The sequence below is a fragment of the Nuphar pumila genome, chromosome 15, assembly GCF_984573655.1.
Source record: "Nuphar pumila chromosome 15, dmNupPumi1.hap1.1, whole genome shotgun sequence".
NCBI lineage: Eukaryota > Viridiplantae > Streptophyta > Magnoliopsida > Nymphaeales > Nymphaeaceae > Nuphar > Nuphar pumila.
This window is the reverse complement of record NC_143263.1, coordinates 88,166,669-88,235,362: the sequence shown is the minus strand read 5'-3', so window position 1 is coordinate 88,235,362 and position 68,694 is coordinate 88,166,669. Positions and strand designations below refer to the sequence as shown.

Sequence of the window (68,694 nt, the reverse complement as noted above, 5' to 3'; positions counted from 1 at the left end):
TGTTTGGCTTTGTGGCATACATCACAATGATCATGGGGAACACATCCATGAAATCTTTGATTATTTATGATTAAAAGCATTTCACCTAACCCCCCAAAAGCAATTAAACTCGGATCATGGAGGCAAAAATGGCCTAAGAAAGCGACTTCGTGATGAAAATTAGACAAAGATAAATTTAAATTATCAATAATTAAAGAAGAAAAACTTTGGTTGTAAAGAAATCATGAAATGCCAAAAACATGATCTTTATAATTTCCAACAAAATTCAATCCTAGAGAGATTGATTAATCTAAGTAGCAGTCACAGAAAAGAAAGACCGAAGAATCCAATCTTGAAAATTCAAAACCGGCTATCAAAGATAAAAGGAGAGATTTACAACAATCATTGCATTGCGTTGTTTGTGAAATCCTTATCTAAATCATCCAAGCTCTTAAAGAAAACATCAATAAGAATCAACAAAAATAAAAGGTGGTGGTGATGGTAACGATGATACCAATGGCAACCACCAAGTAAAAAAACCATCAAAACCTTCACAAGAAACGTCCCCGTACGTCACACACCCGAATCCTTCTCCTTACCAAGTGCTCCCGCCACTGCCAGAGCCTTCGAGTTTTTTTTTCTCCGTCAGCCATGAAGATTTGTTTGGGTGAGCCTCTCCCCAACTTCCCTTCTATAACCTCCTTTCATCTTTCTCGTTGGAGTATCGTTCAATTGAGGTAGAAAGCCGTGTTCCACCAAGGTGAGTTCAGTGGGGATGTTTTAGTCATTCAACATTATTGAACTGTGTAAAGTAGGGTCATCTGTCTTGCTAGGGGTTCTTTTTGTCATCCTTTGGTAGGTTCTTTTTAAGTTTGTTTTGTAATCTAGCATTCTAAAGATGTCCAAGACGTAAATACCAAATATTGGAATCAAAAGAAGAATTATTCAAGGAAAGGTTATCACTGGTCTCAAAAACGTAAAGTCCATCATGTCACTTACCCACTCCAATCTTCTTCTTCGAGTGATAGTCCTGAAAAACACAATAATCATAAGAAAAAAGGATGTCACATTTAAGGTCTTGAATCAATTTGCTTACAGAGATAAGGTTAAACTTAAAGTCTGGGACAAAAAGGACACTTGATAGAAGAAAATTTGGTGCCAATCGGACGCTACCCATGTGGGTGGCATGTGTAGAGGAACCGTTTGGCAATCCAATAGGCGGAAAATCGGTGGCCTTAGGAAACATTAAATTTGACAAAGAATTGGTAATGTGATCTGTCACACCCGTGTCTATGATCCAATGTTCGGGTGCTATGGAGCATGTGAAATAGACATCGAGATTACCTGTTAGGTTGACTGTAGGTGTTGGTTTTGGATTACCTAGACTTATTGCAGCTAGTATTTGATCCAGTTGTTCCTGGGTGAATCATATGGGGCTTTGTACAAACTTATTGCCTTCTAAAGTTGCAGTACTTGCGCTAGTCTGACTGCTTTGACGAGCATTGGCGGGAGCACAAGATTGATTTGGAAAATCGGGGAGATGAAAGCATCTTTCCTTAACATGTCCTATTTGTCCGCAGTGGTCACACTTTTGGGTGAATACAATTATGATGATTCTTGATGTGATCCATATTGTTTTGAATATTAGCACCTTTTATAATAGCCACTACAAGTTCTTGGTTGGTCATGGCTTTGAGGTCACATTGTCTTTCTTCTTGCACAAGTAATGCAAAAGCTTTAGATATACTTGGTAATGGTGACATTAAGAGAAGTTGGCTCCTTATGACACCGCAACTTTCGTTCAGACCCATTAGAAATTGCATGAGTCTTTCCTGATCTTGTTGCTCGTGTATAGCTTTAGCCGTTCCATAAGTACATGATGGAATAGTCACATATGTGGACATTTCATTCCATCGGCCTTTCATCTTAGTGTAGTAAACTATTATGGGGTTTTGCATTTGTCTCAGATTAACAATCTCTTGTTGGATCTGGTATATGCGTGGAGCATTCAATTGGGAGAATCGCTCGCGGAGCTCTATCCACACTTCAACTGCAGTTTCAGTGTAAATAACACTTGCGGACAAATTCTGATGTAAAGAGTTGAGCAACCATGATAAGACCACATTATTACATCATTCCCAGGCAACAATAGTTCTTGTAGGAGAACTCAGTTTCACAATGGACCCGTCTACGAAACCAAATTTATTTTTCACGGATAGTTCCATGGTCACTGCGTGACACCATCTGGTGTAGTTATCGCCGATCAATGGTTGAGATACCAGTGCCATGCCGGGATTGTCTGAATGATGAAGAAAAAAGGGGCTCTTTATCTCTTCAGAACTTGGGTTTGACGTACTTTTAACTTTGCTATCCATCTAGTGCAGGTACACAAGTTGAAAGAATAAAAACTAGGCAGTGGGCGAATATGGCAGCAAAAAAAGGTGTTGTGAACAAGAGCCAAAAAGAGGAACCTAGATAGTAGATGCGCAGGTGATAGATGGATGATCAGATTTTTGCAGCAGGGACTGGAGAAGGCTGCACTACGTCCTACGCTCTAATACCATGAAGAAAATGTGAATTGAGAAGGTGAAGAATTCTTTACTGTGTTGAAAATTGAATGAATACATTGGATACCGGACACCCTATTTATACTAGAGGTGCACGGTTTCCTCTAGAATACCAATACAGGAGAGGCTACATTCAGATAACAATGAGAGAGTTCTGGTTTCTACAGACTTACTATATGAGCAAAAATTCATTGAGTTCGGTATACCATAGGAACATGACATATCGTGTATTCGGTATGACATTGTATTCAGTAGACCGAATACATAAGGTTTCTTTTAGGAAACGCCAACCATTTTCCAGTTGTTGGTCAGCTAGAAATGGTCGGATGCCATTGAGATGGAGAAAAGGTGGGGGAGGATGAGGTGACGTGGGAGTGGGGTGAAGAGTGAAAAAACCCTCCTCAATAAACCAAGTTTACAACTTGGGGGCAGAGGGCTTTTTTCACTTAGCTGGGTTTTGGTAGCACCCAAACTGAAAGTCATTTTTCTCTAAAACTCAGTTTACACTCAAAACCTAGTTTAAAACAAGGTTTTGGGTGCCATCCAAACAATACCTAAGCGTGTTGTACCAGATCACCCACCACCTTCTGTTGAGCCCATATCTTAAAGATGATGAATGATCTAGTACAAAAAAAACACTAAAAGTGTGCAATCATATTGCACCTGATCTTCCCTTAATTGGATGGTGTTTTATATGGTGCAATCATTTATTTGGCTTGCTTGTTTTTGTCATTTTTACTTAAAAACCAAATTAGCAAATCTCTTGCACCCATGACAACTACTCTCTCTCTATATATATAGAAATAGGTCCTTGCTAAATGAAATATGCTAAATGGGTTTTTCTGCTTTTTGGTGTTTTTTTTACAGTTTTGACCTCATAAATGTGTTGGGCATGGTCGATTTATAAGGAATCCACACCTGAATCATGTGTTTTCAATGAAAAAAATATATTTGAAGCCTCAAAATTTTATAAAGATTTTTGACCATTGATTTTTTGAACGTTATAAAAACTCACTCATGTGTCAGAATTGTCAGAATTTAAAAATAAAATGAAAAAACCTAAAAAGCTTATTTAACACGTTTCATTTAGCATATATCCATTACTCTCTCTCTCTCTCTCTCTCTCTATATATATATATATATATATATAGTGTAACTTTCTATTATGAGCCATGCCTACTGTCAGAATACCAAGCATGTGAAGGGATTTTTCATATTATTCTCAAATATAACTATACATGTATATGTATTCAACATGATTCATTTTATAGGAAACGACCCTTACACTTAAGCATGTTTTATAGAGTTTAAAAATCAGGGATCTAAAATTTTTATAAAATATTCAAGCCAAAAAAATCATATTTTTTCATCAAAAAACACAATCCACGTGTCATTTTCTAACTGAACAACTATGCAGAACACATCTATAGTGTTAAATTTACATAAAACACCTAAAAAATCCCCATTTGTTGCCCGTAGACACCTACTATATATATGTATGTATCCACTGTCAAAGTTTAATTATGTTTAATATGCGATAAGAATTAATTTTTAAAATGATGTAAGAGTGATGTTGTTGGTCGTACATGGCATTTATGACCATGTATGGCCATGCACCTCATGTATGAACTCCTACGTTGAGGAGAGAGGTGGGCCTACTCTCTGCTCAATGCATGTAAAACCCATACGTGAGCATTTCAACCATTGGTTTTCCTTCCATAAGGGAATACCAATCAACTTGGTAAGTTTATTGCTGGGTAATGGCTACTCAGGGTCGGAGGATGATTCCAACCTTCACTCTTATATAAGGAGTGAGAGATTTCTGATAAATGAATGAATTAGCAAAATAAAAAAATGGCACCTCTAAAGAAGATAATAAATTCTGACCCCCTTTCCTCATTCTCTCATCGCATTTAAAAGAACGAGCCATCAGAGTCTCAACAATGGTATCAGAGTCAGAGACTTACCGGTGTGTGTAGGTGAATCTAGCTTCTTGTGTCGATCAGTCACTCGATCATCATTCGTTGCCAATCGCTTGATCTCAGTCGCCAGAATTCGAAACAAGAAAAAAGTGAAAGTTGTTAGTTCTTTTTTTATATTTATCTGTTTGGTCTGTCCCTAAAAATTCAGCTACCATCTTCAAAAAAATAGACAATCTCTCTTTGGGATAGATAGACTCAACTCAGTACTTACATAAAAAAATAGTTTTGGGAACTTTAGTGGAGTCACAATACCCTTTTTTGTTTTTTCTAAGTTACCCTATCGAGCAAAGGGTTACTCAGTTTGTAGCCAGATATCCGACCATTGTCATTGAAAATCGACCACCAGATAAAGGAGACACTAAAAAACAAAACTAAACAAAAAAAAGGGTTTTAACCTTGTTTTGGTCAAAGGAGGCTATAGAGGTGTCGATCCCTGCAGCCATCGCAGGCAGAGGGAAACCTCTATTTTATGGGTGGTTGTTGCTATTGTGTAGCAGGCAAATTTGAATCTAGGTTTGTTTCTTCAGACACATGGAGGAGGAGGAATAACCCCTCCCCGTAGCAACCTTTTTTTATTTTGACACCGTAAAAAAAATAGTAGAGCATTGGTTTCCAGCGACCCTGTTTCTGTAACAAAAAAAACTGAAAGAGAGGAGGCAAAGAATCCCTGACCTTCTTCTTGTCTGATGCTAGATCTCAGTCGCCGAAGACCACTTTCTCCTTTGTTCGCCGGCATTGGGGGCTAACCGTCGCTTTCTTCCCTATTTTTTTCGGCAAAGGGTGGAGGAATCCCCCTTCTTCGATGGGAAAAAAACTTTTGAGGTTGGTGGTGGTAGTCTTCCACCACCCAACCTCCAATCCCCCAAAAATCAGCTGTCAAAGATGCATAAGAGGTGGAGGTGCAGCGAAAGAAGAGGGATACCAGAGAAGGAAATTGAACTTTTTTTTAAGAATTTAGGGTTTCTAAAACCTGTGATTTTCAATTTTATACACTTTTGAAGAAGAAATTATTGATTTACCCCCATCTTCTGCAGTAATTCTAGTCATATCCCTCTTATAGCTGGTTTATAATTCTACCCTTTGAGTTTTTTATAAATTCCATCTATAGTTTCATTTATTGTTCTGCCCCTAAACATTTTTTATAATTCATGTTATATCCTTATGCATAAATTTAACAAATTGCCCTTTGATTTTTTTGGTATTTATATTTGTGATCATGTGAATAAAATGCTAGTAATGGCAAAAGATTTAGCCATAGATGAGAATGTGATCCTAGATCGTATGCAGATATCTACTTTTCTGCATAGTCTTTCATCTTCATGGAGGATGGTCACCACTGCCCTTAGACTAAACTCCAAGATCTTGTCATTAGAAGAGTTGCTTGCTCAATTGAAATTAAACAATAATATATACAACAAGATAAAAAGAGTGAATTACATTTCACTAAAGATGTTGTTGGTAGTAGCCATAGTCCTCCTAGACAACCACAATTTAAAAGAAAGCCATTTAAAAATTTTGATAAATTTGGTAAGAAGAGGGGTCCAACATTCCGCAAGCCACAAAGAGTCGCCTCCCAGGTGAAGTGTTTCAAGTGTAGAAAACCTGAACACTTCAAGAGAGATTGCTATAGTCGCTAGAACCAAAATAATAACAATAGGAATAATAGATCTGGTTGGCAATAGGAGAGGCATGACATAGTCTGCGTAATATCAAAGTCTTTATATGCGAACCAAAATCTTTCTACATGGTAAGTGGATTCTGGAGCAACACGACATATTGCCAAGAGCAAGAAAGGCGTGGTAGACATGACTGAGTTTAAACCCAGGGAACATCGGGTGTACATGGATAACAACACCTACTTTGATGTTATGGGTATTGGGTCTTATCATCTTAAAACCCCCAAAAATAATATTTTGTTGGCGGATGTGCTATTTATGTTATCCATGAGATAGAATTTGTGTTTGTTCCAACTGATACTGGCGGGGGAAATTACTATGTTACTTTGACGGTGGCTCTATACCAGTGTCAACACGATCACATAGACGCTAAGGTCAATAAGGGATTTGAAGTTAGGTTTTTTTCAAGAAAGGTCAGTGTGTGAAGACATGGTCGAGTTATGTTTGGTGGGGTCTTTGACAAAGACCATAGGTTGTTTAAACTTAATGTTTCTGATGTGAATAAAATAGCATCCACTTATGGTTATATTGATAATGTATTTAATGTAGATGTGAATGTATGACACACGAGGTTAGGACATATTAATTTAAAGAAAATGAAGAAACTTGTCAAGCAAAATCTGATACCTAACTTTGAAGAAATATCTTTTCATAGATGTGAATCATGTATCTATAAAAAAAATGACAAGAAAACCATTTCTAACTGATGTAATTAGAGCATCTAAATTGTTAGAAACTATCCATTCAGATATTTGCGGACCTTTCATAACCAAACTCATAAAAGAACATAATATTTTATATCATTTATTGATAATTATTTAAAATATAGTTATATATATCTTATAACATATAACTATGAGGCATTAGACAAATTTAAAGAATAACGTCAAGAAGTAGAAATCCAACTTGAAAGAAGAATTGAGGTTTTACGGTCTGACTGAGGAGGAGAATACACCTCAAATAAATTTAGTAAATATTATAAGTTGAATGAAATCAAACCCCAAACAACACCTGTAACATCACAACAAAAATGGTGTGACCGAAAGATATAATAGGATTTTTTTTTACATGGTTAGGTGCATGTTGTCTCATGCTTCATTACCCAAGGTATTTTGGGGAGAAGCTATTTATACAATAACATATATTTTGAATAGGGTTTCATGTAAGGCCAATGTCTCTACACTTTATCAGCTATAGACTGAAAGAAAACCAAACCTTATCCATCTTCGTAGATAGGGTTCAGTAGCTCACATAAAGGTAATAGATCCATCAAGATATAAACTTGATTGTAGATCGAGAAGATGTATCTTTATTGAATATCGTAAATGAACCAAAGGTTATAGATTCTATCATCCTGATAAGGGTCTAATTGAAAGTACAAACATTGAGTTCTTAGAAGATCAAAACATAGAACCAATAATTTTTGAGATAAATGAAGATAATCTTTTGATCTCATTTATGATTCACAAGAATAGTTAGGTAATGATAATCTAACTGTTAGTGATTAAGAACAATTAGATTTAGTGATTAAGAACAGTTAGGTAACAGTGAACCAATTGTTAGTGATCCATCTTTTTCATATCAGACATATTAGTCACAAAAGGTCTAGAGCTCCTGCATCATACCTTGATAAAATTTGTTGGAGGAACTATGCTATTCGATAGACCTTGATGACATGATATATAACATATCATATAATGAGGCAATAAACTCACTTGAATCAACAGATTGGGTAAAATCTATTGGCGAGGAAATTGATTTCATTGAGAAAAACCAAGTTTAGAAATTGACTGATTTACCTGAGAAAAGAAGTCATTTGTTGCAAATAGATATTAAAGAAAAAATTAAAGTCCGATGAAAGTATAGATAAATTTAAAGTTAGATTGATAGCTAAAGAATTTTCTCAGAAAGAAGGGATATGCTATATTGATACATACTCTTCCATTGCAAAACTTGCCTCGATAAGAATAATCTTGGTCATTGTAGCTCACTATGATTTAGATCTACATCAGATAGATGTTAAGACAACATTCTTAAATGGTGAGCTTAAGAAAACCATTTTTATGAAACTTGAAGACTATGTTGTTAAAAGCCAAGAGAATAAAATGTATAGGTTAAAAGAACCCCATAGAGACTCAAGCAATCACTATGTCAATGATACTTAAAGTTTCATTAGGCAATTATTATATTGAGATTTGTGGCAAATAAATTTGACCACTTTGTTTATGTTTAGAAAAGTGAGAGCAAATTTTTTATTCTCTCACTTTATATGGATGACATTCTTTTGACTGAAAATGATAATCACATAATTGTCAAAATCAGGTCATTGCTAAATTCTTAATTCGAGATGAAAGACATGGGAGAGACATCCTATGTTCTTGGAACTAAAATTAGTCGAGACAAGAATTCTAAACTTTTGAGCTTGAGTCAAGAAAGATACATTAAACATATACTCAAGTTTAGAATGAGTGATTGCAAACTTGTTAGAACACTTGTGGTAAAAGGTGTACAATTAAGTAAGAATGACTGTCTAGGTGAAGGACAAGAAATGTTGAATGTTTCTTATGCACAAGTTATTGAAAGCTTAATGTATGCTATGCTTTACATATAAACTTTGTGGTTGGCCTCATTAGTCACTACCAGAGTAATCTTAGTTGGCCACACTGGCAAACAGTGAAAAAAATCTTTCAATATTTGAAATTGACTAAAAACTTGCAATTATGTTTTCAAAAGGATAATTTAGAACTGACTGGATATTATGATGTTGATTTTGCTGGCAGTAAAGATGATAATAAATATACTTTGAGATATATTTTTCTCCTTGGGAGAGATGCTATTTCTTAGTCTTACAAGAAACAAGGTTGTGTATCTTAGTAGACTCAAGACGCTAAGTATGTTACTTGCAATTCTGCTGCTACTTTTGTCGTTTGGATAAGCCGCTTCATTAGTGATTTGAAGTAGGATATAACCAATGAGCTAGTACAAATTTATTGTGATAACCACATGGCGATCACTCTTATAAAAAGTGAAGCAAATAACTCAAAAAGCAAACATATAGTGCTAAAATATCATTATATTCATGATATAAATGGAAAAAATAAAATTACTCTAAGTTATTTGCCAACCTCTGATATGATTGCGAACCCTTAACAAAAGGCATATCAAAAGAATTATTTTCAAAACATGTATTCAGTATGAGACTAAGATATGTTTAAATCTAGCTGGATCGATAATAATGAAATACTAAATTGCTAGAATTATGATGCAAGTGCAAGCCTCCAATAGTGGGAGGAAAAATCTTGCATCATGATTTGGTTCGCATGGCCAAGTAAGAGATGTTGGTCATAAATTCTATTTATGACTATGTATGACCATACACCTCATGCATGGACTTATGCATTCAGGAGAGAGGTAAGCCCACTCTCTGCCCAACGCATGGAAAGCCCATACATGGGCATTCCAATCGTTGGTTTCCCTTTTATAAGGGAATACCAATAAACTTGACAGGTTTATGGCTGGGTAAGGGCTACCCATGGGAGGAGGATGGTTCCAGCCCTCACTACTATATAATTGGTAAGAGATTTCTGATAAATGAATGAATTAGCAAAATAAAAAAACAGCCCCTGAAGAAGGCCGTAAATTCTAACCCCCTTCTCTTATTCTCTCTCTCTCTCTTCTCTTGCTGCGTTTACATGAACTAGCCATTAAAGACAATTCAAAACATTATGTTGGAGTCAATTCAACACATGAAAATGATAAACGTAACATGATAAGGTTACCTTTTGCTTTTGAATCAAAATCATGTGGAGTGTATAAGAACAAATTATGGTAAGTATCACAATAGATGCACCAATACATTGTTTATCTTTCTCCCCCTCTCTCCACACACATACACATATATGTGAAGGAGTATGAGAACACTAAAATAGCGTCGAACAGGTAGACACACAGTCGTGTGCCATGCATCTGCCTGAAAGGCCTTTAGTGGTGGCCCTTTAGCAGCATTTGCGACCGCCACTAAAGGTCTATTTTGTGAAAAAAAATATTCCACTGCTAATCGCATGTGCGATAGGTGGCAGACTTTTGTCCACTCTTGTTGTTTGACATTATGCCCATCTCTCTCTCTCTCTCTCTCTCTCTCTCTCTCTCTCTCTATATATATATATATATATATATATATATATATATATATATATATATATATAGTGATTGGTGCTTCCTAATGGTAGGAGGGTGTGGAATGTCTTAATTTCTGCTCTTTAGTTTTTTTTTTAACCTAACACAGCCTTTACTCTTCAGTACTCTAGTTAGTAAGAATAGGTTTGGATGAATGTGAGCAGTGTATAAAAGACTGCAAAAATCTATGACTCAAATTTTTCATAAATTTAAAAACTCATAAAATCATATGTTTTGATCGAAAAAACATGATGCAATAGTTGATTCCTACAAAATGGGTCATGCTAAACACATATGCGGGGTTAGATTTACCAAACATGTCTAAAATATCAAAAATAGTACTGTGCACACCATATGGATAGATAAGAGGAACCATTTTTCTTATATATATGGAGTAATGAGTAGATGATAAACAGTTTATGTCCTAACCTATCCTAACAGCTTCTGAAAAAATACAGTTGGATGTGTTTTTTGGATTAAACCCAGCTTGTAGATTTGATGTTTGCTTATTCACTAAGAATCATGTTTTAAATTAAATCAATTCGATAAGTAACCTTACAAGTTTTTATGCAATATGAGCTGTCAATTTTTTATTACTCTAATTGTGCATTTAAACACCAAAAATACTTAATTTAATATATATTCTCTACTAAGTTATAAAAACTACGTCAGTAAGTTTGGAATATGCAAAGACCTGAAACTTTGTTTTTTAAAGCTATTTAGGATGATCTAAGAGATAAGATTGTTTAAGAGTTTCTCTCTCATTCTCTTTAGTTACCTGATTTTTCTTTGGAACCTCCGTAAAGGTTCACATACTGCACTGACGTGTGAGAGAGAGCAATTGGCAGGGTAAAAAACCATATAGGAAGATGTTGTTTTGACAAAGTTTGATTTTATAGATATGTTCAACATGATGAAGATAGTAAGAATCAATCATTGAATTATAGTTTTTCAATGTAAAAATATATATTTTTTGAGTTTTAAAAATTTAGTATATTGTAGCTATTGATTTTTCAACCTCAGTAAAATCTGACGTAAATTACAAAAACATAATTCAAATATTAGTTACTACTAAACTTAATATGTAGATCAGATCAAGAGGGTTAAATGTAAAAAAAAAAACTAAAAAACATATTACATTTTTTTTCAAGAGTTCCTTTACCACGTGGGGTATAGCCAACACTATGTATTAAGACGCCAAAGGCGTCCGTGTGTAAATGCACATTGGCTGTTGCGGCACATGCCTCGTGATCTGGCCATCCCACACGTGCCGTGCAAAGAAGGAATGAAACAGCGACACAAAGGAGACATCCTTTCACGTTGCCAGGCGTCTTTGAATAGGCTAGTCTATTTTCTTTCACGTGAGAAGAGATAAGAAGTCTCGCAGCCGCTCAGCCAGTACACCTTTTTCAAGGAAAAGAAATTACCAATTTTTCCACCAAAAATTAGGTTTCCACCCCCAAAAAAACTTTTGAAATGAGATCAACTCCCCTTTTAGCATCCGAGAGAGAGAGAGAGAGAGGAAAGTCCATAATTATTTTTGTGGCAGCCAACACTCATTGGTGGTGCACAGTGCCGCATGTAACGATTTCAAAAATCTTGAATTTTTAAAAATTATCTTTATATATGAATGAAAAATATATCCAAAAGATTCGAAGCACATCACATATTTAGAACCCACATTTCACCATCAAACTAACCATTCATTTCAAATCATTGATGAAATAAAATAAATGAAACTCTTAATAAAAATATAATAAACTTTAAATTAAGTTCATAATTTTTTTTATTCAATCCATCAACTTAAAAAAGAACACCTCATAATTCATAGATCCGTTCTCTTCAGCATCAATCCTGCTACCCCGCCACTCAACTATGTCTGAGTCTCACTACCTGAAAAATATAAAACAACAAGGTGAGAACCACAATTATCGTACGAAATTTTACATAATTCAACAATAATGACATAAAGCATAAATCTAACAAAACTTTAAAACATGTTAAAGTACACAAAAAAATTCAGATATATTTGCAATCACATAAGATACATAAACCAATGCATGATGCATGAGGTAACTATCTTCCTTATTGACACTTATGTTTGAATGCATGAACATGTTACATGCAATTTGTTTAAGTTTTCTCTTTACCCCTCTGTGGGTACTGTTCACAAGTAAAGATCAAAGTTTAAGGCAATTATGTTTTATTAACCTGGTACACACATATTACTTAGAACGACATCGGGCATTATCACTCTAGATGACCACTTCTTGGTATACCAATAACGCTTAACAACTAAAGTCAAAACCATATTATTCCTAGGTCTCAATGGTGAAAAAGGTAATCTACTACCAAGGCTGAGGACATGAGCCCCAATATTGTGCTCTTGAGAAAAACTACACCACAGAATTCAGTATCACCCTGTCCCCCACGATAGCCATTCAAGGATTCCACATTCTTAGAGGGCAATAATGAGAAAAAATTAGCACACAGTTTGAGTATCTTTTACGTCTTTAACTTTTATGCATTCTTTCCACATAGAATAGTTTTAAACCCACAACATCCATAGCATAAACTCATGCCATATGAGCTCTATACCAAGCTCAAACATGCATATCATTTCATGCATCATCCGATTGGGAGATCTCCTTGATCAGACAGAATAACATTTCCATAATGTGTCAATATGTGTAAATATATGTCATTCATCATATGCATCATGACATAATTTAAACTTTGCATTTAATATAATTTTTATAAAAGATTGCACCAACACACTAAATCAATAGACCTACATGCTACTTAACATCATGCCACAAACTCATTTGGTTCACCTCTTGAACCATCATATGCATTCGAACAAAAAACAGTTCACTCCTAAGATTGTTAATGCAAAAAATAACCTAACATTAGAAAATATATCTTAAATCACATAAAACGATTTAGGCTATGGGATTTTAACTAAAGGTTCTTACATATGTTAATTACATACTCTAAAAAACTCAGACCTTAACTCATTAAAGATCTAAAATTAATTTTTTTATAAAACAGATTGTTTTCTTATCACAAAACAATTTTGTCTAAGTCTGTCTCTCCAATAAAAAATCAATGATAAATCATTCATGAAGAACTAGATGCTAGGATTTTTATTGTGGGTGACTTGTTATGTCATATTCAAGCCCATAAAAACCCAGAATTTAATTTGATTCCAGTAGAGAGTTAAAAATCTCACAACACATTATTTTTGTTATTTGATAGAACATGTTTTAGAAAATTACAGATTTTAAACAAACTTTCATAAATTTTATTGTCAAACTGTGAGAGATCGACCTCTAAGATTTTAATTATGTGTTATTCCATATCTATACTAACACATCTTAAAATCTTAGTCACATATTTTGAGTATTCTGAGAGATATGATTTTTATAAAATATTCTGTCTCCACAGGCTCATTGTTAGGATACAATTTTTGGGTCGATTTATAGAGGGCATATCTCCATTCCACAAATCTCCAATCCACAAATCATCTAAGTCTGGGATATGAAATGGGATTATTTCCATATGTATGAAATATCCTATAAATTTTCAAATTTTATGGGTCTACAGTTTGAGAGAAACAAATTTATTGTTCTAACTTATCAGATCAAAATAGACAAAACAAATATAACTTTTTAAGAATCAACCAAAAAACTTCAAAATTTCAAAAATAATTTCAAGAAACCCATCCAATGATTTTAAACACATCAGATTATTCATACACATATATATCATGTTGTATAAACAGAAATCTAACATATAACATGAGTATAATACGTGAAATCAATCATTTTTTACAAGAAAAACATGTTTGCCCTATACTATAAATCAAAATTCTTTTTACGAAAAGAATAAAATTAATCCAACCTAAATCATCTCTACATAATCCATAAGAGGAAGATTTAATGCTTGATTGGTCTATGTTGACCCCATACATACTGAAAAACATAAAAATCTCATACTTTAATGCGATATTGTTCATAGAGAATAATTTCTTAATGCAACGATAGTCTCCACAAGGCTAGCCGATCCTCCTTCTTCCTCTCTTTCCTCCTCCCAATGTTGATCTCTCTCTCTCTCTCTCTCTCTCTCTAAAAAATGTGAGTGGGGAATAAAGAGGCTCAACCTATCTTAAATAGAGGAGCTTTGGAGTTTCCTACTTCTACCCAACTTCCTAATTCTCAACTAATTTTCTAAAATTTGGACTCCTCAAGTGGTCCTATGATTGGACTATGGATCATCTCCATTAGGGTGGATCCATATTCAAAAAATACAAAAAAAATTACAAATCTATTAACCAATAATAATCAATTTTCAAAACTCAGATCTTGGATTGAGCGAGCGATCCCACCATGATCGCCATTATGTGGACACCTTCCCTGTGGGTTTTTAAAAAATACAAAAAATAAGGTTTTCCACTTAAAAGTATATTTTTAAAATAGATCCGAAATGGATTAGGATTTCGAGAAGGTATGGGGACCATTCTTCAAGGTAAAGATCCTTTCCTCTTTTGACGAGTAGGGATCAACCAAACTAGAAATTCTCAATCTTCATTTTGAGATAATGACATTCAAGAGTTTTGTACCTTCGTAGTTGTGGCCTAAAAGAAAATCGAGTTTGGAGGTGGGAGCCACCAAAACTCAAAAAAATCACAAAAGACAATGAATATAAAAATGTTAGACAAATCTAAACTTTAAAAATACATAAATAAAAATAAAATGCTAGAAGAAAATGGGAGCTAAGTATCACTTCGGGCTTAGGTAGCCCTTTCTACGATGTTGACGAGCATAAGAGATCACAAACAACACCTCGACTAACCGTAAACTCCAAAGAGGATAAGACTAGGCTGATCTGGACCCTAGGCTAGGTTGACTAGGCTTAAGAGGGCTAGGTCAACTAGACTAGGATTCACAAAGTAAGGGCATAAATTCTTAAATTTTCAGATCTTGTAAATAGGAGAGAATACATCTTTTATTTATTGTTTTTTAGGCTTATCCAAATATGTTTTCTACATATCTGAGATCCATCTAGATGAACATATGAGATTATGATAGGTTTGAATTGATGGTTTAGACTAGGATATGGTCTAGTTTTCTTGGAGGAATTTTAGGTTTAAGGCAAGAAATTTTGGAATGGATGGATTTCCATTCTAATTTTTGGAAAGCATATCTGTCCCAAGGGCATGCAAAATAGTGGCAGATGATGAGTTAGTCTCGAGATTTGTTAACAAGATGTTGCACTGATGACAACCGGTGCTAATGATAACTTTAGAGTTAATGAGAAGTTAGGTTATCGTTAGACCTAAGTTGTGACAACAATTGATGACTCGGGTCTGCCTTGGTGACAATTGGTGGAGATTTGATGACAACTTAGGGTGTCATTAAGGGATGGTGACACTTTATCACTGAAATAGAAAGTCCTCTAACAACACTTCAAGGATGCTAATGACACTTCATGGCTGATGATGGTAGCAAAGGATCACTGACGACAATTCAAAAGTGGTTGGCAACAATTCAACGAGATCTAACGACATTATAACGTGTTGTTAGAGATTGAAAAATTATTTTTGTCATAACTTTTGATTATGGTGTTCATTGATGTGATTTTTGGTTCACTGAAAAGCTGAGAACTCCTCTTCAACTTTTCTTTTGGTCAAAAGTCTAAAAAAGTGAGTTTAAGAGCTAAAAATCAGATTGAAGGTATCTTTGCTTTGGAGAAAGACACGATTTTAGATAAAAAATATCTCGGTCAAACATTGGGTGTCTATATGTGCATACTGTAGCAGATGCTTTTGATAGAGATCAAATGGATGAAGGTCAAGGAATAGAGGATGACAATGTTTTCTTCTCTTACAAGGATCTCATAGTATAAACACCAGCTTATCGAGCAAAGGAAACACAACACCAACAATTTGCTTCAGTTCTAGATCCACAGCCTACTCGATGAGACTTTGAGGTACTATTTTCCTAACTCTCTTTATTTCTGTTTGAGACTCACAATCTGTACTTTTGAACTAACTTTTCTTTCGGCTTCTTGCCAACTTTTTTGACAAGAGGAGAGACATATATGCGAGGCGTAGATCGAGAGTCTGCAAGATGCCTTGTCCGAGCGAACTGCCTATTCAGAGGGAATCCAGTCAGCAGTTGAGGAGAGCCAGCGTACTATGGCTAATCTAAGAGCTGCTTTAAGGGAGAGTTAGCACACAGTGGCCGATCTGAGAGTTGCTTTAAGGGAGAGTTAGCACACTGTGGCCGATCTGAGAGATGCTTTATAGGAATCACAGAGAGCTCGAGACTTAGCCTACGAGGAGGCTGAGATGGTTGCCAAGGTGGAACTACTGCAGCTTTAGACTGACCTAGCTCAGGTGGTACTCTTTTTTTTTTGGATTTTTAATTGAAAATATAGGTCTTCAACATTTAGGATAATGATATAGAGATCATATCTTGTTTATGCTATGGACCCACTTTTATTTATATGACAAAGACAAAAGCAAAATATTTTTGAAGAGACTAACACTAATTTCTTTTTAAAAATCTTTTGCAAACAAAGAAACATGTAGAGTATTGTGAGAAAGTGCAACTTCTTCAATGAGAGTTGATGTTGATGGAGAAGTTGCTTGCCCATATGGAAGGTTTGATGGCATTCTACCAAAAGAAGCTAGTGGCACATGAGATCCAGATTCCAACACCTGGAACAAATAACTCTCGAGGGAGACCACCAACACCACTGTGGAGCTGAGCGGAGTGACCAGAGACACTGCAGTGTATGGATCAATCTAAAGAGCAGCTAGCAGAGATCCATGAGCTATTAACTGATCCGAGTAGGGAGCTGAGGATAGTCAAGGATCACAAAGATGATAGCTTTCTAGTTTTATTGTTTTGATTCTTCTCTTGTACATAACATGATATGCTTGATGAACTTGATGATTATACATAATTTTTTGTCATGATATGTTGTGCTATGCTTTTTTTTTGCTATTATTCCATGCATGCTTGAATGATGAGAATGAATTTGAGTTGGTGTATGTGACTTTGAGTGTAGGAACATACAGATTGAACAATCTTTTGAGCTAACTCTTGCGAACATCTTCAGGCCTATTTTTTTTAAATTTTTTTTACAAAAGCTTGTGCTCTTGTTTGTGCTTCTAATCGCCTTAATTCCAAATGATCTTTTTTTGATAAAATTTCAAGTTCAACTACAACTTTCTTCCTATTTTTAAAGTTATCTTAGGTTAAAAGAAGTGGCTTGGCATTTACCATTACCCTCCTTATCAAATTTTAACCAGGATCAAGAGACTACTAGTCATGGGGACTTAGAATAGGACATTTGTAGTACTAGCCACATTTTGGTCCTTTTAGAGATTAGGACCTTATTTGTCACCAAAATAGGAAAAGTACCTCGGGGATCTTTTTGTGCCCCTAGGAAAGAGAACATTGGAGATAAGTCCAGGTTCACCCAAAGTCAATTTACTTTTTTATGGTTTTTTCTAACTATTGACCTCCCTATTTTCTGAGGCTGACTAGAGATTCTCTCAGACCGACCAAAGGAGGTTAAAAAACAAGGTCAAGCAAGAGGTGACTTTGTTCTGCTACTGAGCTCATAGAGTAGGTCATCTAAGGAAGTTCTATATGGTCTAGCATTTCAAGACATTAGATTGCAAATCTTCATGATTCATTTCTAAGAATCCTTGGTCAATATGCAATGATTTAGGTGATTCTGCTTCATTGCCAATTCCTTCTTCCTTAGGATAACATTTCTATCTGGACTTCAGACTTTCGTAGTTTTTTTTTTCTCTTTCAAAAGACATAATTTCATAAGGCAATGAGAACATTTTCAAAAACTTTTATTTTTTTTCAAAAAAACATTCTCGATCTAACAATAAAACTTTTTCAAGTACATTGCATTGACTGGATCGGGCAATTCCACTGTCGAAATTGATTAACCAATACACGGTCTCAAGTAGAATTTGTTTCACAATATAGGGTCCTTTCCAATTTGGATGCCACTTTCCCAAGGGGTGCGAGCCCACCGAATTAATTTCAAGGTCATCCCGTTGACTTGAAAAGATTGCTAAATCATATGCTTAGCATAGTATCTTTCAATTCTTCTTTAATATTCCTCATTATTCTCAATGACGAGGAGTATCTTCTCATCTAGGAGATCTAATTTTGCCAATCAAAGCTCTTGCTGGGCTTCTAGAGGCATTTCTAGAGCAACAACTACCCTGAGAGAGTGTAATTGAATTTGCAGAGGTAACACAACCTGAGTCCCATATACCAACTCGAATGAAGTGACATTGGTAGGAGTGTAAATGGTGGGACGATATGTAAGAAATGCATCATGTAATTTTTCATGTCAATCATGACTAGTTTTTATGATTCTCTCAATGATGTGGATGATGGTTTTTTTGGTAGCTTCGGTTTGACTGTTACCTTGGGGGTAATAAGGAGCTAAAAAATGTTGGGTTATGTCAAACTTCTTATACATCTTCCTGACTTTCTTGTTCTTCAAATGAGAACCATTGACGCTCACTAGGTCTTTAGGAACACCAAAATGACACACAATGTTCTTATGAATGAATGAATGATGATACATATTGACCTTCTACTTAGGACAAAGATATAAATTCAACCTATTTGGTAAAGTATTCAATGGCAGCTAAGATATAACAATGATCATTGGATGCATGCAGATGGATGATACCTATGACATCGAATGCCCATATGAAAAATGGCCATGGAGATGCAACATAATACAATGCAGATGAAGGTGCATGAATGGCATCGGCATGCTCATGACATGGTATGCATTTCTTGACATGAGAGTAGCAATCACAATCCATGGTTAACTAATGTTATTTTGCCCTTAAGATCTTCTTGACCACCATCTAGACACCAAAATGCCCTCTACAAAGACCACCATGAAATTCCTCCAGGACTTTTTTGGCTTCCTCTTCATCCAGACACCTAAGCAGTTCACTATTGTAACCTTTCTTGTATAAGACACCACCAAGAAGATAGTATCACTGAGATAATCTCCTAATGGTCTTCTTATCTCTAGGATGGGTATTCTCGAAAAAAGTTTGACTTTCTAAGAAATTCTTGATATCATAGAATCAGGGTTTTCAATCTTTGGGAGCTTGATAATTGACCTCTTCCAAACTAGCTTCCTTTTTCTCACTATAGGTTGGCTTTCCTAATCTCTTGATAGAGAATGCTGATTGGTCTTGCCCTTACTCTATTTTGGCAATGAAAGCAAGGTTCGCCCAACTATCAGCAAATTGATTGCTTTCTCTTCCAACGTGAGAAAATTTGTATGATTCGAACCCTTTTACTAACTCTGAGACGATATCCACATAGAGAGTCAATTTTTCATGCTTGGTTTTTCATACTCCTGTGACTTGTCGGATCACCAACAATGAATTAGCTCGAATATGAACCTTCCTTGCTTGTAGTTTAATCAAACATTTCAGTCCTTGAATTAGGGCTTCATATTCGACTATATTATTGGTGCATATGAAATCTAATTTGAAAGCCTAAAACATGTTCTCACCAACAGGAGTGACGATAACGAATCCAATACTTGATCCATTAATATTTTGAGATCTATCGAAGTATAATTGCTAGATTTTCTCTTTTTCTTCATCCAATGCTAGGATATCCTCATTAGAAAAAATCGTCATTTACTCCATTTTCCTCATTTATGGGCAAACATGCTAGATGATTAGCTATGACTTGCCCCTTGATCGATTTCTAAGAGACATATTTCAGATTTAATTTCATCAATAAAACTTGTCATCTTGCAATTCTTCTTCTCATGGCTGGTTTCTCAAAGACATACTTGATCGGATCGAGCCTAGACAAAATTCTAACTTCACATACTAGCATATAATGTCTCAATTTTTTAGTCACCCAAATAAGAGCTAAGCATATTTTTTTCAATCGATTATATTTCTTTTCATAGTCCATGAAGGTCTTGCTAATGTAATAGATACCATACTATGTTCTTTCATCGTCTTCATGTTGGGCAAACAAACATCCTAAGGCCACATCATATATCGACAAGGATAGGTGCAAAGGCTTTCCTATGGTTGGAGATTTCAAAACGAGGGGGGGGGGTGTCCAAGATATATTGTTTGAGTTTATCAAAAGATTTCTAACATTCTTCATCCCAAACAAATTCCACACCATTTCTCAGGAACCTATTGAAATGTTTGCATCTAGTGGCTAGGTTGGATATGAATATTCTAATTGCCTAGATTGTTTCTTGGAAGCTCCTCAATTGCTTGAGGTTGATAGGTGGAGGCATGTCCACGATGACTTTTATCTTTGTAGAATCTACTCAATACCATATTTGCTCATAATGAAATTGAGGAGTTTTTCTGACTTGACACCGAAGACACATTTTTTAGGGTTCATCTTGATCTTATACTTGGGCGTTCAAAGACTCTTCTTAGTGAATCAAGGTGGTCACCTCTAGGCCTAGACTTGACTAGGATATCATCTATTTAAACTTCTAAGCAATCATGGACCTGGTCATAGAAGATAACGACCATGGCTTTCTGATAGGTTACCCTGATGTTTTTAAGACTGAAAGGCATGACAATATAGCAAAAGGTACCCCACGGTGTGGTAAAAGAGGTTTTGGGTTGGTCAAATACAGTTAACTTGATCTGGTTATACCTTGAAAACTCATCCATGAATGAAAACATCTATATCCAGCAGTACTATCAATGATGATGTTAATATTGGGTAGAGGAAAGTTATCCTTGGGTGTAGCTTTGTTGAGGTCCCTAAAATCGATGCACACTCTAACTTTTACATTGTATTTTAAGACAACAACAACACTGGCTAACTATTCAGGGTAATTTATGGCTCAAATAAAACCTACCTTAAGCATATTCTCAAGACTCACTTTGACCTGGAGTTCAACATTTTTGTCAATCTTCCTTAGGTTTTACTTGATGGGCTTAATTTGGGTACAAGATAAGTTAGTGTTCTACAAGTTCTGGATCTAGACCTAGCATATCTTGTTATGACCATGCAAAACATATCCTTATACTGGGTTAAAAATTTGACTAAGGTCTGACCCTCTTCTAGGCTTAGCGACATTCCTATTCTAACGACTTGAGGGTTCTTTGAGGTTCCACAGTTGACTTCTAGGATTTCCTCCCTAACCACCGAAGAAGGATTTTCTTCAACAACAACAACTACGCCTTCATCCCAAAACAATTGGGGTCGGCGATATGAACCAAAAAAGAAAATCATTCTGGGTCTTCCACATGAATCCTTCTCCTCCAATCATTTCTATCCAATGTCATGTCCTCAGTGAGGTTCAAAGCATTCATATCCTTTCCTATCATCTTCATCTAAATCTTCCTAGGCCTACCCCGACCTCTTTTAACTAATATATTTTCCCATTTCTCCATCCTTCTAACTGAAGCATCATTAGGCCTTCGACGAATATGTCCAAACCACTGTAAACGATTCTCTCTCATCTTATTTTCAATGGGTGCAACGCCTACCTTCTTACGTATCTCCTCATTCTGAATCTTATCTTTTATTGTATTTTCACACATCCATCTAAGCATACGCATCTCAGCTACACTCATTTTTTGAATATGATGTCTCTTGGCAGCCCAACATTCCGTACCATATAGTAAAGCGGGCCTAATAGTCATCCTATAAAACTTTCCCTTCAACCGCAATGACATTCTATCGCACAACACTCCAAATGCACTTTTCCATTTCATCCACCCAACCTTTATCCTATGATTTACATCTTCATCAATTTCTCCATACTTTTGAATGATAGATCCCAAATATTTGAAACAATCATCCACCGGTATTTCTTGCTCACCAAGCTTCACTACACTCCCATCACTACTTCATTGCTTACTAAACCGACATTCTATATATTCTGTCTTACTCTTACTCAACTTAAAACCTCTTGCTTCCAATGTCTGTCTCCATAATTCTAACTTAGCATTAACCCCAGCTCTAGACTCATCAATCAAAACAATATCATCCGCAAACAACATACATCACGACACATTTTCTTGAATTGATCTCGTAAGCTCATCCATCACAATCGCAAATAGGAAAGGGCTTAAAGCAGATCCTTGATGTAACCCAACCGTTATCGGAAAATTGGTTGTCACCCCTCCACAAGTGCGGACATTAGTTACTACTCCTTCATACATATCTTTAATTATACTAATGTACTTGAGAGAAACACATTTCTTCATCATTGTCCACCAGAGAACGTCCCTAGGTACTCTATTGTATGCCTTCTCCAAATCAATAAAAACCATATGCAAATCTTTGTTCCTCTCTCTATATCTCTCAATAAGTTGTCTAAAAAGATGTATAGCTTTCATAGTTGATCTTCCAGGCATAAAACCAAATTGATTCTCCGATATCATGACTCAACCTAGACTCGATCACCCTCTCCCAAAGTTTCATAGTATGACTCGTGAGTTTTATACCACGATAGTTTGTGCAATCTTGTATATCACCCTTATTCTTAAAATTTTCTTGCCTTTCAAAAATTTTCTTAAACTTAAAGAAAGCTCAATGACATCTTCGGTAGACTCTTCCTCATCCATGCAATGCTCTTGGTCTAGACTATCCTTATGATCATGCTCAAACTTAGGCTTAATGTGCTCCGTCTGAAAATCAGTGTTAGATTTTTCAAAGTTTTGATCTTTTTAATTTTGAAACATCCAGATTTTTTTTGGATTTTGAATAAAATAAAGATGCATCGACAAAAAGAGGTTTGACAAAGACTTTCAGGATTTTGCACAAAAAGCGCTGCTAAAGGTAGTATTTTGCGGAAAAACTCATTTTTGAAAAGTTTTTTTTTGAGCGTGACCATCCATCATTGCACGTGATGGACGGTCAAGGTGCTTAAGCTATATATATATATATATATATATATATATATATATATATATATATATATATATATATATATATATATATAGTGAAATACGTAGCTGCTTGATGAATAGGTGCTTAAGCACCTACTTAATCGTGCTGACCATCCATCACGTGGGTTGATGGATGGTCAGCACACAAAAATTGAAAAAAATGTGTTTTGTTGCATAAAGAGTAAAAATTACCCTTTCACATCACTTCAAAAGCACTGCTAAAGGGTCTTTTTTGCTCATTTTTGTGTCAAAAGATGTCTTTTTAGCATTTTTTTTGCTGACCATCCAAGCGCACGATGGTCAGCGCAATTAAGCGTGAGTTCAGCACCTATGCATTAAGCACATACCCATCTCTCTCTCTCTCTCTCTCTCTCTCTCTCTCTCTCTCTATATATATATATATATATATATATATATATATATATATATATATATAGGATCAGTAAGGAACAGACTTGGATTTTTGGCTGTGATTTTGAATCTTCTTTACATAACACGAATGCCATGATAGACTTTTACAAGCTTATGCTATGAACACCGATCATGTATCAGAGAGGGAGGATCGAGCTGCCTACTTGGAACCTTTGGCTTCTAAAGCGCTTGAGAAGGAAAAATCAGGTTTTGGAATCCCAAATATATGGACTTCACTGGATAAGCAGGACCCACGGCTGGAAGGTTCGAAATGCATCAGAATCCTTCCTGGAAGAGGATATGGCAAAAGCCTCTTATCCGTAAAGGACTCCAAAAAGTGGGAAAAGGGGTGGGTTTGGCAACCCAGGAAGCCTTCCCTACTTAATTTTACGTTTACTCTAAAATCTTCTCCAAACCTCGCTTTTGGAAGTCTTTGGTTCAGAAACTGCCTCTATTGCCTTGGATACTCTCGGACAACCACATACCAAACAGGGCCTTAGATTCTTTTATATTAATTCCATACTGCAAGCGAAGCTTTTGGTAGCTTAATCCTTTGCTTTTACATTTGTTTGTAATATAAGCTCAACAGTGTTATATATGTCATCAGTGTTTTCACATCTCCCAAGGAGCAATTGGTAGGTGGAAGAATACTTGAACAAAAATAAATATATTAAAAAATCCCATCTTTGCACTGTTTGCTCAAAAATAAATAATAAAACCATCATCACTATTGTCATCATCAATGAAAAATTTTGAATTATGAAAGGATATTGAACTGCAAGATTTATAGAAATACGAGATTATACAGCATCCAAGATCCCGTGTAAAGCTCGTTTTTGCAATGAAAAAATTAGCATTTCAAGGCGGGATTTACGGGATGGATTCTAGGCTATTGCTCCATGATCAATAACTTGGTGCTATGCTAAAAAGGAGATCACGCTGCACCGCCAATGAGTAGGGTAGGCCTATGCTTTGGCTTCACCAAGCTCGATATCCTTTACAGGGGTGTTCTCAACTCCATCCTTTAACAAGCTCACGTCTTCTTCTGTTAGGCTCTCTTTGCTCTGTGAAGCCTTGACATTTGCTTGTTTTTCTTTCTCAACTGCCCAGCTATAAACAACCATGCCAAGGATAGCAAGGACCATGCCAAGTATGTTTTTCAAAGTCAATTCTGAATCAAATAGCAGCCAACCTAGTGTCAGAACACAGACTGTTTTCATGTGACCCAACACCTGGAATGAGACGGCAGAGAAACGGCCAATGCACAGATACTGGCTCACGTTACAGAATACCGCAAGGCCACACGAAAGGAGTATGAAGAACTGCAGATTTTAGAAGGGTTATGGAAGTCTTAGTCATCACAATAGTGTTTGAATAGACACGCATATAAGAGAGAAAGAGAGAGAGAGAGAGAGAGAGAGAGAGAGAGAGAGAGCATACAATGGCACCATAAGACAAGTGATATGTGAAAATAAATTGACCAGTAAGGAAGTAGTCAACAATTGGACCGAACAGAAGGAGTGAGACAGCCTGGATGGGAGCAGTCTTGCTTAACAGCTCAAAAGACCCGATTGAGTACTTTTTCTGTAAAGAACCAATTGACTGCAAAACAAGACCTCGTCAGTATGCAGAAGTCTGCGATAACGGAACAAATATCGAGTTTCCATAAACAGTGACAATATCAATCAAATGTCTGAGAGGATGTAGCTAGTCCTGTCAAGAAGTCCGCAATAACAGACCAAATATCAAGTTTTCCACAAACACTGGACAAACAGCACAATACAATTAGAGAATACAACTACTATGGTTAACTGGCCATCTGTCCTAACCCATTAAGGATGATCAATTAGCTTCAAACCCAGGGAGAAAACCTAAACACGATCTGTGTAAATAATGGTCAGGCATGAGGATTAGATCCAGGTCAGATACAATCTGTTCCAACCTGTTTTTCCTAATTCACTCTGTGAAAAGATGAAGCTAGCACTGCCTAACCCATTTTACCAGTTTTGGTTCCAACAAGTTGGAAAGCAACCAGGGACAGGATCAAGATTGCCAGACCCAATCAATCACACAAGGATGTATGTCTGGCTATACCTGGAAGGTTCAAGCAGTCAACTCGAACCAGGTTTTATCTGGGGCCAACACAGATCTGACCCCCCTGTCATGCCTAAATGAACTAAAACACGCCAGTCGCTAAACTGGACCACAAAATGGACACAACACAGACAAAAGACCAATGTAGAAATGAATGAAGGCTTCTGCAAGCATGATTAGGGATAACTGAATAGCTCCACAGTTTTCTTAAAATAAGTGGCAAAAATTTAAAACAGGTTTTCTATTACAGTAACAAAGGGATGACATGCCGCATTGCACAAACTGTGGTTAACAAGCAAAGAAATGAAAACTGCTCCTAGAAACATGTGAGCAGTGCCATGAGTATAACTGATTCTATAAATGCTCAAGCCTGCAAAACAGTGTCAATGATGAATATTTTCAATTACCTGACACCTTGAACCAATCCTTAATGAAAATTTACAGTTTTTCTGATTGGGTAGGAGGTTGGCATCTCCTGGTTCATCTAATCTCTATGCTCACAAATTTATAATTATCTTATACTGATAAGCAGCAGGTTTGGCATTTCTTTTTCACTGCCTATGCACCATTTACGCAATCACACCAAAGGTTGCAAGTATCGCATCGTAACTTGTATCGATCGGGCCCAAAGTAAGATATGTATCTATCATAAAAAATCATTAATTTTGAAAAAAATATTAAAAATTTCTACAAAAAACAGAAGAAATAAGAAAAAATAGCAAATTTTTTAAAAGATCATCACACAAAACAATGATGAAATGCACAAAATGCAAGCATAAAATCACATAAGAAGCATTTATGTCTCTATGAGCTGCATAAGACATCATCAAACATCAACTATCTCACAATAAAAATGCAAAATATTAAATATCTTGCAATTAAGAACATGCCACAAGACTCGTACTTTCATATTACATAAACAAAAATATTATGATAATATTTGCACTCGATTTTCAATCGATTTTCACTCATTACTTGAGTGCCCCATTGTCATGCCGGATCATCTCATGTCATCGTTGTTGGAGGAGTGTGAAGCCTGATTTCTATCTTGATATAAATCTTTAATTTTCGCGGATCCAACTTTGCGGTAAGTTGGTGAGAGGTTGTAGGGGGAGCGCCCCCCGAGGCAAAAGTTTTTTTGAGAGTAAATTTATAATTTTACTCATAATAAAGATTTTTTACCTTAACCCATTTTCTTGAGTAAAAAATTTGTGAAAATGCACTTTTTTTTACCTTAACCCACTTCTTTGGGTGAAAAAACGATGAAAATGCATTCTTGACGAAATCACAAAATCCTCTTCATAGTGCAAAGATCGGCCCCTGAAACGGTCTCATGGTTCTTAAGGTGTGTGGGAAGCCCTCTGGTATGTTTTATATGAATGAGGGTTTCGACCATTAAAAGCTCTTTAAAACCCCAACACATAAAAGCACGGTTTTGTCCATTTTTAGTCTGCAGGCACCGTATTGTACAATACATACAATACACCTACGATACACACCCATATCAAGATACATATGTTTATCGTATTGATTGCTTGCATCGATACAGACAACACTGAACACACCATAATTCATTGGAAGTCCATAAAAAATTTTGGAGTTCATGTCTGGATAAAGGAAATGCATCAACAAAGAATCAACAACGTCCAACACAGAGTTACCAGAAGCTTCTTAGGTTTGTGGGAATTGCGCTTCCCAAAAACTCACTTCGGAAGCGTGATACTCCTCACTTCTGAAACTTCATAGAAAACTTGATTCTTCTACGCTTCTCCCATGTTTCCCAGACACTTAGGTCATACTTCCCTACAAGGTTCCTATATGTTTTTCTCACGTTTCATTTCACGTGCTTCCTCTCACACTTCCACTGACTTTCCATGTGCTTTTTCTAAATTGGTGACCACCATTGTTAGATTTTAACAAAAATTTAATTCTTACACCGAAAAATCATGAAATATAAGAATAATTATTTATTTATTTTTATTTGCTTCCTGTTTGATTTCTGTTTAGTTCTCACATTGCTTCCTTGTTTAGTTTTGTTTCGCTTTTAAGAGCTCTCGCTTCATAAAGATTTTAAAATGTCTCCTTTCTCGCTTCTGCTTCCCGTATCATTTCCCACTTTCACTTCCTAGTCTTGCAACCTTGGTCCAACGTCAATCCACAATAAACAATTTTCACACTGCTGCCACAACAGTATACATTATACAGAATACTGTAAGCAATTAGTATCATAATAAATGAACTATTTCAACTCCTCGAAAAAATGGCAATGATTCAAAATTTCAGGTCAACAAGAAAAAAAACCAACATTTTAAGTACATCTTTGCCAGCTCTCTTAATTATTTCATAGGGAAAATTCAGTTAAAACACCATCATTCAAAATAAGATTACTTCTCCTAACATTCCCTGCTTTACAGGGCAAATGTTTCCATGGAAAAGTTCTAGTCAGGAAATGTGACAAAGGATACAGAAATAGTAAACTTAATAGAATGTAAGAAAAAAAAGTAAAACCTGTATAAATCACCATATACTATAGAAATAAATTTGGTTGAAATGACATAATGAAGTTGCGGAGAATGGACGCTATGTGAAATCAGAAATCTTTACATATAAAGAAAGATGTCATCATGGACAAACACCGCACACATGCATATGCACACACACACACACACACACACACACACACACACACACACACACACACACACACACACAAACGAGTAATTTCAGCCCCAATAACATTTCACATTGCTAAAATAAAACAAGTAACGATACAAGGTGTCATGTAAGGTGAGCATGCTGGCACACCACACACATGCACATGCACGCGCACAGAGAGTAATTTCAGCTCTAAAACACTTCATATTGTTCAAAATAGTACTAAAAAGAATGAGTGTTGAATGAAATTTTTGTATAAATACAATTTTTAGACCCACATTGATTCACATACACCCTAACTTTTCACGAAGTTGCGATGCATTATACATGTGTATCATTTACTAATTATGTTTATAGGTACATGAGAACGTTAACAATCATTTCTGAAACAGTAAAGAAAGTCAACGAATTTAGACATGAAAAACCCTCAGGCAGCATTCTGAATGCTATGCTTTTGCATTTGATGTATCCTTTTTAGGGTTAAACAACATAGCCTGTGTTATTTATAAAATTATATGGATAACAAGTTATAAAGCTTCCAAATACCAAATGTACAAGTTCGATATGAAGCTGCCCTCCAATGAACCATGTTACTAGCCCCCTTGTGATATTGTCAAACGATGATAAACCAAATGATAATTTGAAATAAAATAGCATATTCACGCATAAATATGAAAACAATGTCACCAAAAGCAAGTAATCAGATGTGGAAAATTGTCCTCAAAAAAATTCCTGCCGTTTCTAGAGGGCTTGTATTCTAGCCTATCTACTAGTGATACGCAACTTTATTTGTTCAACAAACATTGATCACATGTAGATTATTATTTCAAATGTCAAAGAAGAGGAGAATATATATGTAGTTGCTCATTCAAAAAAGTGAAGAACCTGTACAGCCAACAGGCAAGAACAAACTAATGTAACTGATTACATGTATGGGAGAATAAGCCACATGAAGATAATTAAACAATGAAAAACATAAAAAGCCACCAACATAGAAAGTGCTTTAGATGACAGACAATACTGAAAAGATGGAACCCTCTAGATTAAAGAACAGTAAAGAAGCCTTGCCTTGGTTAGAAGATGTATTAGTTACATGCTTCCACTTATGAAGAATATATACAACTCTGACTGGGCAAGCAAGGAAAGGATCATAAATATTTTTTTGTCCATATGTATTGATGCTATGTATAAATTTCTTGTAGATGCGTAGATCAATTAAGGTAAGAAACACGACTGTGTTTTGTTAGAGATGATCATAGGCATATAACCCAAAGATCTTAGTGTACTGTGACACCTGAGCAAGCTGTGTTTTGCAAGTGCATCATGGAATCAAAGGTTGAATTAGGTTATGATGTATTATCCAAAAAACCTTGATGCCACATGTTGATAATGGTTTTATACAATCACCAAAAAATAAATGGATGAAAATAATAATTGACATAATGTAGGTCCGAGGTACAACAGTATTCTAACCAACATTAAAGTTGACACAATCAGAAAGAAGAAACCAAAAGATGGATTGTGAGGGTGAATACCACACAACCTTCTGAATCAACTGAACAAATTCATATCATAAGTCCTAAAATTCCTGATGATAACATGAACCAGATGCAATGTAAACATTATCTGGACCATTTAAGTTGCATAAACCCAATTATCTGTTATCGCACAGGTAGAATCCAATATAACCTACTTTGATTTAAATGCTTCTTGGATGACAGACATCCTCAAGTTTTTGCTGTATGGAGAGTAATAACTTCCTATATGACAAAGCCCAAAACACCTACAGCCAGCTTTATCAAGCCATCTTTTGACAAGGTGATGGCCAGAATGGTGAAGATCGTGCCATCCATGATATGTGGCAACCTTCCCACCATTACCAACCTGCCACTGCTGATGAAAAAGAAACCTGTTTCCATTCCATTTATAAGCTGGGGAGAACTAGGTTGGCAACCAAACTGGTTGAGATCTTGGACACAAAATACAGACCTGGGTAAAGGACACAGATGAGCGTTCCAAACTGACAGCTAGGTAACGGCATAACTCAAGACGGTATTATTTAATAGAATGAAAGTAATCATCAGGAGATCAGAAATTTGGTTCAGTTAGGACCAGTTTGGCACCATCATGGAAACAAAATGCAGACCTGCATCAACCGCTGCATTTTAGCTTTCCAAGCTGACAGCTAGGTTAAAAAGACAAGTCAAGTCAGTACCATAAAAGTATCCAACAGATAATCAGAGAACTGGAATAAAGTGAAAAGGCTACAGTATGACAAGGCTAACTCCCTGCACCAAATATTGGGGACCTCACAATGAAAAGTATGCTTCAAAGAAAGGTACAGAAGACATGAAGCCATGTTAATAAAACAAAGAAAGAGATAGATACCAGACCATAACTTAAAACACACATTGATATGCTATCCAAAGTATTGCAAGCTTGTGCACTAAGAATACCTTTGGGAGCCGGATATGAGAAGGGTGATGGGAGTGGAGAAAAAAATGGGTGATAAGACTGGAATTGTCAACTACATGCTTTACAAGATGTAGTTGAAATGCGGAGACAGGCGGTCATCTCCACTCCCAGCACCACTTTCACCTCCAAAATCCAAGCTTCCAAACAGCAGCTTTGGTAGGTCGGGTAGGTGGGACTTACTAAATCCCAATCTCTCCTCCCATCTCCAGCTCCCAAACAGAGCCTAAATGGATTTCATTAGAGAAACATGAAAAGGTATGCGAAAAAAAATAGTGTGATACCCTTCGTTGTCAAAGGCGTCCTAGGTGCCGCCTAGGAGTCCTAGGCGAGCTAGGCGCAGCCCCACCGCCTGGGCGACTAGGTCTGGGTGGTGGGGCCCTATTTTAGTAACTAGGTGCTGGCTTAAGCCTAGGTTGGTCCTTTTTTTTATGTTGACCTTAAGACCCATATAAAAGGGAAAAAGAGGGTCCTAATTCGTCCCTTTTCCACTCTCTCCTTCTCTCTCTCTCTCTCTCGCTTGGGTTTTGGCAAGAAGATGAAGAAGAAGAAGAAGAAGAAGAAGAAGAAGAAGAAGAAGAGGTAGGCAAGTACGTCTCTCTCTTTCTCATTCTCACCGACACTGTTGGGTTTTTGCAAGAAGAAGAGGTACCGGGTATGCCCTCCTCTCTCTCTCACTATCTCGTTTTATCGCTTTGTTTTACACTCTCTTGTTCTCTCTCTCTCTCTCTCTCTCTCTCTCTCGTAATCTCGTTCTTAGTTCTCCTCTCACTTTCTTCTCGGTTCACAAAAACTTTTTTTTCCTTTTCCTTTCATTTCATTTTTTCCTTCTTCCTATTTTTCCTTACTCTCCCTTTTTTGTTCCTGTTAATTATACTGTATTTCAGATATATTATATATACCTGTGTTACATGTATCTTGTTGTATCATACGATATGGCACGATACATATCGTTACTTTTTGGTTTTGCGACACGATACACACTCGTATCGCAATATGAGTGTGTATCGTATCCGTATCGGGCAATATTGTGAAAAGCGTTGAGGCATAGCGAGGTGCTCCACCAAAAACTGAGGCGAGGCGTAAAACGTAAGCTTCATTTTTTTTTAAACTTAAAAAAAACTATAAAAAATATCTAAAAATACAAATAAATAAAAAAATGGTTTATTAATGAAGCAACAAACCAATAAAAAATAGAAAATCTCAAATAAATACTAAAAAATATGATATTAACATATAAACGTAACTAAGAAACCGATTATATAACTGATAAACTAATTATATAATTGAGAAACTAATTATATAACTTAGAAACAAATTATATAGCTTTGAAAAAAACTAAAAATACTAATTATATATCTTCTTCTTCTTCACGCCTTACATTGGCGCCTTGAGGCACAGAGGGCCTCGCCTGAAGGCGAGGCACGCCTTTTGCGCCTCAAGGCGCACTTTTAACAACACTGGTATCGGGTGTATTGTGTGATACACCCCTATATCATGTTGCATCGTACGATGCAGGGCGTATCGTACGATGCAGGGTGTATCGTACGATGCAGGGCGTATCGCACGATGCAGGGCGTATCGTACGATACGGTATTGGCGCACTTAAAAAGACCCGAAAGTTATCTTTTTTCATTTTGGGTTTTAAAAGCCTCTTGAGGGCCAATTTCTCCATTATTTTAGAGGTTGTTAGAAGGGAACCCACGCACCCTAGGAGCCGTGAGATAGATTTGGGGGCCAATTTGTGCGCAAGGGAGAGGGCTTTTGCGATTTTTTCAAAAGTGCATTTCCACCGAATTTTTCACTCAATGAAGGGGGTTAAATTAAAAAATCTCTATTATTTGATTGTTATTGAGTGTTTTGAGGGGAAGATAGCATCTGAAGATCCGGCATGGCAATGGGGGCACTCAAGTAATGAGTGGAAGCCGATTAAAAATCAAGTGCAACTATTGCCAAATTTCTTTTTCAGGTGGTATCGCTTGGTTGAAGCATCATTTAGTCATGACACATCATAATGTGCAAGCATGCATGCCAAGGAAATTGTCGGATGCCGTGAAATGGCAATGCCAACAATTACTTGATGATCTAAAAGGAAAAAGATAAGAAAGAGATGAATAAGGTAGAAATAAGGTATATAGAGCCCTGGGAGGATGTGTATTACGAACATGAGCTCCTTACTTTTGATACTACAACCCATAATATAGGATTAGAAGTAGGAAGTTCTACAGTGAAGGAGAAAGGTGTGGTTGGTGCCAGTAATAGTGTCACCGCGGGCACAAAAAGAAGAGGAGGAGGCAAAAGAGAAAGGTGTGGCTGGTGCCAATAATAATGTCACTGTGGGCACAAAAAGAAAAGGAAGAGGAAGTTCATCGAGAGAAAGTAGAGCTAGAGGATCTATTAGAAGTTTTTTCTGTCCTAGGACTACCCTTAGGGTATAACCAGACATTCGTACTGCTATGACTCCTCAACATTTAGTCGAGCAGGCAAATGCCATAGTTAAGAGATGATTCTATGATGCATGCATTCCTTTCAATGCAGCAAATTCTTTTCATTTTCAGGTCATAACCAGTATCGGGTCTGAATACTAAATGCCTTCATATCATGCTTTGAGAGGAAAAGTTCGAGATGCTAATGTGAAAAAGTGAAGGCATATTGTGATGAGATGGGACAGTCATGAAAAGAAACTGGGTGTAGCATCATGGCAAATGGGTGGACAGATAGAAAGTCAAGGACCTTGATAATTTTTCTTATCTATTGCCCCAAAGGAAGTATGTTTTTGAAGTCAATTGATCTGTTTGATACACCCAAGACAACAGATGTATTGCTCAGGTTTTTAATCAAGTTGTGCAAGAGGTTGAACCTCAAAATATTATGCAATTTATTATTGATAATTTAACAAATTATAGGGCAGTAGGCAAAAAAAATTGGGTCATTCTTTTAGACCCAGTGTGTTGCCCATTGCATATACCTCATGCTTGAGGACATCGACAACATGGTTGAGATACAACAGTCAGTTGAATGCTGTCAAGAAATTACTAAATTTATTTACAATCATGCATGGGTTTTGAGCCTAATGACAAATTACATTGGTGATGATGAGTTGATTCGTAGTGCAGTTACCAAATTAGCTACAATTTTTTTTTACAGTGCAAAGTCTAGTAAATAATAGAGTTGCACTAAAAAAATGTTTTCATCAAATGAGTGAAATGTATATCCCCATGCACAAAATAGAAAGCCTAGAGAAATTGTCGATATTGTATTCAGAAGTGAATTCTGGGATTCATGTATAAAGTTGTTGAGAGTAACTATACCTCTGGTAAAGGTGCTTCGATTAGTTGACAGTGAAGACATACCAATTATGAGTTATCTCTATGAAGCTATGGATAAGGGAAAATAAGTCCTTAGAGATAATTTGAACGGGAAGAAAAAATTGTACATACCTATATAAATCAACATTGATCATAGGTGGACTAGGCAACTTCATCAACATCTTCATACTACAGCATATTATTTAAATCTTGCATTTAAATACTTTTCTACATTTAAAATAGACATGGAAGTCAACAAGGGACTTTTGGATTGCATCGAAAGGTTAAACCTTGATTATAGCATTCAAGATCAAATTCATAAGGAAATGAAAACTTATGCTAATACATTATACGATGCGTCTGGGTAATTTATTTTATCTATTTCAATTTTAATTTTATATTGTTATTGTCTTATTGATTTGTCTTTGCCTCTTATTTGTTATTATCTTATTGATTTCTCATTTTTTTTTCTCAGACATGTGGTGGACCAGGTTTGAAAGTAATCTGCCAAATTTGTGAGCCTTTGTCATTCACATTCTTAGCCAAGCATGTACTGCAACTGAATGCAAGAGAAACTGGAGTGTATTTGATCAAATCCATACAAAAAAAAGAAATAGATTGGAGCACAAAAGGCTCAATGACCTCGTCTATGTTTACTATAACTTACAACTAAGGCAGAGGTATATAAAATTGTAAAGTTTATTTGTTATTTTCATGTGTTTATTTAAAGTTTTTTATATAATTCAAAACCCAACTAATTTTAAATTTTTCATGTCAACTTTTTAGGTAAATCGAAAAGTTATCATCAAAGAGGCACAAAGAGCAATCTAATCCCATCAGTTTGGAACATTTTGATGAACTAAATGCATGAGTTGAAGAAGAATGAACTCTTTTGAATGAAGAGGACATTCAGTAGATCAACGTAGAAAAAACACAAGAGGTAGATGATGAAGAACCCACGTATATTGAAGACGATGTGGATGTCGAAGGAGGAGAAGAAGAAGAAGATAATGATGATGAAGAAGATGATTATGATTATTGAGGTTTTATGTAATATGTTTTTAAAAAACTTGGTTATTTAATACTTAATTGCTCATAAACTTGGTTATTTTGTTTCTTTTTTTATGTAATATTGATGACATGTTCTTAATTGCAAGATATTTAATATTTTGCATTGTTCTTGTGAGATATGCATGCAATATTATCTATGATTTTATATTAGTTGATGTTTAATCATGTCTTATGTGACTCATAGAGACATAAATGCTTCATATGTAATTTTATGGTTGTATTTTGTGCAATTTATCATTGTTTCATGTGATATGATTTTTTCAGAATTTATGTTTTTTTTTTCGATTTTTCTTGATCTTTTGGATTTTTTCAAAAAATTTTATTAAAAATTTACGATACAATATGATATGGTGTTACTATGGGCCCAACTGATACGGGTAACAATACGATACTTACAACCTTGATATATACTGTATTTCAGCATATTATATACTATATATTACATTTACATATAAATATATTTGTGTATGTATTGTAAATTATATATAATCTATTTGTAATTTAACATAATCTGTTTATGGTTGATGTTTCTGAAAGTTATATATCTGTGTGACTGTGTATACTTCATATATGATCTGTTTTACAGTTCTTTTTCAGAAATCACACTTCACATTCACCCACAGTCCACGCACATAGATGCTGATGTGCAGTTGCATACATATATATGTTTTCTGTGTAAATATATATAATTCTATATTTTAACATATCATAAACATATATTATAAATTTAAGCATACTATTTAATATGATTGTAAGGTTATACCAGGAGAAAGTGTAGCTACACAACATAGAGTCTTAATTTTAGATCTTAGAATTAGACAATGCCGCAAAAGGGATAGACATAGGATAAATCCTAGAATTAAGTGGTGGGCACTGAAAGGAGCTAAACAAGGAATGTTTGTAGAGCAGGTAGTTAAGGAAGTTGATTGGTGTCTCGAGGAGGATTCAGAATCAATGTGGAATAAGATAGCGGGTGGTATGAGAAAAGTAGCTAAGGAGGTATTGGGTGAGTCTAAAGGCGGTGCACCACTAGGTAAGGATACATCATGGTGGAACGAGGATGTCAAATTAGCTATTAAGGTTAAAAGAGAGTGTTATAGAAATCTAAGTAAGAGTCGTGATAATGAGAATTTGGAGAAGTATATGATAGCAAAGAAGGAAGCTAAAAAAGTTGTTCGAAACGCGAGGGCTAAGGTATATAAGGAGGTTTATGACAAGTTGGATACCAAAGAAGGCGAGAAGGATATTTATAGGCTTGCAAAGATGAGAGATAGGAAATCGAAGGATTTGGGTATGGTTAGATGTATCAAAGATGAAACGCAAAGGGTTTTAGTCAAAGATGAGGAGATTAAGGAGAGATGGAAAAATTATTTTGATAAGCTATTTAATGATAGTCATGCTCAAGATCTTGGAGACTTCTCCATTCCTTTTCATGAGATAAATCGTGACTTCATGCGCAAGATTCAAAAAAAAGAAATTGCAGAGGCTTTGAAGAAAATGAAATCAAGAAGGGCAGTTGGCCCAGATGGTATACCTATCGAGGCTTGGAAATGCTTGGGAGAGAAAGGTTTAGAATGGTTGACAAATCTTTTTAACTTGATTTGGCGAACAAATAAGATGCCTAATGAGTGGAGGAAGAGTACTTTGGTGCCTTTATATAAGAATAAGGGTGATATACAAGATTGCACAAACTATCGTGATATAAAACTCATGAGTCATACTATGAAACTTTGGGAGAGGGTGATTGAGTCTAGGTTGAGGAAGGTTGTCATGATATCGGAGAATCAATTTGGTTTTATGCCTGGAAGATCAACTATGGACGCTATACATCTTCTTAGACAACTTATTGAAAGATATAGAGAGAGGAACAAAGATTTGCATATGGTTTTTATTGATTTAGAGAAGGCATACGATAGAGTACCTAGGGACGTTCTCTGGTGGACAATGATGAAGAAAGGTGTTTCTCTCAAGTACATTAGTATAATTAAAGATATGTATGAAGGAGTAGTAACCAATGTCCGCACTTGTGGAGGGGTGACAACCAATTTTCCGATAACGGTTGGGTTACATCAAGGATCTGCTTTAAGCCCTTTCCTATTTGCGATAGTGATGGATGAGCTTACGAGATCAATTCAAGAAAATGTACCGTGGTGTATGTTGTTTGCTGATGATATTGTTTTGATTGATGAGTCTAGAGTTGGGGTTAATGCTAAGTTAGAATTATGGAGACAGACATTGGAAGCTAGAGGTTTTAAGTTGAGTAAGAGTAAGACTGAATATATGGAATGTCGGTTTAGTAAGCAACGAAGTAGTGATGGGAGTGTAGTGAAGCTTGGTGAGCAAGATATACCGGTGAATGATTATTTCAAATATTTGGGATCCATCATTCAAAAGTATGGAGAAATTGATGGAGATGTAAATCATAGGATAAAGGTTGGGTGGATGAAATGGAAAAGTGCTACTGGAGTGCTGTGCGATCGTAGAATGCCATTGCGGTTGAAGGGAAAGTTTTATAGGACGACTATTAGACCCGCTTTACTATATGGTACGGAATGTTGGGCTGCCAAGAGACATCATATTCAAAAAATGAGTGTAGCTGAGATGCGGATGCTTAGATGGATGTGTGGAAATACAATAAAAGATAAGATTCGGAACGAAGAGATACGTAAGAAGGTAGGTGTTGCACCCATTGAAAATAAGATGCGAGAGAATCGTTTACGGTGGTTTGGACATATTCGGCGAAGGCCTAATGATGCTCCAGTTAGAAGGTTGGAGAAATGGGAAAATATATTAGTTAAAAGAGGTCGGGGTAGGCCTAGGAAGACTTGGATGGAGATGATAGGAAAGGATATGAATGCTTTGAACCTCACCGAGGACATGGCGTTGGATAGAAATGATTGGAGGAAAAGGATTCATGTGGAAGACCCAAAATGAATTTCTTTTTTGGTTCATATCGCTGACCCCAATTGTTTTGGGATGAAGGCGTAGTTGTTGTTGTTGTTGTTATTTAATATGATTGCTTTATAGTGTTCGATAGCATGTTATGTTTTGTCTAATATTTATTGTTGATTGATTTTATGTGGTATCCATGTTTGTTATTAATTTTAGCAGTATGTTTACATATTTTGTGAGCCTAGGATCCCCCTAGCTCCTTTAACAACTAAGGTGATACCCAATGGTGCCTCTAAGTAAAGGACCACACAATCTTTGACGTAAGACTAAAATTTGAAATCAGATCCAACAAAAGAATAAATGCTTCAAAAGTTTCACATATTCAGATGCCAAAGATTTATCCAGAACTCCCCCAAACAGAAAATAAGGGAAACATAGTATTTGCCTTTATCCAGTCAGAAGAAAAAAGGAATTGAAGGCACAAGCACAGAACATAATTCTCCTCAATGTCATAATTAACGAGAGAGAGAGAGAGAGAGAGAGAGAGAGAGAGAGAGAGAGAGAGAGAGATGCACTGCTCAGTCGCAGATAAGGTATAACACCAGCACGAATCGACTGCACAACACCCACCAGTGGTGAGCAATTCTCAACCATGAAACTGCAATTACTAGATGCCAAGCATAAAATATCATGAGAACAACACGCATGTCCCAAAAGAACAGCAAACCCTATTTTTTTAGAGTAAAGCAACATTCGGTAAAATTGACTAGACGTGAGCTCACACGAGGCAGCATTTGAAGCAGAATACATGTACATGAACGTAGAGGAAACAACGGTCACAAATAGAGAGGAAAAGAGATCTGAGAAGCCACCACAGGGGGGGACGCTTAGCATCAGAATTGGATCTATGCAGAAGGAATCCAGGAAAAGGAATAGGGAGAAAAGAAAAACTCACAATTTGCTGTAGGGATGTGGACAAGACGGCAACGCAGGCACAGATGAACCCTTTGGCGTTCACCTTGACGTCAGTGACGGTGCACACCCCAACGCCCAACACCACCACCAAGACGGCCATCTTGACCTCCCTCGCGTAGTTCTTGTTATGCAGGATCCATTCCATCACACAAACCACCGGGATCATGCTCAACTTCGATATCTGCATGCATCACCGAGAGAGAGAGAGAGAGAGAGAGAGAGAGAGAGAGAGAGAGAGAGAGAGAGAGAGAGAGAGAGAGAGAGAGAGGACTCGTCACAGATCCGGTCCATCAAGAAGCGAATTCGTCGAGCAAAGAGAGAGGAACAATGGAATACCTGGTAGAAACCAACGGAATTGAGCATAAGGCTGAAGTTCATCCCGGTGATCGACATGTTAGCAACGATCGAGAACCAAAGAAGCTCCCAGAAGGGCACGTGCTTGGACGCAGAGTAACCGGTGGCGTTGGAGATGAATCCCACCAACGCCGTCACCGCAAAGTGGAATCCCGTGAGAGATGTGGCTGCAAAAGAAGAAGGGGGAAAACCATTTGTCACCAAAAGGCAGGAGATCCAAACCTCTTCTTTTCAATCGGATCGAAGAAGGCAGATCTGAGAAGGAAATTTTTAAACGACACACGATAGTGGGAGAAGAGAGGGAGTAGTTACCGAAGGAGAAGGCGTATCCGCTGCGGGACATCAATTGCTTGTTGGCCATGATGATACCCACGGAACTCACCACATTCATAGCCCATGCCCCCACATCAGAGACCGACGACGTCTTCTTCTGATCGGCTTCCATGGCCGACAGACCACCACGCTGAATTCCGAAAGAGCAAGCAATCGAAGCAGACGAGCTTGGGAATTGAAGAAGAATAAATGTATAAAGCAACTGCCCGTAAATGTATGTATATGAAATAGATCCAACTGTAAGATTGAAGGAGGAGGAAGCAAAGGCCTAGGGGAACCTTTCCTCGTTTCTCCCCTTTTTGCACTTTGCTTGCTCTCCCCTCTTCCGCTCGATCTGGAGCATCAACCTTTGCCGTACAAAGGAGAGAAAGTGAAAGGGAGTAAAATGAAGAGGAAGAAGAAGACGCGAGAAGAGCCCTCTCTCACCCTCTCCTTCTCTATTCCCTTTTTATCTCTCTCGCCCTTCTACACGAGTATTTTATTATTGACAGTTCATGGTTTTGGTTTGTAGGCGGAATCAATATAGAATCATTCAGAAAAAAACCATTACAGCCTTTCCTTTCTCTCTTTTCTTTTTTATATTAGAGAGAGAGAGAGAGAGAGAGAGCGGTAGATTTTCTTTTCCCAGTTCATGCGGTAAAAGAGTTAAGACATGAGAGAGAGAGAGAGCTTTGATTTTGAGACTTGTTTCACTTCCAGCGAATCGGTCTGGGAGGGTCGGCGTCAAAACGCGTGTTATGGTGGGGGATCGGAGAAGCCGGAAATCCGCCCGCACCTTCCCCCATCCTCATTACCTTTATCGGTAAAGACGATAAAAAAAAAGTGTGTGGGTGTGTGGGGAGGGGGGGTGGGGGCCATACGAAACGAATTGGATGGATAATAATTAAATGGCCAAACGAAACGAATGATCGCAATCTGTCCAATTCTCAGCTGTTTCTTTTTTCCTTCGCTTTCCACCCCTCCCAATTCTCTCTCTCTCTCTCATCGATCAATTTAATAAGAATGGACCATTGGATTATATATATATATAAAAGAAAAAATATGATTTTTTAAATCACAAAATTTCAATTATTTATTAACCGTTGATTTTTTTGAATCGCAAGAAAGTCTTGTATACTGGTTGGATTTTGACAGCTTAAATATTGATCTTCACTAAAATGAACATAGTGGGATGAAACCCAAGTAGCAGAAATTTACATAAAAAGTTATTACATGACTCGCCAATATCCATGCAATGCACGTTAATCTTTTTATTAATAACTGTGGAAAGTCAAACACCTTTACAAAACAGTAGCATTATTAAAAAAAAAAATGTTTTTGAGGAAAAGCAAGGCTCCCCACCCTGCCTAGTCCTGTTTGTATCGGGGATGGAGGACATGAGATGGGGATGGAGATTAAAATCAAAACCCATGCAGAGATGGACTTACATTTTTCTCCGCTCCGTCTCCAATCTCGCCCTGCCCCGCTCCATCACCGATCCTTCTTTTGAGGTGGCAGTGGACCTAGGAGAAATGGGGCCTCACCTCGCCTTGCCCCGTTTAAACGGGGGATGAAAGACATAAAACAGGGATGGAGGCAGGGATGAAGGTTAAAATCAAAAACTCATGGGGGCAGGATTTTGAGAAGGGCGGGGTTGGAGACCTTGTCCCCCATCCTGCCCCGATTCACTGCCATTCCTAAATAGGCTCCCCTTACAAGGACTGTTGTATGGCTAGTTGGTAATGTCATGGTAATACTAAGCATTTTTTAAAACTCAAATTTTTTAATTAATGACCTAAGTGACTTATCATCAACCCATTTACTCATTCAAGTCAGTCCACAAATCACCTGGGCTCCGCTTGGTTGGTAGGAGCTGTCAGTGCACGTTGGTGGGATGCCACATGTTCAAAACCCCACCTCAGTGGTACATTGATTAGTAGTTGGTGGGGTCAGACTAACCCCAGCTTGCCCTTAAAAGAAAAAGTCAATCCACACATATTTACTTTTATTTTTAAAAAATTTAGTTTTGTTACACATAAATATATAAGAATTATGATTAATATATAAATTTATTTGTTCTATTTGTGCATGAACCTATTCTCATGTTAATTTTATTAGGATATAACATTTTTACTATTTTTATTAATATTATTTACCATTTTAATTTTTAAGATTGGTTTTACATTGAAAATCTTGATTACTTTATCAAGATCGTAATTTAACAAATAAGTTCTTTTTATGACATGTTCTTTATCGACCCAGAAATTAAAAAAAATAGTACATGCCAATCATAACGTGACACATGTTAAAACCATTAAAATAATATTAAATAATATTTTTTGATAATTTTTACATTTATTAAAAAATAGTCAATTCAGGCTTGTTTTTATATTAGATATTAGTTATATCTTAAATATTATTTATATGTTAATGCTGTCATGCGATAATTGCTTTTCCATACAATTTATCTATTTACATAATCATTATAAAATTTATGCTTATAGAAGAGAAGCTCACAAGGCCCGAAAGAGTCACTCTATTGACCGGGCCCAGTTTTTAGTCAAGACCAAATGAGTCAAGTCACCGGTTTCCGGCCGGGTTTCAAACTATGATGATGTCACTTCCTGTGGTGGGAGAGTCGCAATGAATACCTGTGCAAAGAGGAAAAAGGGTCGAAAGATGGTAGTTGGCTACCAAAAACCAGCAGCTGCATCAAATGCTGGTGGAGCGAGGGCTAGGCTTTTGGGCAGTGTGACAAATATCGCGAGATTTATGAAAATCTCGCGCTAATATCGCGAGAAATTGCTTGAAAGTTTAAAACGGCAATTTCTCCCAAGATTTTCAAAATCTTGCAAGATTTATGAAAAAACATAAATATCATGAATTAAATGTGATATTTACGTTTTAAACGGCTATTTATCGCTAAAAATGTGTATTTTTATTTTTAAATAATTTTTATCAATATTTTCTTATAAAAGATAAATTGTATATTTTTTAATTTATTTTTTTATTGCTGAGATTTTGCCGTGAGATTTATGAAAAAATTTCAATTTCTCACAAGTTTTTAAAAAACGAGAATTTGCCGTTTAAAATGTTTGTCACTATGCTTTTGGGGGGAGAATGAGTCAAACTAGGACAGGGAAACATGGTAATACTGGCTTCTACCTTTGTGCGGTGGAGATCGTTGGTGTCAATGGTGATGATGCTCTCAACGCAAGATGGTTGAAATATTATTTTTAAAATAAAATTGTTTTCGGAAGTAATTTTGCAAAATTCAAGTTTAAAAAAATCATCCAATTAGGCCTCAAGTTTTTGAAAAATGGTAATGTGTACTTTGATAATTTGAATTTGAATATTGATACTAGTCTTTTTTTTAATTGAACGATGTCAAGGGTTTAATGTTAAATAAAACTCCCTCTCTATATGATGGGAACATGCTAAATGAAACATGTTAAATGGTTTTTTTTGCTTTTTAGCTATTTTTTTGCAGTTGTACTTGGCATGGTTGATTTACTAGGAAACCACAGCTGAATCTTGTGTTTTCCATGAAAAAAAATGATATTTGGAGCCTTGAAAATTTACAAAGTTTTTTGACAGTTGATTTTTCAAATTTTATAAAAACCCACCCACTGTGTATGTTAATATTTAGTGCAATTGAAGGAATAAAACTATTGAGTATAAATAACCTTTTCATAATTTTTTACAAAGTTTTTTATTAAAAAATGAATTTTGAATCATATGATTGTGATGCGTAAGCATGCTTCTTAAGGGCTTAAAAATGAACAACCTTGAAAATTTACAAAGATTTTTGACAGTTGATTTTTCAAATTTTATAAAAACCCACCCACTGTGTACGTTAATATTTTGTGCAATTAAAGGCATAAAACTATTGAGTATAAATAACCTTTTCATAATTTAATTTTTAGATTTTTTACAAAGTTTTTTATTAAAAAATGAATTTTAAATCATATGATTGTGATACGTAAGCATGCTTCTTAAGGGCTTAAAAATGAACAGCCTTTAATGCTCTAAAATTTCAAGACTCAAAAAATCATAGTTTTAAATTGCACGATTCATGGTTTGATTCCGTCGCCAATCCGTCGGTACTAAACGGCGACCTCGGCTTGGCGACGGATTTACGTCCGTCGCTAAGCCGTCGCTAGATTTATATGCATAGCGACGACTGTTTCCGTCGCTACGCCGTCGCTAGGTTTATATCCATAGCGACGGATTTACGTCCGTCGCTAAGCCGTCGCTAGATTTATATGCATAGCGACGACTGTTTCCGTCGCTACGCCGTCGCTAGGTTTATATCCATAGCGACGGATTTACGTCCGTCGCTAAGCCGTCGCTAGATTTATATGCATAGCGACGACTGTTTCCGTCGCTACGCCGTCAATAGGTTTATATCCATAGCGACGGATGTTTCCGTCGCTAATCCATCGCAAACACGAAAAAAAATTAAAAAATTTATTTGAAAATTAAATACCGAGAACGATACAATTTATATTTCCTGTACAATTTATATTTCCTATACAATTTATATTTTCTGTAAATAAAAAACAAACTACACAAAAATTTTCGCATGATCCATGGTTCGATTCTTAGCAAATATACCGTGCCAAACACATCTATGTTATCAAATTGAGTCAATAAAGCTTGAACCTTTGATTTCTAGTTTTTTCAGCACCAAATATTATATACACTCACATGATTGGGCGTAATAGTTGATGCCCAATCTCCCGAAAAAACATTGGACGTGTTGGGCGAGTTCAATTTTATTTGTCTTGTGTTTTGGACATTTAGCGGCGGTCTTGGACCAAGGGCAGTCTTAGACCAACGCTAAAGGTTTGGGCAGAAAATGACCTTTAAAAGCAGTCTAGGACCACAGACAGAAGGTCATTTTGTGCAAAGATAACATGCGTCACTGATCGTAAGCGTGATAAAAAAACATGCATTTATCCCATGTATGCCTGTCTTTATGTATATATATGGTGCTTCTATGGTGGTATGTATGCACTTGATTTTCAAGCTCCAAAAGCAAAATCTAACCATCGGATCATGTTTAATATATTTATTTATATGCATTAAAGTTGACTCAAATATGATGCTTATACAATTTTTAAACCACCCCATTTTCGTGAATCATGAGTTATTGATTTTCACCATCATAAAACTGGAATCTGGTGGCGTATTAAACATGATAAAACCCTTCTAACATATTAAATTCATAAGAACAAGCACATTTGTATGATTAGATTTACCACTCCGTCGCTAGGTCAATGCAAACAAGAGTGTGTACCACAATATGGTATCAAGGTATAGAATGACACACACACACGCACACACACACACACACACACACACACACACACACATATATATATATATATATATATATATATATATATATATAAAGCGAGTTGATAATTGCCGTGCTAATTGGGCTTTTGAAGAGCTTTTTATGTTTTTAAATTTGACCATATAGATAAGTTCTACATGTTTGATTTTACAGGAATTGACTCTTGGATCATCCACTTCTGATATGCATGCAGGTTTTTATAAGGTTTAAAAAACCGGTGATCTAATTTTTTTTCAAATATTCAAGACTTAAAAAATCATATTTTTCATCTAAAAAACATGATCCCAGTGTCGTTTTCGAGTAAATAGATTGTGTTGAAGACGTCTATATGGTCAGATTTAAGTAATACATGCAAAAACCTTTTCAATAGCCTGGTTAGCATGACTATTAAATAGAAAAGTGGTTAGCATCTGCCACATTATATATATATATTTATAGTAGGTGGTAGCTGCTTACCACATTTCTATCCTACTGCTAGCCTGCCAGGTTTTTGAAGGTTTTTTTTATGTTTTTTAAAAAATTTGACCATACATATGTGTTCTACGTACTTGATTTGATAGGAACCGACTCTTGGATGGTCTGACTCTGACATGCAAGAAGTTTTTTATAAGATTTAAAAAAACAATGGTATAAGATTTTTCAAAAATATTCAAAGCTTAAAAAATTATAATTTTTATCGAGAAAACATGTTCCAAATGTCATTTACTAGTAAATCGACTACACCGAACACATTTGCAATGTTGGATTTGCAAAAAATTACTTAAGAACATTCATTCACATGTGGTAGGAAAAAAATATGGTAGACAACCATATTAAATTAGTTGTATTTAACATTAGATGAATTCAACTATATTAAAATGACTAAAATACCTTTAAAAGAATGACACTTTTGAAAAAACAGAATTACTTTTTGATGTTCAAAAAGTAACTTTGATTCATTAATAAGGTCATTTTTTGAGAAAAAGTGTCTGACTTTTCATTTCTCTCAAAGCTTGAATGTATGACTCCGAAATCAAGTCTTGTTGCAGTTGAAGTACAGGCCTTTCTTGAGACATTCTTCACATTGTGCACTCGTGATCCACTATATTTAGGGGTTGGCGTGACCCATTGGCTGGCTCCAGTTCAGACAGTCCATCCGGAGAGTGATTGCAAGGATTAGTTGGCCAATTTGGTTTCTGCATCGCTTGAAATCCGCATTGTTTTTTATCATGGTGCTTGCCCACCTTATAAACCTCCTCCAGACTTCTCATGACTGTATCTAGAATCTCGATGCGAAGATTCTCCCGTAGTCCGCCGACATAGGACCTATGCAAGGTCTCATCGTCGACTTAGGCCAAAAGAGTGCACAAATTTTCAAATTCTGCTTGGTAATCATCCAAGTTGCTCTGTTGCTTAAAATTTTAGAGCACCACATGGTGATTCACAAATACCATGGGCCCAAGGGTTTCTCATGTACGATGTTCAACCATTCATACCATTGAAGAATGCCACCTTCAAGATGAACGATCGCTTCAGCAACGCGTGCCTCAGGAAGCACGTTATAGCAAGTTAAAAAGTGCTTGAGTTTAAAAACCCACTCTCGCACATTCTCACAAGCAAAATGAGGTTTCTTACCCATACCTTATGTGAGAATCGAGTCATTCGGTCCTTCCATGCATCCACTAGCAAATATGAAGCCCTAGGGGCATGGTTACACCAATATATTGAGTGTGAAAGCCTCATTGCATCTTACGAGGTCTACCATCAACCATTTTATATGCTCAAAGCAGTTGCCGTGTTACATACTCGCCTGTCGTTGCCTAAAAAATTCAACTTGCATTTACTTGATTGTGACTTATTACCCATTGTTGAAGTCCCAATCCAAACTGAGTCTTGGTGAAGGAGTTGGGGACAAGGCATGTGAGTGCATGTGCTGGTGAGGAGCATGCAGTTGACCTCATAACAGCAACATGGTTGCACTTTCAGAAAATTGTCGAGATGTCGCAATTGCATGAGAACAACCACACCCAATTGGCAACAATCACATTCTTCCTGGTGACCTTGTTGGTCTATCGTCTCAGGTGAGAACTTGTTCACCTGTTTGGCTATGTTATTCACTAACTGTGTTATCAATTGCCAGTGTGAGTTGTATCTTATCCTTGATTGTCTCACTGGGTTGTTGATGAGCACGGATAATGAGAGGTTCGACCTGCGCCAAGATATATACAACACTTTGCAGGGCTCTTGTAGTTCCCTGTTATGCATAGGGTATATCCTTTTCACATTCAGGGATGCACTCGATCAGTAGAAAGCTCGACTACTTTGCTACGTACAATGAATGATTTCTCATTGGGCACAACAATATTTTGCTTCGTAGGCATGATACTACAAGAATCTTTGTTGTTGTCCTCAGGGTGGCAGCTATGTGATGCAAGCTGGTTGAGCTGCCAGCCTGGCTGGACCTACATCTGGTCCATGGTATGTTGTCGAGGCATTGACAATGGTGACACCAGAAAAGGAATCACCTCTAGTAGCTATTTTGCTGGTGAGATAGTTGACTTTCGAACACAGTGACGTAGGGACAAGGGCCTCTAAAGGCCGCTGCCGCAGGTGGCCTGCAGTAGACCTGTGTGTATAGGAATTGTAGACACACACTATACTGATTACACGTTGCTCATGCATATATACCCAGTCACTGCATTGATCAATTTCTGTAAGGGTACTGTGCCATAGGAAAGAGTGCAAAGATTTATGATCATGCCTCAATTTAGATGTGTATCATTCGAACACAAATAGTTGTGATTCGAAACCCATTCAAGAGATTTCTTCTTATAATTTTTCTGCAAGCATTCTAAGGACTGACACATGTCATGTACATAACGTTCATTGGCAATATTGTCTCCTACTGCATCATAATCTTTCTCATATCGCAAGAATATTGTGACAAGTGCTTCCAACTCCAAACACATTTTTAAATTTGGCCCACAACATGCCATATGCATTCAATCCATAATTATGGTTAGATTCATGTACAAATTTAACAATACGTCAACCGCTAAATTCAAGGTTATGATGTGCTTTGGCAATACCCTACTCTGATACCACTTATTGCGTCTGCTACTTGGGAGTGATTGCAGGAAAACTACAGAAGGGAATGGTTTGAAGGACCACATGCAAGCTTTTGAGTGGCTGAATACTCTACTTGGGTTCAAGGATCTCTTAACAGAAACCTTGTGCCCCAAGCAATCGAAAGACCACATTTTGAGTGGGGCCTATCATGTGATGTGATTCATTGGGGCTAGGGCTGATAAATTAGTTGAATGAGAAGCCCTTGAGGTGCTTAAGCTTGGCTCATTCTTGTGGTGAGCAAGGCTGTGTTCTAGTTCATAATAAGCTCAAGCTAAATAAGTCAAGTTCTAGCTATCTTGTTTGTAGAAAAAATACATTTTTTAGAGTTGAAAGAAATAAGATTAAAAAAATACATATTAAGTATATTTCTTACTACCTAACAAGCTTTTACGAGTCAAACCAAGTATCTGTTGTTCATATTCAGCTTGCCAAACCTATTTTATGAGTTTAAATGAGCTCTTTACAATCCAAACATGAGAGAAGCCATGAGAAGCTTGGCTTGTTTCCCGGCCATAGTTGGGGCTACACAAGAGATTAGTTAAAAGATCCCTAGATCGCCTATGTAAAATACCTACTTTGCATGGTCACTAAATTTGGTTGTTGGTTGTACCTCAGCTTGCTATAATGAAAAAGAAAAAAAGAAAAAAGAAAAAAGAAAAAAGAAGAGACATTTGGTTAACAAATCATCAGTATTAAAAAAAAGAAACCCTCACCGCAGGTTTGAAGGGTGCTACTTGTGTGGACAAACGTAGGCATACATTTCATGAGTTAGATGTGCAGATTTGCCAAACATTTTTTGCTGTATGAGCATAGCAACTGCCAAATTAAGCAGTGATGGAAACCCATGTGCAAAAATATGAATCAACACTTCAGGTCCAACTGAGGACTTTCTAACACAAGCATCATTACTCACTTTAACTAGAGATGCAAATAGGTCGGATTATAGGTCTGACCTGTGATCCAAATCTGACACAACATTTTAAGATTTGGATGTTAAAATAAGTTTTACATGGTCAGACTTTTTACAACTTCGGTAATTCAGTTTAACATTTTCTACTGGATCCGAATTCATATTCAGATAACACTCGATTTCAATTGTTTGCAGTTATATCCATACAAACACTACAAGAAATCTGCGGATTAGAGACGAACATAATCCATCGCAAAATCATAAATAAACTGTTTAGCGACAATCTAACAAGGGATTAGCGACGGATAACTTCTATCATAATTTCCTAGTCGCTAATTAGCGACGGAACATATCTGTTGCTACTTCAGTCACTAATTGGCGATGGATTAGCAAATACCATGATCCATCATGAGTCCGTCGTTAATCCACAGAGATTTGGTTTTGCGACAGATACATATCCGTCGCTAATTCTATCGCTATTGTAGTGACAAATTTGTGACATATTACATTTCATCTCAAAACATCAGCCAATTCAGTTTTGCGACGGATAAATATCTATCCTTAATCCATTGCTAAATTATAGGCCAATATTAATTAGCAACAAATATTATCCATCGCTAATCCGTCGTAAAAATAAGAAAAATAAAAAAATGTTTAAAATATAAATATCAAGAAAAAATTTCTCGTTATACAATGTATATAACCTATGTATAAAAAACAAAGTACACATAAAAAATACAAATACAAAGTAGGTGAAGCAAATTTAACACAAGTTATAAGTGAAACAAAATTAACAACCAGTATAACCCTCGCCAAGTTCTAATTTGTTACAAGTGAACATATATAAAGAGTTTCATTTGAAACAAATTTAACAGATGAAGCTAATCTTCGCCAAGATTCGGATCATCATCCTCTTCATTGCCTCGATCTACCCCTCCATTCATGCCTCCATTAGCTCCTCTATGCTAATCATCTCCACAATCCTACAAGAGAACTGAAATGTTAGTATTGATAAACAAAATATAATGAAATAAATTATATGCAATGCACCTAATATAAGGCAATCAAGGTAACATGGTTGAATGACACATAGACTAATAATAAAGTGAAGGACATTAACAAAATTCAGAGGTTGTCAAAAAAAATTCATAGTGATGAAATCATGCTTATATGTGTTCTAAGGTTATCAAAAAACTTTCATAGTGATTCAATCATGCATATATGTGTCATAAGGCAGTAAAAAAATTTTTATACTAATTCAATCATTTATATATTTGTTCTAATAAAGGCTGACAAAAAAAATCATAGTGATTCAATCATGCAGTTATGTGTTCTAAGGTTGTCAAAAGAATGTCATAGTGATTCAAGTATGCATATATGTGCTCTAAGGTTGTCAAAAAAACTTTCATAGTGATTCAATCATGCATATATGTGTTATAAGGCAGTAAAAAAACTTTCATCATGATAAAATCATGCTTATATGTGTTCTAAGGTTGTGAAAAAACTTTCTTAGTGATTCAATCATGCATACATGCGTTCTAAGGTTGTAAAAAAAAATTCATAGTGATTTAATCATGTATATATGTGTTCTAAGGGTTGTCAAAAAAATCCATAGTGATACAATCATGCATATATGTGTTCTAAGGTTGTTATAACAATTATATAGTGATTCAATCATGCATATATGTGTTCTAAAGGTGTCAAAAAATTTCATAATGATTCAATCATGCATGTATGTGTTCTAAGGTTGTCAAATAAACTTTCATAGTGATTCAATCATGCATATATGTGTTCTAAGGTTGTCAAAATTCTTTTATAGTGATTCAATCATGTATATATGTGTTCTAAGGGTTGTAAAAAAAAAATCATAGTGACTCAATCATGCATATATGTGTTCTAAGGCTGTCATAAAAATTGTATAGTGATTCAATCATGCATATATGTGTTATAAGGCAGTCAAAAAAATTTCATAGTGATTTAATCATGCATATATGTGTTTTAAGGTTGTCAAATAAACTTTCATAGTGATTAAATTATGCATATATGTGTTCTAAAGGTGTCAAAAAATTTTATATTGATTCAATCATGCATATATGTGTTCTAAGGTTGTCAAATAAACTTTTATAGTGATTCAATTATACATATATGTGTTATAAGGCAGTCAAAAAAATTCCATAGTGATTCAATCATGCATATATGTGTTTTAAGGTTGTCAAAAAACTTTCATAGTGATTCAATCATACATATATGTGTTATAAGGCAGTCAAAAAACTTTCATAGTGATGAAATCATGCTTATATGTGTTCTAAGGTTGTGAAAAACTTTCATAGTGATTCAATCATGCATATACGTGTTATAAGGCAGTCAAAAAACTTTCATAGTGATGAAATCATGCATATATGTGTTTTAATGCTAGCAATAAAAATTTATAGTGATTCAATTATGCATATATGTGTTTTAAGGTAGTCAATTTTTTTTATAATGATCCAATCATGTATACATGTGTTTTAATGCTAGCAATAAAAATTTATAGTGATTCAATCATTCATACCTGACGGGCACCGGAGCTCACGTTGAATGCAAACAAAGTTTCTCTGTCTAAAAAAAAGTTGCATAACTCATTACGGATAACGTCGAAAATAGCTTCATGTAAAAAGTCATGCACTGTGTCCTTAACAAGCTGGCGGACACCATCCCAAGAATTAGCAGGGTCAATTGGACGCTGGGAGCTGATGCTGATGGGAGAACTCTGAGAGTCCTGGCTAGATGAGGCAACGACTAGTATGGTGTTCATATTACTCTCAAACCCAAACACACGACCCTTTTTGGGTTCACTGGTTGCAGTCACCCATGTTGCAGGATCAAAAGACAAATGTTGAGTGGAGCTATCGCCATATTGCTCTACCATCTACTGCTCGTATGACTCCTACAAAATAATGATTACAATATGAATTAATAATTACAATATTTATGGTAATGTAATTCATGGTAACTTATATATTACAATGTTTATTAATACAATAAATACATATTGTTGTCGCTCTCGCCTTCTCTGATATGAACTCTCACGTGGTCTTACATTTATGTGTTTTAACAAACACATCCTTGTAATGCACAATGCCTCCTTTTTCGGCTTCCTGCAAGGTTAAATGATAAAAAAATCGATTAAAAGTTTACAGAAATACCTATAAATTTGACTATATATTATTGATGAGTTACCATTTTCTTCCGGTGGCTCCCAAAAGTCCTAGAACCTTTTGTGTCTAGATGAGCATCGAGCATCTTCGCTCGGTTCTGTGCAGCCTTTGCTGAGCAGTTTCAAAATTCATAGCTCGCCCACTTGTCGCACATTGCATCTCAATAATCTATCCTGATAGTAGAAGGATCATAGCCTTTTCAGTGCAGTGGATCATCTATTCCACTAGCTGCTTTTATTGTTGTAGTCTTCATATTGTGCAACATGTCAGCAAATCGATTGGCAACCACCTTCTGTCACACTATCCTCGCGTCTTACTCCTCCTTTGCGGTCGTGAAGCGATTTGAAGCCTATAAATAATTTCAGAAAGTTAGTGAACATGACTACAATAAAAAATTATATATAAAACACATTAGCTATGATAAACGATTGTATACCATGAATGAGGACCATAATCTTTTCAACACCTCCTTCGAGTGCTCTTTCCATTGAGCGACTGGTCCTGATAGATACTGAAGTAGTGACTTCCTAATTTCTCATATTACTTCTTGTAGCTCGAATCTCGTGTTGCACATGAATTGATACACATTAACAATCGACTATCGATATATACTATTTATAAGATAAGTATTGGACAAGTGACAATATAATATTTACGGTCGACTATCGATATGCACTATTTGAATGAGTCATCGTGTGTCAGACTAAGAGGACCTTGCATCCAGCATTGTCTCGTGATGTGTATGAGTAACTAATATAGGTTAGTCACGCGTATGTGAAACATCATCTACAAAATAATGAGTTAGAAATTCACACAATGCATATATAAACTAATCAACTGCACATTTATTTAAATAATATACCTATTGAAGAATTACGTGAAGACGAAGGCTGATACTAACTATCACTGAGCTGAGATCCTATAAAAATAATTAACAAATAACAATTTTTATATTAACATATAAGATAAAGTATAATGAATTTCTATATTTAAATATAACACAAAAACATCTACCTAATGATGTCCCATGATTTCCACTTGGTCCTCGACCACTAGTCGAACCATATTCTAATAAACACACTTCGTGCAAGTATGGATACAATCACGTCAAACATTGTAATACATTCAATCATTCATATCACAATAATGTCAAACATGTACCTGCAACAAACACACTCCAATATCTCGCTAACTACTAGCATGAACTCCAAACTACAAAAATAAGAGTATTTCTATTTCCATACATTCAAATCATGCTCAGCATGATCTCCAAACTCCAGCAAAGCAGTCCTAGATATCCACAACTAAGTGAGTGTGTGAACAGAAAAGTGTTGAATCCAAGAAAATAAATAACATGTGATGCACTTGCATCACTTACTCACCACGGGTATTTATCCGATTTGCATTGCTTTTGCCTTTGCATTTTTTTCTTATTTCTTTTTGTATTGCATTTTTAGCTGTATGTGATGCTTAGCACTAAGCATCACGCAATTAGCACAACTACGTACCTGCAATGCATATTTATATATTGCAATGCACATTTATATATAGTGAAGAGGGACGAGGACGACAGTGAGAGGGGAAGCGCAGTCGGGGCCGAACCCCTCTCTCGTAACCCAAGCAACAAAGAGGGGGTCTCGACCCCTCCCTTACGAATAAGGAGAAATGGGAGGGGGCTGATCCCCTCCCTCAAAACCCAAGAAAATGAAGACAGGGAGGGAACTCGACCCCTCCCTGGCAAAAAAGAAGGAACGGGTGGGGCAAGGGTCTTGCCCCCACATGCCGAAAACACCCAGGCAGTAAGGGCAAAGCCCATGCCTGCCAGAAGGAATGAGGGAGGTGCCCAAAGCCTCTGCCTCATTCTTTGTCATAGGCGACAGGGGGTGTCTCCTCTGCCGACCTGCCAGAAAAACTGGCAGAGGTGCCCCTGCTTGCTGGTCAGAAAAGGGAGGCAAGTTGGGGCGCAGCCTCTGCCTGTCGACCGAAAAACAAAAGGAGACGAAGAGGAAGACAGCGGGAGACTGGGAGAGAGAGAGAGAGAGAGACACCTGAGGGGGGCCAGAAGGCGGAGGGTGTCGCCAGCGACAAATGGCACACAGGGGTTCTGGCGTCGGGTGACCTCCGGTGAGGCGAGGATCGAGGCTCAGGTAAGGGAGCAACGGTGGGGTGGATTCAGTCTGGGTTGCCAGCGGCAGGTAGCCGAATGTAGGGAGGGCCGACGTAGGCTAAAGGGCCGACGGAGGGTTAGGGTTCTCTGACTGAGAACCTGATTTGGGGGTAATCAGAGATAGAGGAGAGAGAGAGAGAATTTCGTGCCTTAGACAGACTTATATCGAAAAATAGCGACGAAAAAGTTCTGTATCAAAATCCATTGCTAAGTAGCGATGAAAAAATTTTGTCGCTTTTCCGTCGCTAATTAGCGACAGGGTTTAAGACAAAATATTTTTGTCGCTAATTTCGCAGCAAATTTCAATTTTAGCGGTGACTACTTTTCTCTCGCTAATTCATCGCAACTTTGCGACGAAAATAATTCATCATCAATTTTTGCCGCTAATTAACATTTTTCTTGTAGTGAAATCTCATTTTTTGACACTTTTCTTGTTGGATTCAGGATGATCATATCAAATTTGGATCTGGATAAAACCTCTGCTACTTGAATCTAATCCGAGTTTAGATCCAGACTTGGATATATATATATATATATATATGATTAATCTAACATTAAACTAGTTGTATTTAACATTAAGCATATTAAAAAATATCTAAAAACGTAACCATACATTTCAAAAAATACCATTCTTTCAAAAGTATTTTAATCATTTTAATAAAATTAAATCCATCTAATGTTAAACACACAAGCACACATTTATCTATATATATTAAGATTTGGATGTTAAAATAAGTTTTACATGGTCAGACTTTTTACAACTTGGGTAATTCATATCAACATTTTCTACTGGATCCGAATGCAATATCAGATAGCATCCGATTTTAATTGTTTGCAGTTATATCCATAAAAATCTCATTTTTTTTTACACTTTTCTTGTTGGATTCAGGATGATCATATGAAATTTGGATCTAGATAAAACCTCTGCTACTTAGAATATAATTAGGGTTCAGATTCAGACTTATATATATATATATATGGTTAATCTAACATTAAATTAGTTGTGTTTAACATGAATTCAACCATATTAGAAAATATTTAAAAAAGTAATCATGCATTTTAAAAAATACCATTCTTTCAAAAGTATTTTAATCATTTTAATAAAATTAAATCCATCTAATGTTAAACACACAAGCACACATTTTTTCTATTTGGATTAGATCTCCTATAAGCTTATAACTAGACTGTATCCAACCGGTTTGCCCCCTACTCTGCGGATTGATTTAAGTAGCACTAAGGCCCGTACCCCATTTTTTTGCTGGTCTTGGACACGTACTTTGGGAACAGGAATCCGAGACAGCCCAGCCCTGTCTGCAAATGTCACAGTTTACAGCCCCCCTTAACTTTACGCATGAAAAATCATTATTTTATACTTTAAATTCATAAAGTAGAGTGGGAAGGCAAAAAAAAAAAATGAAAAGAAAGGACGATTGAGGAGCAAGGAAGCACTAAGATAGGCTCTTGTGGTGATAGATGCCAGCTAGAGGACGGAGTAGTCTATGGCTTTGTTGTTACTAATAACTAGACGTGAATAAACGTGGAGGTGGACTGGTAGGTTTATTAAGACTTTAATTATATGATATGGTGGACTTGCAGTGAGGCCCCACATGTTACTTTTGAGAAGAAGTGCGATTCACTCGTTGCTTTACTTGAATAGGCACCATACCATCTTCAATGCATGGATGTGACTTTTCAATGCACCCTTATTTTTGTTGTTTTCAGCTCATGATCCACGACAATTGAAAGCCTACAAGTAAACTTCTATGCAAGGTAGTAGGCGAGAAAAGTCATAAAAATGGCAACCAATAACCAAGAGAAGCATCCGGCGGGGGTTGGAGGAATATGGTTGCCCGATATATAGAGGAAAGCAGGAAAGTAATGGGATGGAAGGAGTGGATGCGTCTGCAAAGAACTCAGCAGGATTGATGAGGAACTCGATCGTCATGAGCTAATAGTGTCCAGAGGTCATTTGTAAAATCTCCCAGCCTTGAAGGTTCAACAAACCAGTTCAAAAAATCAGGCCACGAATCAAAATCTCGATGGTGAGATACTTTAAACTGATCGAACCCATGGGACTCATTGTGCTAGCAGGATTCTCGGGGCCCTAATTAAAAAATTGGTGGGTATAAATTTTTATGATGTTTTTAAGCTCTAAAATACAATTTTTAATTAAATAGTTATATTTAATATGTCAAAATTATTGAAAATAATAAATATGGCTGACGTCAATGGGGGTCTGGACGTGGTCTAGGGCTCATTGAAGATATCTATATATGATATGTAACACCTGCAAATTTTATTTATTTTTAACTTTTAAATTTGAGTGAAATTCAAGTTAAATTCAAGAGTTAAATGAATCTAGGACCATAGTTAGATCCGTTATGGAACATAAATCTCGTAAGAGATCTGCTTTGACGATTTTAGATATGGGTTTGTCTAGAAAATGCATGTTTCTAATTAGATCGACATCTATTTTGTGTCTTTTTCGATTTGAATCAGAGTCGACCCGCTCTATATACATTTGGGTTGACGTTAATATGGGTCTGGACCTAGTTCAGAATCTATATTGACTAGTGCTCATGAATGGGCTAAAATCCAAATGGATATAGATATAGATTTGGATAATGAGTCCAACTTAGACCCATAATCCATCTAGCAGTCGCAGCAACAACAACAATATTTGCCTCCACCTCAACAATATCAGCCCCAGTGAAACCAGTAGCAGAGGCAGAATGTCGACCGAGTCTATGTGTCCATTGTAGAAGAAGCAAGCCCGAGCGATAGTCATCGAAGGTATAATTTCTATAGACGATCACTATGCACGTATGTTATTTGATTTGGGTGCTTTCCATTCTTTTTGTTTATGCTAGTTTTATAAAACTTCTTTATTTGCTAACAATGGCGCTAGATTTGAGTCTTGAGGTGCTTAGTCTACTAGGAGTGAGCATGACGTGTATGGAGTGCATTCTTAGTGTGGATGTATCTATTGAGGGGCACATTTTGTCAGCTGATCTCAATCTAATGGCCGAGATGACTGGTTATGACATCATAGTTGAGATGGATTGGTTTTGTGAGCACTTTGCCAGTTTGAAGTGCCACAGAAGGAGGGTCTTATTAGAGTGACTCAACTACCCAGTGATCAAATTCAGTGTAGTGAATCACTCTGAGAGTGAAAAGTTGATTTCTGCACTAAAGGTGTAGAAGTACGTTCAGTAGGAATGCTAGATGTTACTTGCAAGTATACTCACCTTAAATGGTAAAGGGAGAATGATAAAGAATTTGAAACTTGTTTAGGAGTTCAAAGATGTTTTTTTTTTTAGGATTTGCCAAGTTTGTCACTTGAGCGAGAGATTGAATTCTCTATCGACTTGGTGCCCTCTACAACTTCAGTCTCGAAAGTGCCTTACCGTATGACTCAGTTGAGTTAGCGGAGCCGAAGAAGCAGTTGCATGAGTTGATGGATGAGGGTTTCATTAGACCCAGTATGTCACCATGGGGTGCATTAGTCCTATTCATTAAGAAGAAGGATAGTTCGTTGAAAGTTATGTGTTGACTACTACATGTTGAACCAAGTTACGATTAAGAACAAGTATCCTTTGCCCAGAATTAAAGACTTGTTTGACCAACTGAGGTCAGCCAAGGTGCTATCGAAGATTGACTTGAGATCTGACTATCATCACTTGCATATAAAGGTTGACGATGTTAAGAAGATAACCTTCAAGTTCAAATACGTCTATTATGAGTTCTTGGTGATGTCATTTGGACTCACTAATGCTCCAATTTTCATAGATATGATGAACCACATTTTGACGAGCTACTTGGACCAGTTTGTTATTATAGTCATCGATGATATACTGGTATATTTAAAAAATGATGAGCAACACATGATCCATCTTCAGATAAGTAAAAAAAAAAATCATCCTTATTATTTTCAACCTCTTTCACACAAGGTCTAATCAAATCCATCAGTGTAGTGGGTGGCAAACCAAAACGCTCCCAGTGAAATACTTGAGTCTTCCGCTATTTAAAGAAGCACTAAAGAAGGCGATATGTGACACATTGTCAGCAAAATTCAGGGTCAAACTAGAAATATGGAATGAAAATATCTTGTCAATGGCGGCCAGACTAATCTTAATTAGGTCAGTCCTACTCTCCCTTTCTATATACTTGATGTGTCATTTTTGTTTTCACATTAATGGCATTCAAAAAATAGACAAAGCGATGAGTAAGTTCTTATGATATGAAGATGAGTCTCACATGCATTCACACCTTCTAAACTGGAATCAAGTCTGCAAACCCAAGGTAGAGGGAGACTTGGGCATTCATAGCATTTAGGAGACCAACATTGTAGGTCTTACTAAATTAGCATGGACACTATATGCCAGCAACAAGTTACTCCATGGACCTCGCTAGTCAATGCTAAATACTTATTGAAGGAGCCCATGTGGGTGGCTAGGAAGAGCCAAATCTCATCGTATGGGTGGAAGGGCCGTTCGTACTAGTGCCATGGCATTTAAGGAGGGGATAAGATGGTCTGTTAGAGAAAGGAGAACTATTGAATTTTGGTTTGATCCATGGATGCCTTGGGACTTTTGATTTTACAGATGCCTTTAAACTCTCAGTAGATTGTATCACACTCTTTGTAACATTAAACTCATGGATGTCACAGACAAGGACTCTCACCCCAACATTTATTTACTTGATGTGAGACTCCATCTACCCAAAGAAACTATGAGAGAAATAAAGAGGCAACAATGGCAACCCGGGAAAGAGGATAAGCTTCAATGAAAGTCTGAGAAAGAATACTCCAAGAGATGTGCTGGAGAATTCATTAGAGAAAAAAGCCCACAAGATCAAGTATTCAAGAAAGTTTAGAACAATAAAGCCCCTCCAAGAGGGGCAATTACCTTAAGATACGGCTATGAGATGGATGTTGCTCACTCATAATTGCCTACAGAAGTTGAGTATCCAAATGCCAAGTAGGTGTGAACTATGCAAAAGGAAAGAAGAAACCGACAATCACATATTCCTATGCTGCCCTTGGGCGACTCATATATGGAAAACTTATTTGGGAGGGTTTGAAAACCAAGCATCAATTTAAAGGACAACTTGGTCAAGTGGACATGCAGAAAATTCAGGGAAAAAAGTGTTCACGCAAGTTGGGACATAGCCTTTCATGTAGTGATTTGGATGATATAGAGGAAAAAGGAATGAGACAATTTTTGAAGGGGTTGCCAAGACCTTGCAACAGGTAATGGAAGATGTGACTCAAGAAGTGCGAGAATAGGTGATGTGCACTCTCATGTAGGGGTGGCAATCGGGTCGGGTTGGCGGGTCAGCATACCTCAACCCGAACCCGACCCGTTTATTAAACGGGTCAGCTGTGGCAAACACGAACCCGGCCCGTTTAATAAACGGGTAACCCAACACGACCCGCCAACCCATTTAATAAATGGGCTGGGTCGGGTAAACGGGTTTTCAGGTTCGCGGGTTGGGTTGGCGGGTTGACGGATCGGGTTGGCAGGTAGTCAGGTTGACGGGTCGGGTTGGCGGGTTGACCCACCCGCCTAACCCATTTATTAAACGGGTCAGCTGGGTTGGCGGGTTGGCATACCCCCAACCCGAACCCGACCTGTTTAATAAACGGGTTACGCGGGTCGATCCGTTTATTAAACGGGTTGGCTTAAGCCCAACCCGAACCCGCCTAAGAGGCGGGTTGGCGGGTCGGGTCAGAAATTGCCACCCCTACTCTCATGCACTTAAAACATTCGGTGGTAGCTCGATGGAGGCACCTACGACATTGAGACCCCTCCCAAGGGGTGAGTTAAGGTTAACATCCAAAGTATCTTTCAAGACAAATGATACATGGGGTATATATACACTGCGTACTCCTGGAGGTTATATAGCGGAAGCATGATGTTTTTTCCATAATGAGAAGTTGGAGGATAGGGAACAGTCAGTATGGTACAAAATAGTAAAGAATGACAAGAATAGGAAGAAAAAATCATCATAGAAACAAGTCGAATGGACATCTACCATAGAATATCAAAAGCCTTGAATGGAAGGTGTCCAAGAAGGGAGTTGCGTGTAGAGTTATTTACATACTTTGAACAGTTTGGATAGTGCTAAGTTTGGTCTTGATAATTGTTGTTATTGTATTTGTTTTTTAACTTTTGATGGGAGAATACGTGGGGCTAATGAAAAGGAGCTAGTTGACCTGGTGTGCCTCCAATTGAAGGAGATTAAACCGCATTTGTGGGGGAAAAGCTCATTGCTCAAGGGCTCAGTGTCCTCTGCAGGTTGACCTTGTAACATGAAGGTCGATGGTTGCTTAATTCGAGTGTCTTCAACTCCGTCTAACCAGTGTGGGTTACATGATGGTATCTTCTTTCCTTCAATGGAAAGATGAATACGCTGACTAGTGATTAACATGCAAAAAAATGTGAAAAAATTGCTTTGGTCAATTGATCCGCTCGTAATTAGGATCGGGCCGGGCGCACCTATGAGGGTGCATGGGAGCAGCTAGACTTGAATCGATCAGCTAATTATTTAGTATTATTATTTATAATATAAAAATGAAAATGAAAAAATAATTAAGTACATACTTGGAAACTATTATTATTTATTACCTAATTAGTTGCATTAATCTTATGAAAACTAGAAAAACAATTAGTTGAGTACATAAAAACTTGTTAATTATTTAGTATTTACTTAATTAGTTGCATTAATTAGTTGGGTTTGGGTTGGGCCTGACCCGCTTTACATTGGGCTGGGTCATCAGCCACTCTGTAAATTCTAGCCTGTTAACAACTGGCTAAAACCTGGCCGTTAGTAAACGGGCAAGGCATCTCTGAGCCAGGCCGCACTTAAAGCCTGGCATGCCGAGTACCAAACGGGCTCAGACCGAGCCACAATGCCCACCCCTATCAACACCCATCGTATTGAAACGAGGTAAGTCCATTTTGGTTTCTTGTATTGCCCCTTGAGAAAAATGTAAATTACTTGTCTTCATAAAAAAGCAAAAGCAAATAAAGCATACATTTAATGAAGGTTACTGCTGCAATTTCACTAATGATTTAACCTGATTTAAAAGACAATAATAAATGCTTACTCTTGTTTGGACACCTTCCATAAAAAGATGACTCATATTTAATTTCACTAATGTTCATATTTGTAATTTCACACCTGCCCGAGTGGTAGCCGGCTTGGGGAGAAGGTGTTGACCCCTTCGTCCCAGTTTTGACTCCCAACGGGTGATCCTTAAAAATTAACACTTGCCTAAACCATAAACTATTCCCAACCAAACAAACAAGGAAAGAAAAGAGCATGACTCTTTAATATCAAAGTGAACACTAAGGCCACATTTGAAAGCAAGAAAATGATAGAAAAAATGCAACTAGAAAAAAATAAATGACAACTTTTCCAACCATTCCAATCAAGAGAAAACTTTCGAAAAGAAAGTTTTTCCTAAAAAGAGTGATTATTGATAGGAAAAATTTCTTCACTTGGAGTGGAGGAATTTTTCTATCAAAATTTCTTTTTAATTAGGGCAACCATTCACCCACAGCACCTCATGCCATATTCTGCCACAACAAAAACTCCCTCCATCTTTATCTTCCTTCCACCCACCACCATTTTCAGGTCCCTCACTCTCTTTTTATTTTCCTCACATTTTCTATTCCTTTTTCTCATTCTATACAAACAAGTGAAAATTTTTCATTTAGAAAAGTTATCATGTCAAACTACTCATAGGAAAAAATTTCTTTTCCTGTTAGAATTTTTTTATTCATAAAATGTGCCTTAAAAGCATCATATTTGTGCCTAAAAAGGATGAGAAATGACATGGTTAGACGGGCTGGGTTGGACCTATGGTTAAGAAAGAATCCAATTTTCCCAAGTATTGTTGGTGATTGTTGATAAATCATTGGTGATTGTCAACCTCGGTTAAATGATGATGGTAACTATACAAAGTCAATGGTACCACTTAGCTTATCCACTTTAGGTATTTCATCATGTATTTTCATGTCTTGCATCATACCATACAACATTTCCCCAAGGCCTGGTCCAGTGTTAGAGGCACACTTATAAAGTATTCACTCCCTTTAACGAGCGAGCCAGGTGTGGGGGCCCCAATAGGGGAAAGCAAATCGTGAAGCACGGGCTGGGCATCATTTTCTATAGATTTTGGGCCATAACAGATACACCATGCTTCATCAGTACACCTTGCCCCTCAAGGTACTAGGTTTGAGAACATCCTCTCCATGGCAAAATCTCATTCTTGCATTGCCCAATCTCTACTATTGTGATCTCCCTAAATTAGTGGCTTCTGCATTATCCGATCATATCTCTACCACTATATGATCTTTAAGATGGTGATATGATGGGCTTCACGAAACTTCTCATGGGGCACATCCACACCCATCGGATGCTCACCATGGCATGGATTGAATCAAGTAAAACAACAACAACTACGCCTTCATCCCAAAACAATTGGGGTCGGCGATATGGATTGAATCGAGTACATAAAAAAAAATAATGAAACAAGTTTCTACCTCTTCAAAGATTGCCCGATATTAGGCTAACTAGAAGACTAAAAAAACAAGAAACAAAATTGCCACATTAGCACACCATTAGTTGGCTGACGTGACCCAACCTTTTAGCTTATATGTGTGCATGCTCGGGTCAGCAGTCGTTCCACTCTTGCCTGCACACTTCTCCTGAAGACTTTCTTTCAGTCCACTACACCGCCCGGTACTCATGTGCCTTGCTTGCACATAAGCGGTACACCTTAGTGAGATTCCTGCAAAAGAGCCCACCTTACCAGTGGTGTAACCGCGGTCGGGTTTCACCCAGATCAAATACAAGGTTTTAGTCAATCCCATGCATTATGGTAATTCTGCTATTGTTCGATTTCATAACCCCTTCCCAATTCTTAAACTGTGTTGAGTCTAGACAAGGGAGTTTGGGACCATGGTATGTCACCTCAATATTGGCATAAGTGCAGTTCTGTGGAGATGAAAAAAAATCAGTCTGCTTCTTTGGCACTGGGGTGACTTGTCATGCACGTTCATCCCTCACGTGGGGACATAACACCCTACACACAAATTTGTACAACATAGGCTGCAACCTTCAGTTTCGACTGTGCTTTCTATCAGTGAAAGCCTTGGTTTAGCGGCCTGTTATGGAAAAGTGTGCACTAGGTGCTGTCAACAACAAGCTGCATATTTCATTAATAAGGGATTCCCTTAGCAGGTTCTCAGGGTGTCTGATAAATAAGAATTGGCCTGCTAGGGCTTCATAAATCAAAATGAAATTACCCTCATATAACTCAATAGTTACTTTCTGTGTGCAATTCTCTTCGATCTGTTGTGGATCAGTGAGTATCCTCATTATTGCTGACCCAATGTTCAGTTAGTCCAGCAAGCACAGGACATGGGGTGGTGCCCTCAATTTTTGCATAAGGCGAGCTCTTGTCGTGACCAGGTATGGCTCGTTCACCCACAACTTGAATTTCAACCAACAGAAACTTCCTCCATCTTTATCTTCCTTCCACCCACCACCATTTTCAGGTCCCTCTCTCTCTCACACATTTTTCTTACATTTTCTATTCCATTTTCTCAGTCTATATAAACAACTAAAAAAAATTCATTTAGAAAAGTTATCCTATTTGGTGGTTTGGACATATTCGGCGAAGGCCTAATGATGCTCCAGTTAGAAGGATGGAGAAATGGGAAAATATATTAGTTAAAAGAGGTCGGGGTAGGCCTAGGAAGACATGGATGGAGGTGATAGGAAAGGATATGAATGCTTTGAACCTCACCGAGGACATGGCATTGGATAAAAATGATTGGAGAAGAAGGATTCATGTGGAAGACCCAGAATGATTTTCTTTTTTGGTTCATATCGCCGACCCCAATTGTTTTGGGATGAAGGCGTAGTTGTTGTTGTCGTAGAAAAGTTATCCTATCAAAACTTCTCATAGGCAAAATTTTCTTTTCCTGTGAGAAATTTTTTTACTCATAAAATGTGCCTTAGAAGCAGTAGATTTGTGCCTAAAAAGGATGAGAAATGACATGGTTAGATTGGCCGGGTTGGACCTATGGTTCAGAAAGAATCCAATTTTCCCATGTATTATTGGTGATTGTCAACCTATCGGTTAAATGATTTAACCTCACCCAACTAATCTAGGAACTCCTTGGGAATGCTAGATCCACTAAACTCAGGATTTCAAACTTGATCCTGGCCTCCCAATTGGTTCTCCTAGGTGCATCATAAGATCTACACGAATGGGTTGAAGTAGAGATTTCAAATTCATTGTCAGAGTCAAATTGACTATATTCTTAGGGTTCGTGTGATCCTTATAAGTGATTTCAATTGTTATAGTCCACACTCTAATTGACTAAGACGTTCTTCTGTTGACTAAGACGTTCTTCTGCACGCTCTTTGTCTTGGTTCAGCCCATGAACCATACGAGTCAAGTTCTCAACTTGATGTTGTAAATCCCTATCTTCATGCCTACGAGCCCTAGCTCGATTGGCATCGACATATTCGCCTCGACTGCGACCACTTTGCCACCAAGCCATGGTCAACTATGTGTCGGATCGTTCTAAGGTGTGGGACACCTATCCAACACTTTGATACCAATAGTGGTGCAACAGACCCACTCTAATATAAGATTTAAATGCGGAAACAACTGTCTCAAAACTAGATCTGAATTTTAAAATAGTTTTCAGATTTAATTACACAAGTAATTCAAACTTAATAACTTAGAAAATGACTATACTCAACCACGTAGCAGCTATATATATATATATATATATAGCTGAATCTGTAATAACTTTCCAATGCTAATTAGAAAATAGTGACAACAATGTAATGCACGTATTCAGTTTGAGACCAGTCAGCAGCAAACAACACAATTAACGAGACAAACAAAAAATTAATGCAGCTCAGACAATGTTTAATTAACCATAAACAACTAACATTCAGCAGGGAAACAATACCGTTTGTCACAGGTTCAATAGGCGAATCTTCCAATACTAAATAACAGAATTGTGACTAATCAGCGGAATCTCTTTAGTGCAAAAACACAATGCAGTTCTTTGTCAGGCGCTAAACAGATTTTTGCACACAGACTTATTAAGGATTTTAACAGGTATTATAAACACCAAACATCAAGAAATTCCGACTCGAGCAGCCCAAGCAGAATAGCGTTTCTGTTTACACTTTCCAATGACGTCAAACTGAACCAAGGAGGTCGGTTTTGATGTCCTAATGTTGGGGAAAGAAGGGATGTTCAGTCCCGAATTTTTGTTAGAACACGCAGCCAATCAATTCGATAGTCACTTTAAAATTTTTGAACAGTTTCAAAACACAACAATTTAATGGATTCAACAGATTTCAAAACACAGATAATTAATTCAACTGTAGATTGCAAGTTACAGAAAATAGATCAGAACTAACGTCTTCACAATGGGGTTCCAAATAAATGGGGAATGAATCTAGCTCAGTGCCTTTCATGATAGTTTCCAAATTACCCTGATTCCTTCACTTTCATAAACAGAAACAAACAATATTCAAACTGAATCCGTCAAATACAAATCCAGAAAATTTAGAGATGGTTCAGTTTAGCAATAAAATAGAGGAACGAACAAAAAAACAAAAGGAGACAGGCAGTAAATCAGGTTAATTAGCTCATGCGAGTTCGTTCACTGGCCAAACCTCAACCACAACACCACAGCTCCACAACACGCTAGGTACAGCAGGTTTGCAACATCCACAAGTCCAGGAACAACAGCGCGTTTAGTAGTGGCTTGACATCACCTACAGGTTGCAAAAAAAAAAATGTGAAGAAGGCAACCTCCTTCACATACCACGATCAAGATTCAACTGGGATTCGACCACCAGCTTGCACAACACTTTCACAGATAGCAAGATGTCACAGCTATGGACGTCCATGACAGATGTGTTTAAGAAGAAAGGAAGACAACCTTTCCATGGTTCAGCCTCCTTGCACACAAATCAGTTTGTTCTCAAGCCCAAGGCTCAACCTTACTCAAAGTTCAGTCCACATTGTTAATTCGATTTTTTTTTTTCAAGTTAAAAGATGGCAAAAAGACCCTGCTCATGTTTTTCTGGGTTGTTTTCAAAGGGGAGGGAAAGGTAGCTCTTGCACCCATTGGTTCATATGGGAGGCCACCTCACATGAGGCCCAATGAGAAGCAATGAGAGCATTTTTGTCAGTCTCATCCTTCCTAGGCCAATGAGGGTTTTATAAAAAGGTAGAGAGTGACTCATTTGGGAGACCACCTCCCTTTTGGCCATTGGAAAGCTAGTGAAGTAGTCAATTTTGGATTGGACACTCTAAGAGGCCACCTCCATTTGGACCAATGAGTAGGATCTACATATGGGGGTAGATTGAATCCTCTAAATTCAAAATTAAATGGATCAAACTCCGAATCCATTGCTTAAAAAAAAATTTAAAATCTACCAAAGTTACCCCTACAGACTCTAGTACCCAAAATGAATCCTAATAGGTACGAAAACTATTCGAATATATAGAATTTGGCTCCTACTAAAAAAATATAAAATTATTTTTTAATAGTTTAAAAAAATTCTCATACAACAACAACTACGCCTTCATCCCAAAACAATTGGGGCCGACGATATGAACCAACAAAGAAAATCATTCTAGGTCTTCCACATGAATCCTTCTCCTCCAATCATTTCTATCCAATGCCATGTCCTCGGTGAGGTTCAAAGCATTCATATCCTTTCCTATCATCTCCATCCAAGTCTTCCTACGCCTACCCCGACCTCTTTTAACTAATATATTTTCCTATTTCTCCATCCTTCTAACTGGAGCATCATTAGGCCTTCGCCGAATATGTCCATACCACCGTAAACGATTCTTTCTCATCTTATTTTCAATGGGTGCAACGCCTACCTTCTTACGTATCTCCTCATTCTGAATCTTATCTTTTATTGTATTTCCACACATCCATCTAAGCATACGCATCTCAGCTACACTCATTTTTTGAATATGATGTCTCTTGGCAGCCCAACATTTTGTACCATATAGTAAAGCGAGCCTAATAGTCGTCCTATCATTCAAAAGTATGGAGAAATTGATGGAGATGTAAATCATAGGATAAAGGTTGGGTGGATGAAATGGAAAAGTGCAACTGGAGTGTTGTGCGATCGTAAAATTCTCATAATTAGAATTAAATTATTTAAATAAAATTTTGAGATATTTATGACAAAAAATCTCAGAAAAAGGTAAAAACACAAAAATACTCTTATATCTAATTTTGGCATGAATGGGTCATTTTGGACATGGGTATGTGAGGGTGTGTCTTTCCAAAGCGGGTCTACAATGGTGGATTGTCCAGATCAGCCTCCAGCTCCTCATACACGTTGGATTGGTCCAGATGCACAACATCAGAAATTCATTCCTGTCCTTAATTTCGATCTCACGGCTAGATAAGAACTGCGATTGATGTTGCCTAAATTTCATTATGACACTATGGGGTACCCTAGGAGGATGTGGACATAGATTTGGGGACATTTAACTAGGTTGACACAAGTTTAAGGGGTCATAGATGGAAACTGGTTAGGTCTAACAAGTTTAGTCTAACTAATTTTGGAATCAATAGGTTTTCTTAAAAATTTCGTAGCTCGGCATATGGACCACTAAAAATAATGAGATTTGACCTGCAATGGTACAACATATACACGAGCTCACACACCAAAAAATAGGTTTAAACTCCAAAAGAGTTGGGAGTTATGATTTTTTAGGCGATCTTTTCACAAAGTCAGGTGCAGGCTAGGGTGTGGACAGGGTAGTTGAACAAGGTCTGTTCTAGAATTTTTATCACTAAGTAGAGATGTTAAAAAATCTAAGATTTTTACAATATGTAGTGCATGTGTAGCAAGACAATAAAATTTTAGGGAAAACTCCACAAATCTTTTGAATTATAAATTTTTGAACACAGACAGTGAAACAAGCTCCAATTATGTTTGGTATAGTCTTGGACATGAGGGTTCGGGTGTAGAATTA

The 68,694-nt window shown here is 36.8% G+C and overlaps 2 protein-coding genes across 5 annotated transcripts in view; both read right to left on the bottom strand.

Moving 5' to 3' along the window:
• Window positions 1–24,409: 24,409 nt before the first annotated feature.
• Window positions 24,410–40,405, bottom strand: LOC149815918 (UDP-rhamnose/UDP-galactose transporter 2-like). The gene is made up of 5 exons (XM_089989947.1): window positions 39,892–40,405; window positions 39,562–39,746; window positions 39,206–39,406; window positions 25,199–25,360; window positions 24,410–25,080 (listed from the first exon to the last, which is right to left on the bottom strand). Exons 1-5 carry the CDS (start codon window positions 40,022–40,024, stop codon window positions 24,724–24,726), a joined length of 1,038 nt encoding a protein of 345 aa, XP_089846073.1. The 5' UTR covers window positions 40,025–40,405; the 3' UTR covers window positions 24,410–24,723.
• Window positions 40,406–66,112: 25,707 nt separating this feature from the next.
• Window positions 66,113–68,694, bottom strand: part of LOC149815917 (uncharacterized) — a 15,601-nt gene continuing 13,019 nt past the window's right edge. For 3 of the 4 annotated variants that reach the window (XM_089989718.1, XM_089989719.1, XM_089989721.1), the window contains one exon: window positions 66,113–66,498. In XM_089989718.1, the coding sequence (XP_089845844.1) occupies window positions 66,459–66,498 (40 nt within the window). In that variant the 3' untranslated portion in view covers window positions 66,113–66,458. The remainder of the gene's footprint in view (window positions 66,499–68,694) is intronic. The other variant, XM_089989720.1, reaches the window with a different exon arrangement.

What these genes read in the sequence shown, in the direction of transcription:
- LOC149815918 (XM_089989947.1), bottom strand. Translation starts at nt 40,024, where the DNA reads ATGGAAGCCGATCAGAAGAAGACGTCGTCGGTCTCTGATGTGGGGGCA. An exon ending in CGGATACGCCTTCTCCTTCG is followed by an intron (nt 39,747 to 39,891) that starts GTAACTACTCCC and finishes CTTCTTTTGCAG; the next exon opens with CCACATCTCTCACGGGATTC. An exon ending in ATTCCGTTGGTTTCTACCAG is followed by an intron (nt 39,407 to 39,561) that starts GTATTCCATTGT and finishes TGATGCATGCAG; the next exon opens with ATATCGAAGTTGAGCATGAT.